The 72,089-nt window shown below is 44.9% G+C and overlaps 2 protein-coding genes across 6 annotated transcripts; one reads left to right on the top strand and one right to left on the bottom strand.

The window, feature by feature from the left end:
- Window positions 1–19,056: 19,056 nt before the first annotated feature.
- On the top strand, window positions 19,057–42,091 carry fbxo11a (F-box protein 11a). 5 transcript variants are annotated; one of them, XM_067235764.1, is made up of 23 exons: window positions 19,057–19,318; window positions 21,677–21,804; window positions 24,186–24,267; window positions 26,303–26,447; window positions 31,051–31,180; window positions 31,286–31,369; window positions 31,915–32,047; window positions 32,225–32,331; window positions 32,444–32,555; window positions 32,711–32,817; window positions 32,889–33,026; window positions 33,173–33,390; window positions 35,000–35,180; window positions 35,268–35,390; window positions 35,471–35,556; window positions 35,669–35,745; window positions 37,119–37,262; window positions 37,766–37,876; window positions 40,026–40,133; window positions 40,313–40,421; window positions 40,509–40,607; window positions 40,986–41,928; window positions 42,021–42,091. In XM_067235764.1, the coding sequence occupies exons 1-22, from the start codon at window positions 19,231–19,233 to the stop codon at window positions 41,113–41,115; spliced, it is 2,640 nt and encodes an 879-aa protein (XP_067091865.1). In that variant the 5' UTR covers window positions 19,057–19,230; the 3' UTR covers window positions 41,116–41,928; window positions 42,021–42,091. The 5 variants fall into 5 exon arrangements, with proteins under 5 accessions (XP_067091865.1, XP_067091866.1, XP_067091864.1 ...); XM_067235765.1 differs by having other exon boundaries at window positions 26,306–26,447; window positions 40,986–41,976; window positions 42,064–42,078; XM_067235763.1 differs by having other exon boundaries at window positions 40,986–41,976; window positions 42,064–42,078.
- Window positions 42,092–42,327: 236 nt separating this feature from the next.
- On the bottom strand, window positions 42,328–65,433 carry msh6 (mutS homolog 6 (E. coli)). Its single transcript, XM_067235762.1, has 11 exons — window positions 65,092–65,433; window positions 63,109–63,320; window positions 61,292–61,461; window positions 60,519–61,142; window positions 58,377–60,246; window positions 50,888–51,189; window positions 48,030–48,147; window positions 47,862–47,951; window positions 47,510–47,664; window positions 47,220–47,419; window positions 42,328–42,713 (listed from the first exon to the last, which is right to left on the bottom strand). The coding sequence occupies exons 1-11, from the start codon at window positions 65,340–65,342 to the stop codon at window positions 42,632–42,634; spliced, it is 4,074 nt and encodes a 1,357-aa protein (XP_067091863.1). The 5' UTR covers window positions 65,343–65,433; the 3' UTR covers window positions 42,328–42,631.
- Between the last annotated feature and the right edge of the window lie 6,656 nt (window positions 65,434–72,089).

The following is a 72,089-nucleotide window of genomic DNA, read 5'->3' as shown; positions in this document are numbered from 1 at the left end:
TGGAGGGGAGGTGAGGGGGGGCTATGGGGGGCTATGGGGGCTGGAGGGGTGGTGATGGAGGCAATGAGGGCGGATGAGGGGGGTGATGGGGGCTATGGGGGCTGGAGAGGCGGTGAGGGGGGCTGGAAGGGGCTATAGGGACTGGAGAGGTGGTGATGGGGGCTGGAGTGGGCTATGGGGGCTGGAGGGGGCTATGGGGGCTATAGGGGCTGGAAGGGTGGTGAGGGGGGCTAGAGGGGTGGTGAGCGGGGCTGGAGGGGGCTATGGGGACTGGAGGGGTGGTGAGGGGGGCTGGAGGGGGCTATGGGGACTGGAGGGGTGGTGAGGGGGGCTGGAGGGGGCTATGGGGACTGGAGGGGTGGTGAGGGGGGCTGGAGGGGGCTATGGGGACTGGAGGGGTGATGAGGGGGGCTGGAGGGGGCTATGGGGACTGGAGGGGTGGTGAGGGGGGCTGGAGGGGGCTATGGGGACTGGAGGGGTGGTGAGGGGGGCTGGAGGGGTGGTGAGGGGGGCTGGAGGGGGCTATGGGGACTTCATGGATGTGGATACTGGAGAATGCTGTCATGGAGATAACTTATCCATGTACGTAGGTTGAGGTCCTTCTGAATAGACCTTTACATTGATTTAAAAACCATACACCCACTAAACACTAAGTTTGACATTGTTATAAATAAAAACTGTTGACCAATACATTACAGTAACCAATAACTTTTTTACATGGTTTTTGCATCGGGAAAATATAAGATAGAGGTCTGGATTTAGGTTAGTTTTTGGATTTGTGCCGTTAACTATTTATGTAGGCTAGCTATGATCATTCTATTGGCATAATTAGAAAGAGACATATTTTATGTAGCATCAGGGAGTCAGGTGGCTGAGGGTGAGGGAGTCGGGCTAGTAATCTGAAGGTTGCCCGTTCGATTCCCAGCCGTGCCAAATGACGTTGTGTCCTTGGGCAAGGCACTTCATCCTACTTGCTTCAGGGGGAATGTCCCTGTACTTACTGTAAGTCGCTCAGGATAAGAGCATCTGCTAAATGACTAAATGTAAATCAGCATAAACGTTCAATATTAAAGAATGTATAATACATTACAGTCAAATTCTAGAACTGTAATCACCAGTTGCATATCGGACACGGCACTATCTATAATCCCAGTTATTAATATTTGTGGCATCTTAATCACCGAATGCATCACGGGCACTGTGCACGAGTGAATATAACAACAGGAACAATGTTCGTACGACTTTATGAAGGATGCATGTCTTAAAGTTATGTATTGTGCTTATTAAAGTTATGTCTTATGAAACTTAGAAGTGTGCTCAGGCTTAAACATTGTGTTTCACACAGGGTGTGGGAAGCAGGCTGTTCTTTGTGTCTCTATCTCTTCATTTTCAGAAACAACCTTGAAACCGAGTGGAGACGGCACCCGAGCAGGTGGGACGCGTAGGCAATAACAACTCCCTGATGCACGAGAGAACAAGCTCAACCCTCTTTTCATCTTTCTGTTTTAATTGCACTGTATAATATATGCTGGGGCAGGGACAGATAGCCAGTTGGACTTCGTGAACCAGCCCAAACTCTGTTGCGGGTAGGGAAACGTAGACAACCCCAGAGCTCTGTACTTGTTGATTTCCAACTGCTGCATTAAAGCTGATATTATCGGACCTCTGCGACTCCAGACCACTCTTTCTAGAACACAGATTTGTGTCATTGAATACGATTATTACATATTGGAATAGACACAAAATAATTGAATCCTTCAATATCTCCTACAGGCAATGGAATTGTCCTGTGGTGACATAGGTGTGGAGTGTTTTCAAGGCTGGATCCAGCACACCAGAGGGTTTTTACCCCGTTTTTCTTTGTTGACAGTACTAAGTTGTGATGGTTACTATAATATTTTCAAATCAAATCAAATGTACAGTATTTGTATAGCCCTTTTTACAAGCAATGTCACAGAGGGCTTCACATACGGCCATTAGGGCTCGGCGATATATCTAATATTACCGATAATATCGCAATACTTTGGACGACGATATAAAATGAGAAAATATCGTAAATATTTTTTTTTTTTTTTATTAATTTCATTTTTTTATTACAAAGAGCATTTGCACAAACTGAAAATTGCAAGCACACAGGCACTCTTTTGCTCTCTTTTTGTCCTGTCACATAAGGATCCATGTGAGGTCCATTTTGTCAAGTTGCAAGTACCATGTTATGGCAACTGCTTATAAGTCTCCGTTTACAGTTTTTCTCGATTGGTTACACACATTTTCTGAATGCATACCTCCTACTCTCAGAACTCTACACACAAATCAAAAAAACACACACACAATGGGCAAAATCCCTCACTTCTCCTGCAAAGTTAAACTTAACATTCAAAACAATGTTATTTAATCTCAAAATGGGATTTCGTTTTCAAATGACAAACACAAACCATCATATGAATAGACATTTATAAGAACCATTTGAACACTGATGTGCTCAATGTAAAACACTATGATGAATGGAAAACACTTCTTCTTCATTCATCATAGTGAGTTAGGCCTTTTTTTGTTCAGTGTTACATTTACTACAGACAGTACATACATAAGTGTGTTGTAAAATATTTGAGAATATTGTTTTTATACTCAGAAGACAGAAATACACGGTAACAAATATATTTTACGTATTTTTCCCAGAAAAACAATGTACACAGTGTACATCCCAACCAACACAAAGTTGCACATACAGTGGTCTACATACAAAACAACAGAATAATTTCCTGTATAGTGTATACAATTACATTATTATTTTTTTTCTTTGTATTTGCCGTAATGTTATGGTGTTATTTTCTAGGACCATGTTCATGATTTCAGTTTCCTGTTCAGGAGACAGAGGACATTCCCGACCACCTTGTGTTGGTAATCTTTCAGTTCTGCCAAACAAATAGTAAAATACTGTAAATACTGTGTAGGAATACAAAGTAGGAATACATTTCCCAAATACTTGAAACATACTTTACAGTCCACAGGCAATACTGTACTACTGTATTCATTGAGTACTGTATTGATATGCAGTAGGCCTACTGCAATTTTGTAGTGAGAGTAGATTTCTTACCTATTCTCATTTCGGAAAGTCCGGATGATGGATGCTACAGTGTACCTGCTCAAATTTGGCTGTACTCTTTGCCCAGCCTCCCTCATTGTTAAACCATGGTTGACCACATGGTCAACCAAAGCGTCTCGGATCTCCTCAGAGATTATGGTCCTTGGCCTTCCTCATCCTCGTCCTCCCTGTCCTCTTCCTCTTACTCTCACTCCTCTGCCTCTGTTTCCAATGTTGGCATCCATTGCTCAAAAACAGAAGAGGTCACCTGTTGCCCTTTTATGCTAAAGCTCTGATTGCTAATTGTAAAACTGTGTGACAGGTGTTTGTCCATGCGATGAGTCAGTGTGCGTATTTGAATGGCAGTGTGTTCCTTGTGAAAACAAAAGATTTTCTTCATGAAAAGTGTGCCAAATGCAGAGAATTGTGTGTAGTGTTTTGAAAAAAGTGTGTTTTAGAACTGCAATTTGAGTGTAAAGCAGGAATTGTGCTTGTAGTTTAGCAGAATTGGTTCATGGGGTTGGTGCATGAGTTACATGTTGTGGTCATTGTGTCTCAAGTACCAGTATTTGTGTGTAAACAATTGAGAAAAACTGTAAACACAATCAAACATTCACACTTCTTTGCAAAAGTCTAAACACACCTCTAACATTAAGACACAATTATCACCATTATGTCATTCAGAAAACACTGCCGCTTAATAAATAAACTCAAACCAGCGCAACTCAAACACCCTTACAGTTTTTTTCAAATGCTTACACACAAATTCCTTACTTTTCACACAATTTCTGAAACCTGACACTCAAACGCCAGAACCACACCTCAAATCTGAAAAACCATACGCACATTTTGGGCCTTTGACTCAGTTTTCAATTTCATAAAACACTTTTTGCAAAACAGAACACACAATTCTCCACGTAACACACAACATTCTAACAGGAAGCATCTTGATTTCATTTTTCAAACACAACCAATCAATATGCCATACTAATTCATCAGTGCTTCACACTAACTCCTCACATGTGCAAACATTCATTGCTTTACTCAACACCAACCAATCATGGCTTTAGAATAGGCCTATAAATAGCCTATAATAGTTGATTTTCAGTTTTTTCCAATTGCTTAGATACAAAAATGTCAAATAACACACAGTTAGTGAAATCTGACACTCAAGGAGCACAACAGAAGGCCAGACCTGCACAACTATAAGCACATTCTCATCCTCACACTATTTGCAAAATACAACACACAGTGTTTTACGAATCCAGGATTAATGACATAAAACATGATGGAAAGAAACTCTGGAGCACCCTAAATGACATCATGGGCAGAAAGAGCAACCCGACTCCATCTTTCATTGAGGTGGAAGGGACTTTTTTAACTAAACCTGTGGATATTGCCAATTATTTTTACGATTATTTTATTAACAAAGTTTGTAAACTCAGGCAGGAAATGCCAACACGACAATATGAGCCATTGTATTCATGTATACAAGACAAAATAATGAATGACAAGAAGTGCTCTTTCGAATTTTGTAAAGTGACTATAGAAGAAGTGGAAAAATTGCTATTGTCTATCGATAATGAGAAACCACCTGGTATTGATAACCTGGTTGGGAAGCTACTGAGGATGGTAGCGGACCATATTGCCACTCCAATATGCAACATCTTTAATCTGAGTCTTGACAGTAATATGTGCCCTCAAATCTGGAAAGAGGCTAAGGTAATTCCTATGCCGAAAAACACTCGTGCTGCCTTTACTGGCTCAAACAGTCGACCAATCAGCTTATTACCTGTTATGAGCAAATTGTTGGAAAAAAAATTATTTGATCAGATACAATGCTACTTCTCAATGAACAACTTGACAAGCATTTACCAGCATGCTTACAGGGAGGGACACTCAACCTCCACAGCGCTCACGCAAATGACAGATGATTGGTTAAAAGATATTGATCAACAAAATATTGTAGGAGCAGTGCTATTGGATTTTAGTGCCGCTTTTGATGTAATTGATCATAACTTGCTACTGGAAAAACTCAAGTGCTATGGCTTTACACCATCTGCCGTAGCATGGATCGAAAGTTACCTAACCAATAGGAAACAAAAGGTTTTCTTTAATGGAAGCCTCTCAAACCCAAGACATTTACAATGTGGAATTCCTCAGGGATCCTCATTAGGACCATTGCTCTTCTCGATTTTTACAAAGGATCTCCCACTTGTTTGTAAAAAAGCCTGTATGTCTATGTATGCAGATGATTCAACACTATATATGTCTGCACCAACAGTTAAAGAAATCACCTCAGCCCTCAACAAAGAGTTGCAGATGGTATTCAAATGGGTATCTGATAACAAACTGGTCCTTAACATTTCCAAGACTAAGAGCATTGTATTTGGGACAAAGCAATCATTAAGCTCTAAACCCCAGCTGAACCTGGTACTGAACAATGTTGCTGTTGAGCAAGTACAGGAAACAAAGCTTCTGGGTGTAACTTTAGACTGTAAACTATCATGGTCAAGACATATAGATCTACTGGTGCAAAAGATGGGTAGAAACATATCTGTGGTTAAAAGATGCTCTTCTTTTTTAACACCTCATCTGACCAAACAGGTTCTGCAGACCCTGGCACTGTCACAACGAGATTATTGCTCGGTAGTCTGGTTAGGTACCACAAAAATTTACCTAGGGAAGCTTCAACGGGTACAAAACAGAGCAGCAAGGCTTGCCCTTAAGTGCACACCAAGAGCAAATGTAAAAAACATGCATGACCGACTCTCCTGGCTGAAAGTTGATGAGAGGCTAAAAGCATCACTTCTGTCTTTCATTCAAAAAATTAACACATTAAAAACCCCCGACTGTTTGTTTAGGCAGCTCACACTCAGCTGTAATGTACATACATACCCCACCAGACATGCCACCAGGGGTAACTACACAATTCCAACAATTAAAACAAACTCAAAACAACGTACAGTACTATGCAGGGCTATGGTTGAATGGAACTCCCTTCCAGATCACATCTCAAAAACCCAGAACAAAGCTAGATTCAAAAAACAAGTGAAGCAACACCTCATGGCTGTTTGCACTGGATACTAGCATGTATTACTAATTTGTATTTATCTACTCATTTATCCTTTTTCCTATTTGACATCTGTTGTCTTTGTGTGTTGATGGTTAGGTTATTTAGTCTTTTTTTATTTTTATTATCTGGTGTTTGTATGTTGATTTCTTTTTTGCTATATGTTTTTTTCCTTTTCCTTTGTCTGTTGTTTGTATGTTGATTTCTTCTTTGTTATATGCTTTTCCTTTTTTTTATCTGTTGTTTGGTACGTTTTTTTCTTGTGTGGACCCCAGGAAGAGTAGCTGGTGTCTTTGGCATCAGCTAATGGGGATCCGAATAAAATAAAAATAAATCAAAAAACAGTGTTTTATGACACGGCAACAGCAACTTTGATAGAAGCGTGTCCTCCCGATTACAGCTTTCACCAAGTTTCTAGGAAATCAAAAAAAGGTGGAGGAGTCGCAGCTATTTTCTCCTCTAAACTGTTGTTCAAAATCACTGAGCTAGGTGAATTCACATCATATGAATATCTTGCTATAGAGCTCAAAACCGAATCAATACCTTTTATTATATATCGGCCACCCAAGCACTCACCAATATTCATACAAGAATTCTCTGAACTATTATCACTATGTGTCACTAGATATGACAAAGTAGTTTTACAGTTTTTCTCAATTGTTTACACACAAATACTGGTACTTGAGACACAATGACCACAACATGTAACTCATGCACCAACCCCATGAACCAATTCTGCTAAACTACAAGCACAATTCCTGCTTTACACTCAAATTGCAGTTCTAAAACACACTTTTTTCAAAACACTACACACAATTCTCTGCATTTGGCACAATTTTCATGAAGAAAATCTTTTGTTTTCACAAGGAACACACTGCCATTCAAATACGCACACTGACTCATCGCATGGACAAACACCTGTCACACAGTTTTACAATTAGCAATCAGAGCTCATGTTTTATGTCATTAATCCTGGATTCGTAAAACACTGTGTGTTGTATTTTGCAAATAGTGTGAGGATGAGAATGTGCTTATAGTTGTGCAGGTCTGGCCTTCTGTTGTGCTCCTTGAGTGTCAGATTTCACTAACTGTGTGTTATTTGACATTTTTGTATCTAAGCAATTGGAAAAAACTGAAAATCAACTATTATAGGCTATTTATAGGCCTATTCTAAAGCCATGATTGGTTGGTGTTGAGTAAAGCAATGAATGTTTGCACATGTGAGGAGTTAGTGTGAAGCACTGATGAATTAGTATGGCATATTGATTGGTTGTGTTTGAAAAATGAAATCAAGATGCTTCCTGTTAGAATGTTGTGTGTTACGTGGAGAATTGTGTGTTCTGTTTTGCAAAAAGTGTTTTATGAAATTGAAAACTGAGTCAAAGGCCCAAAATGTGCGTATGGTTTTTCAGATTTGAGGTGTGGTTCTGGCGTTTGAGTGTCAGGTTTCAGAAATTGTGTGAAAAGTAAGGAATTTGTGTGTAAGCATTTGAAAAAAACTGTAAGGGTGTTTGAGTTGCGCTGGTTTGAGTTTATTTATTAAGCGGCAGTGTTTTCTGAATGACATAATGGTGATAATTGTGTCTTAATGTTAGAGGTGTGTTTAGACTTTTGCAAAGAAGTGTGAATGTTTGATTGTGTTTACAGTTTTTCTCAATTGTTTACACACAAATACTGGTACTTGAGACACAATGACCACAACATGTAACTCATGCACCAACCCCATGAACCAATTCTGCTAAACTACAAGCACAATTCCTGCTTTACACTCAAATTGCAGTTCTAAAACACACTTTTTTCAAAACACTACACACAATTCTCTGCATTTGGCACACTTTTCATGAAGAAAATCTTTTGTTTTCACAAGGAACACACTGCCATTCAAATACGCACACTGACTCATCGCATGGACAAACACCTGTCACACAGTTTTACAATTAGCAATCAGAGCTTTAGCATAAAAGGGCAACAGGTGACCTCTTCTGTTTTTGAGCAATGGATGCCAACATTGGAAACAGAGGCAGAGGAGTGAGAGTAAGAGGAGGAGGACGGGGAGGATGAGGAAGGCCAAGGACCATAATCTCTGAGGAGATCTGAGCCGCTTTGGTTGACCATGTAGTCAACCATGGTCTAACAATGAGGGAGGCTGGGCAAAGAGTACAGCCAAATTTGAGCATGTACACTGAGCATCCATCATCCGGACTTTCCGAAATGAGAATAGGTAAGAAATCTACTCTCACTACAAAATTGCAGTAGGCCTACTGCATATCAATACAGTACTCAATGAATACAGTAGTACAGTATTGCTTGTGGACTGTTCTGTAGGACTGTAAAAATAAAGTATGTTTCAAGTATTTGGAAAATGTATTCCTACTTTGTATTCCTACACAGTATTTACAGTATTTTACTATTTGTTTGGCAGAACTGAAAGATTACCAACACAAGGTGGTCGGGAACGTCTTCTGTCTCCTGAACAGGAAACTGAAATTATGAACATGGTCCTAGAAAATAACGCCATAACATTACGGCAAATACAAATAAAAATAATAATAATGTAACTGTATACACTATACAGTAAATTATTCTGTTTGTGTGGGTTGGGATGTACACTGTGTACATTGTTAAATACGTAAAATATATTTGTTACCGTGTATTTCTGTGTTCTGAGTATAAAAACAATATTCTCAAATATTTTACAACACACTTATGTATGTACTGTCTGTAGTAAATGTAACACTGAACAAAAAAAGGCCTAACTCACTATGATGAATGAAGAAGAAGTGTTTTCCATTCATCATAGTGTTTTACATTGAGCACATCAGTGTTCAAATGGTTCTTATAAATGTCTATTCATATGATGGTTTGTGTTTGTCATTTGAAAACGAAATCCCATTTTGAGATTAAATAACATTGTTTTGAATGTTAAGTTTAACTTTGCAGGAGAAGTGAGGGATTTTGCCCATTGTGTGTGTGTGTTTTTTTGATTTGTGTGTAGAGTTCTGAGAGTATGAGGTATGCATTCAGAAAATGTGTGTAACCAATCGAGAAAAACTGTAAAGACTGGGGTACATGGTCTTTCTGCTGGGAATTGGCAAGATGGTTTTGTGTATATTAGCAATCGAGAAAAACTGTAATAGCTGTTCTATCTAAATAGTTTTTGTTGTTTTCTAAGGGGGGCAAAGGAAAATCATGTTTTTGTATTATTTAAATGAAAATGCAAACATATCGAGATATATATCTCGGTCTAGTAATATGAAGGTCGCTGGTTCTATTTCTGGCCGTGCAAAATGACGTTGTGTCCTTGGGCAAGGCACTTCACCCTACTTTCCTCGGGGGAATGTCCCTGTACTTACTGTAAGTCGCTCTGGATAAGAGCGTCTGCTAAATGACTAAATGTAAATATATATCGAATATCGTAAACATTTTTACAATATCAACATATCACATTGTTGTATATATCGCCCAGTCCTAACGCCCATAGAACTGCCCCTCAGCCAACCTCAACCCTCAAGGAAGACAAGGAAAAACTCCCAGAAAAACTCACTAGAGGAGCAAAATGGAAGAAACCTTGGGAGGAGCAATTCAGTGAGGGATCCCCTCCTCCAGAGACGGTTGGTGAAAGAGAGGTGCAGAACACAGGCTTAACATAGTCATACATCAGGAAAGTGTTAATGGGTCTTGAAACATCAAAAACCAGTGTTTCAAAATACATTTTCTTTATTGCTACGTAAATGCATTTACTGTGTAAACATAAACACATTTGTCTTTACATGTAACTACATGCTCTGGATGCTGTGTTCTAAATTGTTTTGTGTTGTGTCTAATGATTGCTCCATAGTGTTTATATATTGATTTGCTGTGTTTATGATCTGAAAGCATTGTTTGATTTTGAGAACAAGTTGGTTTAGGGGCGAGTGTTTGATTTTGCCAGAAGAGTCAGAGGTTTTGGAAATTGAGTTTGAAGATTTGGTTTTATGTTTAGAGTTTTGAGAAAATGGGTGACTTCAAGCACTATTTAAAAAACCTCTGACTCCTCTTGCAAAATGAAACTTTCGCCTCAAAACTGTTTTACCTCCATCCATCCATCATCTTCCGCTTGTCCGGGGGTCGGGTCGCGGGGGCAGCAACCTAAGCAGGGAGGCCCAGACGTTCCTCTCCCCGGCCACTTCCACCAGCTCTTCCTGGGGGACCCCGAGGCGTTCCCAGGCCAGCCGAGAGACATAGTCCCTCCAGCGTGTCCTGGGTCTTCCACGGGGCCTCTTCCCAGTGGGACGTGCCCAGAACACCTCACCAGGGAGGCGTCCAGGAGGCATCCTTATCAGATGCCCGAGCCACCTCAACTGGCCCCTCTCGACGCGGAGGAGCAGCGGTTCTACTCTGCGCCCCTCCCGGATGACCGAGCTTCTCACCCTTCTCACCCACTGTTTTACCTGTGCTCAAAATCAAACTTTGGTCTCAAAACAGATTTACCTGCCTTAAAAATCAAACACTGCTCTTAAATCATAAACAAAGTGATCAAAAAAACTAACATTGTTCAAAACATATAGTTCTCAGGGGGAAGTACATTTTTAATCTCAAAACAAATTTCATATTTATCCGTCATTGTCTTTTGGTGAACGAAAACATGTTTTATCATAGTAGCTCCAAATTGATCAGAAATGTATACTCTGCTTTGCTCTTTGCAATTTTATTTTCTTCCTCCTCCTTGTACCCCTATACAGTACTGTACCCTGCATCTCACAAACATTTCCGTTGTCTCTGTGATACTGTAATTTATTGTTCTTTGTTGATATAAACCTGCAACCAGTCAAAATCTATTGAACAGTCAGTACTGTTACTGTAACAAATGGAAAGCACAATATTCAGGGCCATACAATTTGTTCATACAGCCTACAATGCACTGTACTACAGTATACGATACAAAAAATCTAAGGAGTAAACGTGATAAATGTGCTTCTTCTTGTCTTTGGGCTGGATCAGGCCAGAGCACTTCTTCGACATCACAAGCAATATTTTCCCACCTTCAACAACCTGTTTGCTCTCTGAACTGGCTTATATTGGTTGTGTCACATCATTTCAAACAAGTGAAATCAATTTTGAGTAGTTGTGTTTAATCAATGACATATTTTCTCTATTTGTATTTGATTGTTGCCACTTGTGTTTACCAGTATGGATGAAATGTGCATTAGAGTGCAGAATGTGTTTTGAGATTGAGAATATGTTTAGAGTTTTGCTGAAAAGTCTAAGTGAAATCTGCAAATTGTGTTTTACCATGTGAAATGGTTTAAGGTATTGACAACAGACTGCACAATTAACTTTGTTCAGCCAATGGTTTTTAGAGTTTTAGCTATTGAGAAAAACTGTAATAAAGTTAAATATGGCATCACGCCAGAAGGTCCGGGGGGAATCATCGTTACCCGTCAGATCAGTGTTACAGGAATGTCTCGTTAAGCAACAACACGCGCTAAGCCTGACAGTTAGCCTGCCCCGGACCAGGTTAGTTTAGCAGAATAAGTTGCCACGGTAACTGAGCTTGAACTACAATGAACTGGCTTTACGGACCCAAATCAACTGGAAATTAGTCACACCTTTAGGGGTGCTCAGCCACTAACTCCATCCAGTTCTCTCTCTCTCTCTCTCTCTCTCTCTCTCTCTCTCTCTCTCTCTCTCTCTCTCTCTCTCTCTCTCTCTCTCTGTGCTGACTCCATCCAGTTCTCTCTCTCTCTCTCTGTGCTGACTCCATCCAATTCTCTCTCTCTGTGCTGACTCCATCCAGTTCTCTCTCTCTTTGTGCTGACTCCATCTAGCTCTCTCTCTCTCTCTGTGCTGACTCCATCCAGTTCTCTCTCTCTCTCTCTGTGTGTGCTGACTCCATCCAGGTCTCTGTCTCTCTGTGTTGACTCCATCCAGCTCTCTCTCTCTCTCTGTGCTGACTCCATCCAGTTCTCTCTCTCTCTGTGCTGACTCCATCCAGCTCTCTCTCTCTCTGTGCTGACTCCATCCAGCTCTCTGTCTCTCTGTGCTGACTCCATCCAATTCTCTGTCTCTCTGTGCTGACTCCATCCAGCTCTCTGTCTCTCTGTGCTGACTCCATCCAGTTCTCTCTCTCTCTATCTCTCTCTGTGCTGACTCCATCCAGTTCTCTCTCTCTCTCTCTCTCTCTCTCTCTCTCTCTCTCTCTCTCTCTCTCTGTGCTGACTCCATCCAGTTCTCTCTCTCTCTCTGTGCTGACTCCATCCAGCTCTCTCTCTCTCTCTCTCTCTCTGTTTGTGCTGACTCCATCCAGTTCTCTGTCTCTCTCTCTCTCTCTGTGCTGACTCCATCCAGTTCTCTCTCTCTCTCTGTGCTGACTCCATCCAGCTCTCTCTCTCTCTCTCTTTGTGCTGACTCCATCCAGTTCTCTGTCTCTCTGTGCTGACTCCATCCAGCTCTCTCTCTCTCTCTCTCTCTCTCTCTCTCTTTGTGCTGACTCCGTCCAGTTCTCTTTCACTGTGCTGACTCCATCCAGCTCTCTCTCGACTCCATCCAGCTCTCTCTCTCTCGACTCCATCCAGCTCTCTCTCTGTGCTGACTCCGTCCATCTCTCTCTCTCTCTCTCTCTCTCTCTCTCTCTCTCTGTTCTGACTCCATCCAGCTCTCTCTGTCTCTCTCTGTGCTGACTCCATCCAGCTCTCTCTCTCTCTGTGCTGACTCCAACCAGCTCTCTCTCTGTCTCGACTCCATCCATCCAGCTCTCTCTCTTTTTCTCGACTCCAACCAGCTCTCTCTCTCTGTGCTGACTCCATCTAGCTCTCTCTCTCTGTTCTGACTCCATCCAGCTCTCTCTCTCTGTGCTGACTCCCTCCAGCTCTTTCTCTCTCTCTGTGCTGACTCCATCTAGCTCTCTCTCTCTGTTCTGACTCCATCCAGCTTTCTCTCTCTGTCTCGACTCCATCCAACTCTCTCTCTCTGTGCTGACTCCATCCAGCTCTCTCTCTCTCTGTGCTGACTCCATCCAGCTCTCTCTCTCTCTGTGCTGACCATCCAATTCTCTCTCTCTCTGTGCTGACTCCATCCAGTTCTCTCTCTCTCTCTCTCTCTCTCTCTCTGTGCTGACTCCATCCAGTTCTCTCTCTCTCTCTGTGCTGACTCCATCCAGCTCTCTCTCTCTCTCTGTTTGTGCTGACTCCATCCAGTTCTCTGTCTCTCTCTCTCTCTCTGTGCTGACTCCATCCAGCTCTCTCTCTCTCTCTCTTTGTGCTGACTCCATCCAGTTCTCTGTCTCTCTGTGCTGACTCCATCCAGCTCTCTCTCTCTCTCTTTGTGCTGACTCCGTCCAGTTCTCTTTCACTGTGCTGACTCCATCCAGCTCTCTCTCGACTCCATCCAGCTCTCTCTCTCTCTCGACTCCATCCAGCTCTCTCTCTGTGCTGACTCCGTCCATCTCTCTCTCTCTCTCTCTCTCTCTCTCTGTTCTGACTCCATCCAGCTCTCCTGTCTCTCTCTGTGCTGACTCCATCCAGCTCTCTCTCTCTCTGTGCTGACTCCAACCAGCTCTCTCTCTGTCTCGACTCCATCCATCCAGCTCTCTCTCTTTTTCTCGACTCCAACCAGCTCTCTCTCTCTGTGCTGACTCCATCTAGCTCTCTCTCTCTGTTCTGACTCCATCCAGCTCTCTCTCTCTGTGCTGACTCCCTCCAGCTCTCTCTCTCTCTGTGCTGACTCCATCTAGCTCTCTCTCTCTGTTCTGACTCCATCCAGCTTTCTCTCTCTGTCTCGACTCCATCCAACTCTCTCTCTCTGTGCTGACTCCATCCAGCTCTCTCTCTCTCTGTGCTGACTCCATCCAGCTCTCTCTCTCTCTCTGTGCTGACTCCATCCAATTCTCTGTCTCTCTGTGCTGACTCCATCCAGCTCTCTGTCTCTCTGTGCTGACTCATCCAGTTCTCTCTCTCTCTATCTCTCTCTGTGCTGACTCCATCCAGTTCTCTCTCTCTCTCTCTCTCTCTCTCTCTCTCTCTCTCTCTCTCTCTCTCTCTCTCTCTCTCTCTCTCTGTGCTGACTCCATCCAGTTCTCTCTCTCTCTCTGTGCTGACTCCATCCAGCTCTCTCTCTCTCTCTGTTTGTGCTGACTCCATCCAGTTCTCTGTCTCTCTCTCTCTCTCTGTGCTGACTCCATCCAGTTCTCTCTCTCTCTCTGTGCTGACTCCATCCAGCTCTCTCTCTCTCTCTTTGTGCTGACTCCATCCAGTTCTCTGTCTCTCTGTGCTGACTCCATCCAGCTCTCTCTCTCTCTCTCTCTCTTTGTGCTGACTCCGTCCAGTTCTCTTTCACTGTGCTGACTCCATCCAGCTCTCTCTCGACTCCATCCAGCTCTCTCTCTCTCTCGACTCCATCCAGCTCTCTCTCTGTGCTGACTCCGTCCATCTCTCTCTCTCTCTCTCTCTCTCTCTCTCTGTTCTGACTCCATCCAGCTCTCTCTGTCTCTCTCTGTGCTGACTCCATCCAGCTCTCTCTCTCTCTGTGCTGACTCCAACCAGCTCTCTCTCTGTCTCGACTCCATCCATCCAGCTCTCTCTCTTTTTCTCGACTCCAACCAGCTCTCTCTCTCTGTGCTGACTCCATCTAGCTCTCTCTCTCTGTTCTGACTCCATCCAGCTCTCTCTCTCTGTGCTGACTCCCTCCAGCTCTCTCTCTCTCTCTGTGCTGACTCCATCTAGCTCTCTCTCTCTGTTCTGACTCCATCCAGCTTTCTCTCTCTGTCTCGACTCCATCCAACTCTCTCTCTCTGTGCTGACTCCATCCAGCTCTCTCTCTCTCTGTGCTGACTCCATCCAGCTCTCTCTCTCTCTCTGGGATGTTGCGCTGATAATGCGAGTGTTATTATACTGCTGCGAGTCCAGGGTATTTCGCAATAGCCAAGAAAACACGCATCTCAGCCTTGCGTTCTTTGGATTGATAAACAGCCTGTAGACGGGCTCTGCTTTGTGTTTGGCGCTGCCGCGCTAACGTTGCTGGGAAAGATGAGACGTATACAGTGACGTAGTGACGTGGCTCTGTGGTGGCTCTCTAGCCTGTGGAAAAGAAAACTGGTTCTTAGAAGGCTCACAAATTGAGCTCCGAACCAGCTCTAAAACCAGCTCTGAACTAGCTCCCGGTTCACTTTGGTGGAAAAGGGGTATTAGTGCTGTCAACCAAAAGTGAAATGTAATTTTGTATAATCTGATAAGAGGCATAAATTGAACCATATCAATGTATAACACTATTTTATTATAATATTGGATTGATGTAGTGACATAATTTTCTCTCCTCACTCTCTTACCTGAACCTGGCTCTTTACGTAAGAGAAAGAAATCGTAGGCTATGCAGCTCCGGAAAACATTGAGAGACCACTGCACCTTTTTCTTTCATTTAAAAACTAAGTTGAGAAGGACAATCTTAAGTGAGGAAAAGAAGGGTATCTGGAAAAACAGATATGCCAACAAGGGCTCAGCGTGCAACAAGTCGCTCCTCTCTCTCCCTCTCTCTCTCTCTCTCTCTCTCTCTCTCTCTATTTCCAATGAGTAAGGGTTTGTTCCCATGATTCAATTCACTGTCCATAAATGTAGGCCTACTGTAAATATTTCATGAAGCCCAACTCTATCAGCATACATTTGTCAGCTAACGTTAACAGTATTAGCTAACACTACTAGAACTAGACACTCAAAAACACAGTCAGACAATTTGACACAACTTTCTCTGTCAAAACATTCACAATTTTTTGTTGCTTACGTTTCAATATGTGTTCATAATCTGCACCATGAAATTAACTACCTAGCCTACTTCTTTGTGTTATCTTCGGGTCATTCTGACCCATCAATCATTGTGACCCACCGTTGTATTGCGACAACTTTACCGCATTCAAAAACAAAGTGAAGCATTTTCTTTTAACCGTTGTGCTGTCTCAGACCCCCCACATTGCAAAGGTTAAAATAAAATATTTTTATTTGTTTTTGTATTGGGTAAAATTGGGTAAACACAACGATGGTTCGTTATGAACCTTTGGGTCATGTTACCCGAAGGCAGCGCGAGGGTTAACCTACTGTATGGAACAGGCCTCAGCCCTGAGTCTTGCAGCTCCCTCTGGTGGTGGAATATCTGTATTGATTGCAGCCTACAGCATTACTGACATTTCCAATTCTGGCAGATTTACATTTAGTCATTTAGCAGACGCTCTTATCCAGAGCGACTTACAGTAAGTACAGGGACATTCCCCCCGAGGCAAGTAGGGTGAAGTGCCTTGCCCAAGGACACAACGTCAGTTGGCATGACCGGGAATTGAACTGGCAACCTTCGGATTACTAGCCCGATTCCCTCACCGCTCAGCCACCTGACTCCCTTTCATAAGGCATATACCTTATGAATATGTATGAATGTTTACAGACACACACATGCACACGATGCACAAACACTGACGAGCACACAGGCAGACTCACACGCACACAAACTCACACACACATTCACTTACTACCACACTCAGAGAGAGAGAGATAGAGATTGACTTTACTTTAAAAATGTATTTATTGGGCAGTCAAAACCGCCAGGTGGCCACCAGTTACAGATATTTTGGATCCTACTTAGAAACAAAACTCAGATCAAAATATTAAGACAACAAACTAAAATTGAATCAAAAACACTAAAGTCCCCTCCCCATTCACTTTGCACAAGCACCCCTCCCCTCCCCATTAACTGTGCACAAGCACCCCTCCCCATTCACTGTGCACAAGTACCCCTCCCTTCCCCATTAACTCTGCACAAGCACCCCTCCCTTCCCCATTCACTTTGCACAAGCACCCCTCCCTTCCCCATTCACTTTGCACAAGCACCCATCCCCTCCCCATTAACTGTGCACAATTACCCCTCCCCATTCACTGTGCACAAGCACCCCTCCCTTCCCCATTCACTATGCACAAGCACCCCTCCCCATTAACCGTGCACAAGCACCCATCCCCTCCCCATTAACTGTGCACAAGCACCCCTCCACACAGTAATGAACTCTTCCATCTTTCCATCCAGCTTACAATATGAACCTTGCAATATGAACCTTGCCATGACCAGCCCCAGCAACACTGCCTTTGCATCAAGTGACCCTACTCCCAAGAGCCTCCTCTTCTGTGTTTCCCATATTCCACCTATGTATATGTATATACATATACACCTGAACACTATATATGACCCTGGACACTATATACAGACCTGAACAGTATATACGACCCTGAACACGATACAGCCCTGAACATTATATACAGCCCTGGACACTATGTACAGCCCTGAGTACTATATACGACCCTGAACACCATACGACCCTGAACATTATATACAGCCCTGAGTGAGTGTGTGAGGGAGGGTGATGGAGGGTGAGTGTGTGATGGAGGGTGATGGGGGGTGAGTGTGTGATGGAGGGTGAGTGTGTGATGGAGGGTGATGGGGGTGAGTGTGTGATGGAGGGTGATGGAGGGTGAGTGTGTGATGGAGGGTGATGGGGGTGAGTGTGTGATGGAGGGTGATGGAGGGTGAGTGTTTGATGGAGGGTGAGTGTGTGATGGAGGGTGATGGAGGGTGAGTGTTTGATGGACGGTGAGTGTGTGATGGAGGGTGATGGAGGGTGAGTGTGTGATGGGGGGTGATGGGGGGTGAGTGTGTGATGGAGGGTGATGGGGGGTGAGTTTGAGATGGAGGGTGATGTTTGTGATGGAGGGTGAGTGTTTGATGGAGGGTGATGGGGGATGAGTGTGAGATGGAGGGTGATGGGGGTGAGTGTGTGATGGAGGGTGATGGAGGGTGATTGTGTGATGGAGGGTGAGTGTGTGATGGAGGATGATGGGGGGTGAGTGTGAGATGGAGGGTGATGGGGGGTGAGTGTGTGATGGAGGGTGATGTGTGTGATGGAGGGTGATGGAGGGTGAGTGTGTGATGGGGGGTGAGTGTGTGATGGAGGGTGAGTGTGTGATGGAGGGTGAGTGTGTGATGGGGGTGATGTGTGATGGGGGGTGAGTGTGTGATGGAGGGTGAGTGTGTGATGGGGGTGAGTGTGTGATGGAGGGTGAGTGTGAGATGGAGGGTGATGGAGGGTGAGTGTGAGATGGAGGGTGATGGGGGTGAGTGTGTGATGGAGGGTGATGGGGGGTGAGTGTGTGATGGAGGGTGATGTGTGATGGGGGGTGAGTGTGTGACGGGGGGTGAGTGTGTGATGGGGGGTGAGTGTGTGATGGAGGGTGAGTGTGTGAGTGTGTGATGGAGGGTGAGTGTGTGATGGAGGGTGAGTGTGTGAGTGTGTGATGGAGGGTGAGTGTGTGATGGGGGGTGAGTGTGTGATGGGGGGCGAGTGTGTGATGGAGGGTGAGTGTGTGAGTGTGTGATGGAGGGTGAGTGTGTGATGGGGGGTGAGTGTGTGATGGAGGGTGAGTGTGTGAGTGTGTGATGGAGGGTGAGTGTGTGATGGAGGGTGAGTGTGTGAGTGTGTGATGGAGGGTGAGTGTGTGATGGGGGGTGAGTGTGTGGTGGAGGGTGAGTGTGTGATGGGGGGTGAGTGTGTGGTGGAGGGTGAGTGTGTGATGGGGGGTGAGTGTGTGATGGAGGGTGAGTGTGTGATGGGGGGTGACACCTAATCAAGATATAGTGTGGTCAACATAAAAGCATGTGTGTAAAAAGCAGGAGGAATGTTTAAACAGTATTATTGAGTAACAAGATGAGGGGGCAGGGCCGAGGGGGACTCGTCAAAGCGATACGTTTCTAAAGATACCCTGAATGAATGTCTGTAGGACTAGGCTTTCCATAACATTATTGTTAACTAAACGCAATGCTATTGGTGGAGGGTTCTCCCACGTGATACTCTTGTCACCGACGCTAGTTGTGTTCATGGCTCCTCCTGCAACATCGACACGGGGCTGAGAGGCTGCAGGGGCAACGCAAAAAAACTGTTTTTTTTCTCGACTTATAGGAAGGGTGTAGAATTGCGCAATGTTTAAGAAAAAAACATATTGAATTGCGTCCTAAACGTCGTTCCGACTGCTGTGAAGGGTTTGAATTTTCCTTCGGATTCTCAACACCCCAAATGAACTCCGTCAGAGCCAGCAGCAGACGACCCAGGCGAGTGTCGAGGCCGCGCCCGGTACAACCGGAAAGGAATAACCAGGACAGAGGTACGTTGTTTGATTAAGTAAAATGTCTAAAAGGTGTGCATTTAAAGCGGTGTCAAAAAAACAAATAGCCTTTAACACATTGGTGATGGTGACAGGTACAGATTGGTAACAAATAGTGTCAGTAAATTCGTCTCGGAAAACGTCTTTCCCTTAGTTGAACTGAGGAAATGCCGAGGCTTGTGTTTCCATAGCGTTCACAGGGCCGCGCTTTGTTCGGTTGATTTCAGTGGTTGCCTTGGCTGGACAACTATCCATTTATGTTGATGCATAGTTGCAGAGTGACACCAGATTCGGTCATACAAAATACAGGCAAATAGAAATCCTGTTCTCCCTTTGCTCCTTTAGGAACAATTATAATTGGGAAAAGGCTGTAGTTGGGCAGTTAGCTGGTCAACAGCTAGCGAGTTAATGAGCAAATTGGCATCCCATGATGACGTTTTTGTAGCCAGCTACTAGCACTAGCTAGCTCGCTCAGCAGCTGCGCCTTTGTCAAAACGATACTTCGAGTAAATTGACCAACTGGCTTGCAAACTAGGACATTTCAACATACATTTCCTGTCCACTCGTGTATAAATTGTTTTCCGGTATTATGTATAATCAAGGCGCGTTGTTGGCAAGGAAGCATTTGTTTGTGCGGCACCTTTGTCACCTATCCATTTGTATTGTAGCTAGCTGCGACATAGTGAGACAATTCGTTTGGGCTTTCCTGGCGGCCGGCGGTGCACCGGGCAACTGATGCTTATGTCGTTTTTTTATAACCAGACAGCCACCTATGTTAAACTGGGTCCTTGTCTTCAAGTGACTTGTGTCCAGTATGTTATAATGTCACGGTGATTTTTATACTTCAAATGTAGCCTTTGCCAATGATGGCGAATTGCAGATTTGTTGTGCTTAAAGCTCCCGTTCCAAGTCATTAGCATGTGAATGTTTTAAAACGGGGAGCTGTGTGTTTCCGAAGAACAACAATGCACGTGTTTGTTTTCTAAATAAACCCAGTGTCACTAATTAAGATTAGCTTCGATCGTGTTCCGCCAATGCCAATATATATCTCAATTATTGGGCCCCATGTTATAGAAAACGACTTACCCTAGTTATCAGGTCATCATCACGTCGTTGCGTGACTACAATCAAATACATCAACTAGGAAGCGTTGTGCCTTATGCCAAGTGAATTTCATATGTAAACAAACACTTTTTTGTACAAGCTTGAAAGCAAACAACGCGTCTATTCAATAATTAACAACCTATAGATGCAAGAAAAAACGTAACTTGTTTTACAATTTTCTTTGTTAAACATTGTTTAAAGAGGAGATTTTTCCAAACTTAGTACATTTGGGAAACTACTTTTATTTTCTCGTACAGAAGAGTAAGCTACTTCTAGCTTAGCTAGCTAGCTAGCATTGACTACAGTGGTCTAGCTGTACCTTTCTAATCTACTGTACAGTAACGCATAAGAAAGCAACGTTACAGAAGTAACAAAAACTTGCATTGCTGTGATTTAGAAAATATTTTTAATTAGTTACCTAGACTGTTTCAGAAGTATTACATTTATGTGCTAGGTCGCTAGCGTGGCCATAAATAATAAGGATGAGCATGGGTGTTTGAATGGCTGCTACTTTCGTCATTAGTCAAATCAGTCTCCTCTCTGTGAAGACTGCTGGTGTTGCTAGAAGATGCGGCGGTAGCCTGCTCGGTGCTCAGTGTTTGTAGTGGTTACTGGCTAGTAGTCCGGGAGAATCCCCAGAGCAACAAGGCAACTCCCTTGTGGGGTCGGCACAGACACACTGGACGCAATGTCAGGCTAAAATGGAGCTACATGCACCTGAAGGTAAGGATTGTAGGTGAGGTGATTTTGATTAGGCATTAATCTGCATAGCATGAACTTCAAACAGATTAGAAACCTGGTCATAGTTGCTGGGTGTCAGTTTGGCTTTTAGTCCAGTGTCCGAGCTGACTTCTAACAAGTCTAGGCCAGTGGGTTTATATTTAACTATGGCCGGTGCTTATTCTACACACCGCAAGGGAAACTTTTTTGTTGTTTGTGCTTGTTGTTGACAAAGTGCTTGAGAGTTCCCTGGATGGTGATGGTGGTGGTGGAGAGGGTGTTGGGTGTAGTAGAAGGAAGCACATGTTGATGAAAGGCAGTGTTAGTTCACAGCAGGGCCCCTGTCTTCACTGCACAGGACAGGAATGTGGACGCTCTGCCGTCTGACATCTCAGCAGTTAAAAACAACACCCTCACTTTGTAGCCATAACATTCCACACTAGGCTAGTACCTGACCTCCACACACATGGGTCTTAGTGTGTCTCCTGTGCTGTGTTGTCATGGTAATAGTCTTCATGTCTCTCTACTTTCCAGATGAGGACGTCCCCGCAGATATGGTTGCAGAAGAATCCGTTCCTGGAGCTCAGAACAGTCCCTATCAGCTACGAAGGAAGTCTCTGTTGCCCAAGAGAACCGCGTGTCCAGCCAAGAGCAACATGGAGGTAGGACCCCATTACTGAAGGAGGAGGAGGAGGAGGAGGGGGGGTAATGTTAACATGGAGGTAGGACCCCACTACTGGAGGGGGAGTGGGGGTAATGTTAACATGGAGGTAGGACCCCACTACTGGAGGGGGAGTGGGTAATGTTAACATGGAGGTAGGAACCCACTACTGGAGGGGGAGTGGGTAATGTTAACATGGAGGTAGGAACCCACTACTGGAGGGGGAGTGGGTAATGTTAACATGGAGGTAGGACCCCACTACTGGAGGGGGAGTGGGGGTAATGTTAACATGGAGGTAGGACCCCACTACTGGAGGGGGAGTGGGTAATGTTAACATGGAGGTAGGAACCCACTACTGGAGGGGGAGTGGGTAATGTTAACATGGAGGTAGGAACCCACTACTGGAGGGGGAGTGGGTAATGTTAACATGGAGGTAGGACCCCACTACTGGAGGGGGAGTGGGGGTAATGTTAACATGGAGGTAGGACCCCACTACTGGAGGGGGAGTGGGTAATGTTAACATGGAGGTAGGAACCCACTACTGGAGGGGGAGTGGGTAATGTTAACATGGAGGTAGGACCCCACTACTGGAGGGGGAGTGGGTAATGTTAACATGGAGGTAGGACCCCACTACTGGAGGGGGAGTGGGTAATGTTAACATGGAGGTAGGACCCCACTACTGGAGGGGGAGTGGGTAATGTTAACATGGAGGTAGGAACCCACTACTGGAGGGGGAGTGGGTAATGTTAACATGGAGGTAGGACCCCACTACTGGAGGGGGAGGGGGGGTAATGTTAACATGGAGGTAGGACCCCACTACTAGAGGGGGAGTGGGTAATGTTAAAATGGAGGTAGGACCCCACTACTGGAGGGGGAGTGGGTAATGTTAACATGGAGGTAGGAACCCACTACTGGAGGGGGAGTGGGTAATGTTAACATGGAGGTAGGAACCCACTACTGGAGGGGGAGTGGGTAATGTTAACATGGAGGTATGACCCCACTACTAGAGGGGGAGTGGGTAATGTTAACATGGAGGTAGGACCCCACTACTGGAGGGGGAGTGGGTAATGTTAACATGGAGGTAGGACCCCACTACTGGAGGGGGAGTGGGTAATGTTAACATGGAGGTAGGACCCCACTACTGGAGGGGGAGTGGGTAATGTTAACATGGAGGTATGACCCCACTACTGGAGGGGGAGTGGGTAATGTTAACATGGAGGTAGGACCCCATTACTGGAGGGGGAGTGGGTAATGTTAACATGGAGGTAGGACCCCACTACTGGAGGGGGAGTGGGTAATGTTAACATGGAGGTAGGACCCCACTACTGGAGGGGGAGTGGGTAATGTTAACATGGAGGTAGGACCCCACTACTGGAGGGGGAGTGGGTAATGTTAACATGGAGGTAGGACCCCACTACTGGAGGGGGAGGGGGGGTAATGTTAACATGGAGGTAGGACCCCACTACTGGAGGGGGAGGGGGTGTAAAGTTAACATGGAGGTAGGACCCCATTACTGAGGGAGAAGGGGGGGGGGTAATGTTAACATGGAGGTAGGACCCCACTACTGGAGGGGGAGGGGGGGTAATGTTAACATGGAGGTAGGACCCCACTACTGGAGGGGGAGGGGGGGTAATGTTAACATGGAGGTAGGACCCCACTACTGGAGGGGGAGGGCTGTGTGTGTGTGTGGTGTTAATTAGGTGTGTATGTGGTGGTGGAAAGTGTGTGCATGCACGCATGTGGTGGTAACTAAAACATCTGTGTGTGTGCTAAATAGAAGGTGTGCGTATGTGTGTGCACTTCTAGAAGAAGTGTTGGTAACTATCAAGTGTGTTGTGGTGTTGGTGTGTGTGTGAGGTGTGTGTGGTTGGTGTGTTTGTGAGGTGTAGTGTCTGGATGTGTGTGTGTTTGTGAGGTGTAGTGTCTGGATGTGTGTGAGGTTTGTGAGGTGTAGTGTCTGGATGTGTGTGAGGTGTGTGTTTGTAAGGGTGTAGTGTCTGGATGTGTGTGAGGTGTGTGTTTGTGAGGTGTAGTGTCTGGATGTGTGTGTTTGTGAGGTGTAGTGTCTGGATGTGGGTGAGGTGTGTGTGTGTGTGAGGTGTAGTGTCTGGATGTGTTTGTGAGGTGTCGTGTCTGGATGTGTGTGTGGTGTGTGTTTGTCAGGTGTAGTGTCTGGATGTGTGTGAGGTGTAGTGTCTGGATGTGTGTGTGGTGTGTGGTGTGTGTTTGTGTGGTGTGTGTAGTGTTTGTGAGGTGTGTGGTGTGTGTAGTGTTTGTGAGGTGTGTGTGTGTGTGTGTGTGTGTGTGGGGGGGGTTTGTGAGGTGTGTGGTGTGTGTGTGGTGTGTGTTTGTGATGATGCTTAGCTTCTCTTCTGTCTGCAGGGAGCTTCTACTTCCACGACAGAGAACTTCAGCCACCGGGCCAAACGTGCCAGAGTCTCCGGGAAGTCACAAGACTTACCAGGTAAGCTGTCTAACCCTGGTCCTCAGTCCTAACCCTACAAGGTAAACTCTATAGCAGGGGTGTTCCAACCTGGTTATCAGGATTAGTCCTAATTCTAGTCTAAACCCTACCATGTAAGATCTCCATAGCAGTGGTGGCTACCAGGTAAGAGCAGCTCTATATAGTATCCAAAGCAATGTACAGGGGGAGATTTTAACCTCCAACCTGATATGCAGTCAAATTCTGTAACATTGAGCTATACCTATCCTGTACTATAATATACTGACCAGTAAGCAGGATAAAATATACTGAACAGTAAGCAGGCTATCATATACTGACAAGTAAGCAGGATATCATATACTGACTAGTAAGCAGGATACAATATACTGACCAGTAAACAGGCTATCATATACTGACCAGTAAGCAGGATATCATATACTGACCAGTAAGCAGGATATCATATACTGACCAGTAATAGGATATCATATACTGACCAGTAAGCAGGATATCATATACTGACCAGTAAGCAGGATATCACCAGTAAGCAGGATATCATATACTGACCAGTAAGCAGGATATCACCAGTAAGCAGGATATCATATACTGACCAGTAAGCAGGATATCACCAGTAAGCAGTATATCATATACTGACCAGTAAGCAAGAAATCACATACCGACCAGTAAGCAGAATTTCATAAACTGACTAGTAAGCAGGATATCATATACTGACCAGTAAGCAGGATATCCCTTGCCCGTGTTTCAGCGCACTGTTAAATGAGGGCATCCACAATGGGAGTTGTGGATGTCCTGTGGATGAGTGTAACTCAGAATGGGATTTATTCGCCTGTGCAAACTTTCATGGCGAATAAATCCCATTCTGAGTTACACTCTTTCTATAGTTTCTAACTGCATCTACATCCTTTAGTGCAGATATAAATTGTAATGTTACGTTTATGTTGTGTATCTAGGATATCTGATGATAGACATCATAAGACGTGTCCTAGGAGGGTTTGCGTTACCCTAGGAGGGATTCAGTTTACTGGAGTTCATTTCCTTTTCAGCTTCACCTCATGCAGCTTTTCTATTTCTGAAGTTTCTTTTTCTAAAACATTGATGCAGCAAAAGCAGTGTCCTTTTTTAGTCATATGTTCATGTTTCATAGACATGTTTTCATGTCATTTTTATTTGTCAAAAATACATTTTCATAACAATCTTAAAATATTTTCATTATCTCCTTGATGGGCACACCGCCCCCTGCACATGCCCCGCCCCCACACATGCCCTGCACATGCCCCGCCCCCCACACATGCCCTGCACACGCCCCTCCCCCCACACATTCCCTGCACACGCCCCTCCCCCCACACATGCCCTGCACACGCCCCGCCCCCCACACATGCCCTGCACACGCCCCTCCCCCCACACATGCCCTGCACACGCCCCTCCCCCCACACATGCCCTGCACACGCCCATCCCCCCACACATGCCCTGCACACGCCCCTCCCCCCACACATGCCCTGCACACGCCCCGCCCCCCGATAACTCGTTTTTGAAGACCTATCAATGATCGAAATAACAGTTTAACAAAAATGCCCAATCCTTAGATACAATACATTGATACGATACAGTGGTGTCACGGTCCGATACGGTTCGGTACTTTTTCCATACAGCTAAAAAGTACATAAAACATAAACAGCTAGCAAAATTGCAAAGAGCTTGCTTAGTGTAGCGGGCCTCAGCATATCAAGTGGTAGCGTTTTTCTTGGGGTGTGGGAGGGGCAGAAAACATAGTTGTTTGGGCTGTCTTGGTGGGCGCAGTAGCACTGGCAACATTGTCACACAATTTAAAATAGCTTTTATTTTCCAAAGGTAATAGGATTAGTCCAACTAATTATCTGGTTTGCATGCATACAGAAAACCTTGTCCTGAACTGGTTCACAATGAATACTTGTATTGTTACACCCCTACTCTCTATGATAACCCTATAACGAGCAGCTAAATTTGGTTTTGATGATAATGGATGATGCTGAATAACCCCACTCCTTCTGGTTGCCCCCAGCAGCGCCAGCAGAGCAGTACCTTCAGGAGAAGCTTCCAGATGAGGTGGTGCTGAAGATATTCTCGTACCTGCTGGAGCAGGACCTGTGCAGGGCCGCCTGCGTCTGCAAACGCTTCAGCGAACTGGCCAACGACCCCATCCTTTGGTGAGACTCTCCCCTCTTCCTCTCTACCTCCACTGGCCATGCCGGTTGGGAGTTGGTTCAATTGGCGAGCCTTCTAAGAACCAGTTTGCTTTTCCATGGGATTGAGAGCCACCACAGAACCAGGTCATATGTGACTGTATAAATCTCATCTTTCCCAGCAATACTAGTGTAACGGGTGTGGCCACGTCTGTTACCCTAGCGTCGAGCACACCATTAACAATGGCGCCTTACATTCCAAATTACAATTGAGAATAATAGTAATAACGCAACAGCCTATTTTACATTTTAGTCATTTAGCAGACGCTCTTATCCAGAGCGACTTACAGTAAGTACAGGGACATTCCCCCGAGGCAAGTAGGGTGAAGTGCCTTACCCATTGACACAACGTCATTTTGCACGGCTGGGAATCGAACTGGCAACCTTTCGGATTACCAGCCCGATTCCCTAACTGCTCAGCCACTTGACTCCTCCTATTTTGGATTCTTATTAACATCAAACATAAAATATAAATGTTAGCCCAAGCGTATAGCTACCCCCTGGCATCGATCACACTGCAGTTAAACAAATCTATTAAACCGTTGTGGAAGAAGTATACAGATCCGTTACTTAACATAAACACTATAGCTAATAAAGGAAGGAATCTCGGTCAAGTGACTTATCATTTAAACAACCAATTTGTTGCCTTAAAATCTTAACTACATTCCATGACACAGCAACAAAAGTATTTAAAAATGTCTAACTGCTTTAGGCTATTGTTGTCACAAAACCCGGTACCAAGTCGGTACTCAAACCAAAAAAGTTGTACAATACCAACATTTCTTAAGTACCGGATTGCAGAGGTGGACGCTGACAAGCACAGTGTTGCCAAAACAATCTCACCAGAAGTAGCTAGTGGCCCTCTGACAAGTCGCTAGATTGATCACTGGATAAAAAAATTTGTCACTAGGGAAGGCGTTGTTAAATTGGCATCACTGGACAAGCAGCTAATGCTGCAGGGGCTCCACTAAAAGTTGTTGACAAGAAAAGTGGAAGAGCCACTTATGGAAATACTTAAGTAATGAGGCAGGTGACGATGAGAACATAGTTCGCCGAAGTTTGTGTTTTGGAGTTTGGGATGGTATATTAACGTTTTGTACTTGACCAACATTTTAAGAGCCCCATGAAGTGTTTTTCATCCACTCTTTCTACTAGTAAATTATGTTCAAGTCCAGATTTATATTTTTGACCTCTACATATGATCTGTCATCTGCTGAGTTAGCTTAAAGTCTACACTCAGTCCACAGGCCTACATGCATTGTGATGTTATTAATGTTCTGTTGTTGTCATAAGTAGGCTACAGCCTTACATATTGTATGTTGCTGTCAACAAATGAGTTGTTCAGTAACATATATTATATATATATATGTAGCGGGGTTTGCTCGTTTAAAGATAGAAATACTTAATTTATCATAAAGTCTCTGGGCACCAACCTAATATTGGTTTAGGACATTAGGGAATCCTATGTTTAATATGTAATAATCAGTCTCATCTTTAAGAATGAATTTGTTGTAAGTGTAGAGCCAATCGTAACATCAGTGAACAAGCACGTAAAAATATCTTTACAATGAATTTATTCAAGTAAGGTAAACAGATCTTATGAACAAGTTAGATTATGGGTTTGATATGAGAGATTGGTTTCAATGAACAGAATGAAATGGTCTAACTTAAAGAAAGACAGAAATTGTACAGTCAATGATTACATCCTTACAAATCATAAACAGAGCTCACGCCAATCCCATGTCGAGGAGGAAAGAACATTAGCCATAGTTACGTTTGATCAGGGGTTGATCAATGAGGTTGAAGGCGGTTTGCGCCAAAGGTCCATTTGAAGAATCTGAAGTCAAAGCGCGGCTGCGCTGGGTCATGTGACTGAGTCTGCGGGATCTCAGTGAAGTCGCAATTAGAATTGCGTTTTTGGTTCTTCTGTTGAAACGTCCAGATAGACGCGTTCACTATGAAGTTGAATCTCAGGAGAAGCTTGGCGACGTCCTTTGGAACGCCAATCCTGATGGCGTTCATGCCATGGTTGGTTTTCGCTGGAGTCCGAGATTGATGGTCATCTTAGGGCTTTATACAGTCCAGAGTTCGAGGGAGGACCTGTCTGGGGTCTTGTTGATTGGGGGAAGCTGGGTTCTCAACTCCCCCCTCCTTCCTTCACACCTACCAAAGGTGTGATCTGATCTCTGGCTGGTTCATAAGATTGTTCAAATATTGTTCTGGACATTGCTGTACAGTTACACAATATAGTTGAATGATTGTTTTATTATGATAGCTTTGTGTAGATACCAAGAATGACGTGGTTATCTTTCAGGAAGAAGGAGTTGTTACTAGAATCAAGATTTCAGTGAACACATTAAAACAAAGTAACAAAAATGACAAATATCCCTCTCATAATCCTCCACCATGTACTCTTGTGGTAAAGGTGAAGTCTCAAGAACTTTCCTCAAAAGTTCTGATCAAGTTATGTTCTTTGTTCAAATCGCCGCCGAAACGGATAGCAATGGTTGCTGGAGACGTGTTGTCTCAAGCAGGCCCCTTTGAAGCTTGCAAGCTAGCAGGAGGGCTGATTAGGTAGATTGGGGAGGTCCTCCCCCAATTCTATAGTTCCTTTGCATTGGCGTTTGGTGGGTAATCAGCATACTGAGGGTGTCACGAGGGCTGATTAGGTTTGTCTGATGTGATTGAAGCACATCTTACCACAGGTGTGGCAAGATGTTGGCTCCGTGGGTCTTGCTGACCTCACTACAGATCCTATATATAATTAATTTTTTGCTTTGGTATCGAGAATGGTATTGAGTGAAATTTCACTGGTATTGGTACCGACTACTGAAATGTTGATACCGTGACAGCAGTACTGTAGGCTACAGCTGGTCCTCAGCATTGGTTTTGTTGGTCACGGTAACCCTGCCTCCAACGGAAGTGGTTCTTACTTCTAGACCAGCAATGTTTTGGGACTACGTTGGAACCAGTTTTCCTGGTTCAGAGCCGATTCTTTGGCTGTCCAGATGCAAAGAACTGGTTTGAGATTAGGCACCAGCTTCAAACCAGCAGTCAAATTGCCTTAATCCTTGTCTTATCTTTGGGTCATTGTGACCCTTCAGTCATGGTGACCCCCCCCCCCCCCCCCCCCCCAAGTGTTGCGACAACTTTACCTAATACAAAAATAAAGTGAAGCATTTTCTTTTAACCGTCGGGCTGTCTCAGACCCCCCACAGCGTGACGGTTAAAAGAAAATGCTTTTTATTTGTTTTTGTATTGGGTAAAGTTGTCGCAACACAACGTCGTTGTGAACCTTTGGGTCATTGTGACCCGAAGGCAGCACAAGGGTTAAACGAAAAGGGGTGTGTGTGGGTGTTGACTAAGTTGAAATCTATTACCCCTTTTCCACCGATGCGTTTTGGGTGCTGGTTCGGAGCCGGTGCTTAATCTCGAACCAGTTCTTTCTCTTTCGACAGCCTGAGAACCGGCTCCGAACCAGGGAAAGCGGTTCGCAATTAGCACCACTTCGGAGCTGGGCTAGTGTGGGATCCAAGTAAGAATCCGTTTGGGTTACAGTGACCAATAAGACAAACAGAATTCTTTGACCGCATTTGCTCTAAGTTTTTACAATTCATATTTCAGCTAAACGTTACTTGTAAATCAGCATCTGAATTAAAATGTAACGGGAAGTGGGCAGTGTAGTTTCTGAAAATGTGCTTATTTTATTGCTGAAACTGCTAATTTGAAAATTTGCTCCGACTTTTCGATAATCTAGCTAGCATCGCAGTGCAGACACTATTGGCTGCATTTGATCATAATCCTATCAAATGAGTGAAATGACAAACACAAATGTTATGAGCTATCGAGCCTATATTTAACACAAATGTAATACACAAGCACTGTACAGCAAAAGTTTATAAAATGTTGCGCTGATAATGCCAGTGTTGTCATACTGCTGCGAGTCCAGGGTATTGCGCAATAGCCAAGAAATCCCGCATTTCAACCTCACGTTCTTCGGATTGATAAACAGCCTTTGTGTTTGGCGGTGCCGCGCTAGCGTTGCTGGGAAAGATGAGACGTATACAGTGACGTAATGACGTGGCTCTGTGGTGGCTCTCTAGCCTGTGGAAAAGCAAACCGGTTCTTAGGAAACTCGCAAATTGAACCAGCTCCGAACTAGCTCCCGGTTCACTTCGGTGGAAAGGGGGTATAAAGTGCAGCTAGCTAGTTCCGTTCGTTACCTAGTAGCATCCTTGTTTGCATTGTCGGTGGTGATGGCTCTAGCCAGCTACTATGTTTTTGAATATGGACATCACCAGTTCCATATCGGGTCCATTGATTGGTTGACGTCACTCCATGTCAACTTTAATCCAAAGCCTGTTCACCCGTCCACTCTCTAATCCAACGCCTCTCCACCCCTCCTTGGCTCCTCCCCCCATCATGGATTTAGGGACAATGTACTGCAACTTATCCATGTGTGAATGCCCTGTCCTATTAGATCTGTAAGTTTTTCCAGAAACTGGTGTGTTGCCCTGCTGTGTCGTACTGACCACGTGTACATATGTGTATGTGTGCGTGAGTGCAGGAAGAGGCTGTACATGGAGGTGTTTGAGTATACGCGTCCCATGATGCACCCTGAGGCGGGAAAGTTCTACCAGATCAATCCAGAGGAGCATGAGCAGGTGAACCCCTGGAAGGAGAGCTTTCAACAGTTGGTAGGTACACACACACACACCCCTACACACACACACGCACACCTATAGACACACCTACACACACACCCCAACACACAGTAAAAGTGAATGTGTTTGGTGTTTCAGTACAAAGGAGCCCACGTGAAGCCAGGCTTTGCAGAGCACTTCTACAGCAACCCTGCCAGATACAAGGGGAGGGAGAACATGCTGGTAAGGAGGGCTAGCTCTGGTCTGGGACTGTTAGTGGAGGGCTAGCTCTGGGACTGTGTTAGTGGAGGGCTAGCTCTGGTCTGGGACTGTTAGTGGAGGGTTAGCTCTGGTCTGGGACTGTGTTAGTGGAGGGCTAGCTCTGGGACTGTGTTAGTGGTGGGCTAGCTCTGGGACTGTGTTAGTGGAGCGCTAGCTCTGGGACTGTGTTAGTGGAGGGCTAGCTCTGGGACTGTGTTAGTGGTGGGCTAGCTCTGGTACTGTGTTAGTGGTGGGCTAGCTCTGGGACTGTGTTAGTGGAGGGCTAGCTCTGGGACTGTGTTAGTGGTGGGCTAGCTCTGGGACTGTGTTAGTGGTGGGCTAGCTCTGGTACTGTGTTAGTGGTGGGCTAGCTCTGGTACTGTTAGTGGTGGGCTAGCTCTGGTACTGTGTTAGTGGTGGGCTAGCTCTGGTACTGTGTTAGTGGTGGGCTTGCTCTGGGACTGTGTTAGTGGTAGGCTAGCTCTATTTGCAGTGGGCTTGCTGGTACTAACGTTGTGTGTGTGCAGTACTATGACACCATCGAGGACGCGCTGGGAGGCGTGCAGGAGGCTCACTTCGATGGCCTGATCTTCGTCCACTCTGGCGTCTACACAGACGAGTGGATCTACATCGAGTCTCCAATCACCATGATTGGAGCTGGTACGCACCCTGTTGCCATCAGATTCCTCAAACTGTCGCTCCTTAAACAAGATTGTAAAACCAAGTTATCACACAAATTGTTTTAATATTGTCTTTAATCCAGTATAATATGGATTCCATACTAGTATATACATCGTATGAAGGCTGCATGTGTTCTAACTGGTGTTTGTGGTTCAGCGCCAGGTAAAGTGGCAGACAAGGTGGTGATTGAGAACACGAGAGACTCTACGTTTGTGTTCATGGAAGGCTCCGAAGATGCCTATGTGGGATACATGACCATACGGGTGAGATCACCTTATGAGTTATTTACTGGGATGGGATGTGGGGGGGCTTGACTGTGTTCAGGACCAGGTTGTGTCCATGAAGCTCCTGGTCTCAGTGTGTGTGTGTCCTCAGTTCAACCCTGATGACAAGTCTGCCCAGCACCACAATGCCCACCACTGCCTGGAGATCACCGTCAACTGCAGCCCCAACATCGACCACTGCATCATCCGCTCCACCTGCACAGGTAAACACCTCCATCTCCTCCTCACCCCTCCACCACCTCCTCCTCACCACTCTTTTGCCTGGCTGTGTGTGTGTGGAGGAGGAGTTACGGGTCCATGTTGGTAAGGGACAGGAAGTTGTGTCGTTGAGTAATGATTTATTTCCTGTATGTTTCAGTTGGGTCAGCGGTGTGTGTTAGTGGCCAGGGGGCGTGTCCTACCATCAAGCACTGCAACATCAGCGACTGTGAGAACGTGGGGCTGTACATAACCGATCATGCACAGGTAACACACACATACCTGACTACGCATAGATCACGCTCAGGTGTGCGGTTGCTAATTTCTCTCTCCTTCAGGGCATCTACGAAGACAACGAGATCTCCAACAATGCTCTGGCGGGAATCTGGGTGAAAAACCATGGCAACCCCATCATCAGACGCAACCACATCCACCATGGACGAGATGTGGGGGTCTTCACTTTCGACCATGGCATGGTACACACACACACACACACACACACACACACACACACACACACACACACACACACACACACACACACACACACACACACACACACATGGGTAATGTCTTCACAGAGCAGTGTTTTACAGCCTGCTCCTCCTGCTCCTCCCCCCAGGGCTACTTTGAGAGCTGTAACATCCACAGGAACCGCATTGCGGGCTTCGAGGTGAAGGCGTATGCCAACCCCACGGTGGTGCGCTGTGAGATCCACCACGGCCAGACCGGGGGCATCTACGTGCATGAGAAGGGGCGGGGCCAGTTCATAGAGAACAAAATCTATGCCAACAACTTTGCTGGCGTGTGGATCACCTCCAACAGTGACCCCACCATCAGGTTAGTCATCTCCAACAGTGACCCCACCATCAGGTTAGTCATCTCCAACAGTGACCCCACCATCAGGTTAGTCATCTCCAACAGTGGCCCCACCATCAGGTTAGTCATCTCCAACAGTGACCCCACCATCAGGTTAGTAATCTCCAACAGTGACCCCACCATCAGGTTAGTCATCTCCAACAGTGGCCCCACCATCAGGTTAGTCATCTCCAACAGTGACCCCACCATCAGGTTAGTCATCTCCAACAGTGACCCCACCATCAGGTTAGTCATCTCCAACAGTGGCCCCACCATCAGGTTAGTCATCTCCAACAGTGACCCCACCATCAGGTTAGTAATCTCCAACAGTGACCCCACCATCAGGTTAGTCATCTCCAACAGTGACCCCACCATCAGGTTAGTCATCTCCAACAGTGACCCCACCATCAGGTTAGTCATCTCCAACAGTGACCCCACCATCAGGTTAGTAATCTCCAACAGTGACCCCACCATCAGGTTAGTAATCTCCAACAGTGACCCCACCATCAGGTTAGTCATCTCCAACAGTGACCCCACCATCAGGTTAGTCATCTCCAACAGTGACCCCACCATCAGGTTAGTCATCTCCAACAGTGACCCCACCATCAGGTTAGTCATCTCCAACAGTGGCCCCACCATCAGGTTAGTCATCTCCAACAGTGGCCCCACCATCAGGTTAGTCATCTCCAACGGGGTCACTGAGACTGCGTCTCCGTTTACGGATGGGCGGGCGCACGGATACGCACGGATACGGACGGATAGACTGCGTTTATGGTTCTCCGTAGGCTGTGGGTGCTGAAAACAATTCACCGCCAGAAGAGTAGGTGGCGCAGCGTTTTTTTGTAAGTCGTCGTGGACGACTTACAAAACAACGTTTATTTACCTAGGTTATCGAGAAGTCGGAGCAAATTTACAAATGAGCCATTTCATCAATATAATACGCACATTTTCAGCAACTACACTGCCCATTTCTCGTCACATTTTAATTCAGATGCTGATTTACATGTACTGTTTAGCTGAAATATGAATTGTAAAAACTTACAGCAATGGGGGTCAAAGGATTCTGTTCGTCCTGTTTATCATGACAACTCCGCCCCTGACGCAAGCGGTTCTTAATACTGACCAATCACAGCCAAGGGGGTCTCCGTAGCTCTCCGTCGCTTACGACGGATAGTTAGAAAATTCAGGAGGTGCACGTCGAGCTCTCCGGGGCTCTCTGAGGGCTGACGGAGAGCTCGTAGAGGGCGTTCCACGGAGACGAGGGCGTTCCCATGTGTCCGTTTTTCGAAAAACGCAGAAGCATATATCGGCCTTAAGTCTCTGTCAGCTGAGACCTACAGTGTCCCCTGGTTACGGTTAGTTGGTTATTATCAGAGTGCATTTCCGGGCCGTGTATTTCTGTCCAGACCCGACCCTGACGAGGTTACTGGAGCACACTGGCCTGGTTCACCATCTTCACTAAGAACTAGCTGAAGCTGCCCAGGTGTTCACCCCCGCCAGACACAATAGTCCTGGTAACGCAGGTTGCCCCTCTGGTGGTCGTGGTGACCACACATCCTCATGACTGCTGTCCTGATGTGTGTGTTTCCAGGGGCAACGCCATCTTCAATGGTAACCAGGGTGGGGTGTACATCTTTGGGGACGGGCGCGGGCTGATTGAGGGAAATGACATCTACGGGAACGCTCTGGCTGGTATCCAGATCAGAACCAACAGCTGCCCCATCGTACGCCACAACAAGATCCACGACGGCCAGCATGGAGGAATCTACGTGGTGAGGACATGCACACACCACACACACACCACAAACACACACACAAGCGAACACATTAAGTAACACCTCTAATGTTAACCCCACCAGCATGAGAAGGGTCAGGGGGTGATAGAGGAGAACGAGGTGTACAGCAACACGCTGGCAGGGGTCTGGGTGACCACAGGAAGTACTCCAGTCCTGAGGAGGAACCGGATACACAGCGGCAAACAGGTCTGTGTGTCTGTGTCTGCATGTGTAATTGATCTAAAGCAGGAAAAGCTGTTGGTCTAGACCTACCTGTCTGTGTCCAGGTCGGAGTGTATTTCTATGACAACGGCCATGGTGTTCTGGAGGACAACGACATCTACAACCACATGTACTCTGGAGTTCAGATCAGGTCAGTCTCCACTACACATTCACAACCCTGACCACCTGTGTGTGTGTGTGTGTGTGTGAGAGAGAGTGTGTGCCATGCTTGTGATGTGCCGGGGTGTTCCTGTGTGTTGCAGGACTGGCAGCAACCCTAAAATAAGAAGGAACAAGATCTGGGGCGGCCAGAACGGAGGCATTCTGGTCTACAACTCAGGTGAGGAGTCCCACTTCTGGGCTTTTTACCATTTCATAAATGATGGAGGCTATGCTGGAGGAAATCATTTTGCTTCCACTTTAGATTTAAATAGATAGGCTAATAGATTGACAATAATCCAAGCCCCATGGTGCTATCATGTATAGTTCAAAGATTATCAAGGTTGACCTCTTTACTTATGCAAACTACTGAAATGTATATCAATAGAATCTATAACTAACCAGTGGTCAGAATAGAACACACAAATTATGAAATTCAAGTTTATATAACTGTTTATTTAACTATCTAACCGCCAACTGATGAAGTCAGGATTCCGCAGGTTGATAATTGGGTGCTTGCTTAGAAGCAAGCTATTGTTCGCGCACATCACAGTTGCGTCTTGATCAGACAAGAAGACACACTCGATCTTTCTATCAATGCGATTACTATTGATCAAAACAGAACGAGGGTTCGGCTGTACCTACTAAACATATTCACGGACATGCACTGCACGAGTGATTAATTGCGATGACGGCTCCAATAGAAGTCATAGCGAGCACATAGAACTTTATATATATTTTCTAATCAATGTATTTATTCCCAGGTGTTTTGCAATTTCCTTTTATTTTCTTCGTGCCTACACTATATATTATCATTCCAGGTTAAGAATAGCCTACCAATGGAGGCTGCGTTGGAAATCGTTAATCAAACTTTTGTCAGCATTTTCAGTGGAAATTTAATTTGCATTTGTACAGGTGTATTCGTGCACGTCGGGCTGCCCTCGCAACGGAACGACAGTTTAGTGGCTGCTCTGTCCATTCGTGCAACTCACAGTTGCGTATTGATCAGACAAGACACGCTTATAAACTCTTACTATTGATCAAAACAGAACGAGGCTTTGGCTGTAACCTACTTGAAACATACTATTGAGAACATATTCACTGACATGCATTGCACGCGTGATGAACACAGCTTCACAGCTTCTTCTTTTTTTATCGCAGACTTTCTTTTTTGCCTTAGGCACTTAGGATTTGTCATAGGCGCTCGGGAAAACGGCTTGGGCGTGCACCTAAATTTTCTCTATGCAGGAAAAACCCTGCTGAGGTCTAGTCCCACCTCTGGGCCAATCCCAGTCTAACTGAGGTCTAGTCCCACCTCTGGGCTAATCCCAGTCTGACTGAGGTCTAGTCCCACCTCTGGGCTAATCCCAGTCTGACTGAGGTCTAGTCCCACCTCTGGGCCAATCCCAGTCTGACTGAGGTCTAGTCCCACCTCTGGGCTAATCCCAGTCTGACTGAGGTCTAGTCCCACCTCTGGGCTAATCCCAGTCTAACTGAGGTCTAGTCCCACCTCTGGGCTAATCCCAGGCTTGCCTGGTCTGTGGTCTCATTCAGGTTTGGGCTTCATCGAGGACAACGAGATCTTCGACAACGCCATGGCGGGCGTGTGGATCAAGACGGACAGTAACCCCACACTGAGGAGGAACAAGATCCACGACGGCCGAGACGGAGGCATCTGCATCTTTAACGGAGGGAGAGGTGAGGCAGCATACATGGATGCAAAGAGAGCGGAGAGGGAGGCAGCATGCAGGAAGGAGATGGAGAAGGGGGAGAGGTGAGGCAGCATGCATGGATGCAAAGAGAGGAGTGGAGAGGGAGGCAGCATGCAGGAAGGAGATGGAGAAAGGGGGAGGTGGAGAGGTGACGCAGCATGCATGGATGTGAGAAGTGAAAGGTGGGTTTTATCGAAGAACAACCATACCACACCAGGTCTGGTGAGAGAAGAGGTCAGAAGAAGAGGTGTGGTGAGGAGAGAGGAAGTGTGAGGGGGAGGTGTGAGGAGAGATGAGGTGTAGTAAGGAGAGGTGTGGTGATGTGAGGGAGAGGAGGTGTGGTGAGGACAGGAGGTGTGTGGAGAGATAAGGAGGTGTGGTGTGGTGAGGGAGAGGAGGTGTGGTGAGGACAGGAGGTGTGTGGAGAGGAGAGAATAGGTGTATGGTGATAGCAAGGGTGTGTGTGGTGACAGTGGTGCGTCTCTCCAGGAGTTCTGGAGGAGAACGACATCTTCAGGAACGCGCAGGCGGGGGTTCTGATCAGCACCAACAGCCACCCCTCTCTGAGGAAGAACCGAATCTTCGACGGCTTTGCTGCAGGTAAGAACCTCAAACAAGGTGGAGGGAGCTGTTCACTGGAACACATCCCTGTTGACTGGAACAGGTCCCTGTTTACGGGTTACTGGAACAGATCCCTGTTTACTGGTTACTGGAACAGATCCCTGTTTACTGGTTACTGGAACAGATCCCTGTTTACGGGTTACTGGAACAGATCCCTGTTTACGGGTTACTGGAACAGATCCCTGTTTACGGGTTACTGGAACAGATCCCAGAGGCCTGTTCCAAAAAGCGAGTTTACCGAATAAGTCAGGCTTAGGTCAGTTAGTCAGACTCATTTCTAGTTCATTCGGTTCCATAAAGCCAGCTCAACGTAGTTCGAACTCGGTTACTATAGCAAATTATGCTGCGAAACTAGCCTGGTCCGGGGCAGGCTAACTGTCAGGCTTAGCCAGGGTTGCCACCTTCAATACAGAAAAATAAGGGATGCCTGCCGCAGCGGGGGCCACACCCCTCAGGGCCACACCCCTCAGGGCCACACCCCTCAGGGCCACACCCTTCAGGGCCACACCCCTCAGGGCCACACCCTTCAGGGCCACACCCCTCAGGGCCACACCCTTCAGGGCCACACCCCTCAGGGCCACACCCTTCAGGGCCACACCCCTCAGGGCCACACCCCTCGGGGCCACGATGACCACAGGCCCGATGACGTGCCAGTGGTGGTAAATCACAACTTAAAACATGTTTTCATAAAAATATTAAGATTGATACATGTACATTATAAAAAGATATCTGCTATTGAAATCAGTGTGAACAGATGCACTCAGTCTTTCTCTGTACCACAACTCAAGTGGTCATAGCTGAATACACATCTATGACGATAATAAACATAGGCCAACAAAGTTTGACAGTGAGACCACAAAAAATAGGCTTTTGGAGGAACTGTACCATATTTTAGTAACTTATTAAATTAACAGATCCATAACTTATTAACTTTAAATTAAACAATTGCTTTGATACTCAAAAAGGTCTATTGGAAAAAATATATAAAGTGCAGGAGACTTGCAAAGGATCTTCCATGAACATAAAAACATGAGAACTACCAGAAGTAGTAGTGTGCAGTATTTGGGCGTGTCAAGCCTACTTCCTTTTATAAGTGTACTTCTTATTACGTGGGGGTGTATCTGGAGCTGCCTCCGCCATTCTTTTAAATCGACTCTCCACCAAGAGACCCGCCTTCCTCTGACTCTGATTGGCCATGAACCTGAAGAAAAACGATCAAACCAGCAATGACAGCGAATATTACCCAATCAGGGGCAGACTAGGACTAGTCTTCACAGAATGCAGGTGGGGTGATTTGCATGGTATGCTGCATTGAAGACAACTGAAACTACGGGACAAACCCCATCCCTTATTGATTCAAAACGGTACGCGCCATTTTATTCTCAAATACGGGACGATTCCTTATTTTAAGAGACGGGTGGCAACCCTAGGCTTAACCCGTGTTGTTGCGTAACCAGACGTTCCTGTAACACTGACCCAATGGGTCTGTGGGAAACAGTTATTTAGCATGGACATACTTCACTGTCAGTTCAAGATGCTACATTTATAGAAAATCAACTTAAACGCTTTAGGCTACAACATTTAGCCTAATGCATTAAACAATGATGAACAATGAGTTCAGAATGATACAAACCCACATAGCATACGTTAAACGTATGGCTATGGTAGTTTGTGATTTCAAATGCTTAGGCATCAGGCATAGGCCTATATCTCAATGTAAATGATCCCAGTTTATTTATCATAGCTACATAATTGTTAACACACACCTGATTCAAATGAATGGTCGTTATCAGGCTTGGATAACGACCATTCATTTGAATCAGGTGTGTTGGAGCAGGGAAACATCTAAAACATGCAGGACAGGGGGTCCCAGGATTGAGAACCACTGCTTTATAGAACCGCTTTAGCCCCGACTGAGTGTTATGGAACTGGTTACTGGAACAGATCCCTGGTTACTGGAACAGATCCCTGGTTACTGAAACAGATCCCTGGTTACTGAAACAGTTGCCTGGTTACTGAAACGGTTGCCTGGTTACTGAAACGGTTGCCTGGTTACTGAAACAGATGCCTGGTTACTGAAACAGATGCCTGGTTACTGGTAGCTGATCCTCTCCTGCTCCTCCTGCAGGTATAGAGATCACCAACCACGCCACTGCCACTCTGGAGGGAAATCAGATCTTCAACAACCGCTTCGGAGGACTGTTCCTGGCATCTGGTGTCAATGTTACAATGAAAGGTAGACAGGTCATGAACCCTGACACTAACCCTAACTGAGATGATTAATTTGGCACGGGTGAATCTAGACACCATATTGCAGCATGTATATCTGAGGTGTGTTGAATGTTGTTGCACCTGAAGGGCTCAGCCAGAAGTTAATATCCTGTACATGACCCCACCCACTCCTGTCGCCCCCAGATAACAAAATAATGAACAATCAAGATGCCATTGAGAAAGCTGTGAGCAGAGGTCAGTGCCTGTACAAGATTTCCAGTTACACCAGCTATCCAATGCACGATTTTTACAGGTAACAATCTCCCTGTCCATCCTCCCTCACCCTGCTGTACAACCCCCCCTGAGCTGCTGCTGACAGCTCCTAATGCCCTCTCCACAGGTGTCACACCTGCAACACAACAGACCGCAACGCCATCTGTGTGAACTGCATTAAGAAGTGCCACCAAGGGCACGATGTGGAGTTCATCAGGCACGACAGGTCAGTCCTCACCCAGGACCCCTCACCCCCATGACCCCTCACCTCCTCACCCATGACCCCTCACCCCCAAGACCCCTCATCCATGACCCCTCACCAAAGACCCCTCACTTCCTCACCCATGACCCCTCACCTCCTCACCCACGACCCCTCACCTCCTCATCCATGACCCCTCACCTCCTCACCCATGACCCCTCACCTCCTCATCCATGACCCCTCACCCATGACTCCTCACCCCGACCCCCCTCAACCGGGATCCCCCACCCTGTGTATGATAATTGGCTGTCTTACACACAGACTTTCATCCAGGTGGGACGAGGATCCACCAGGACAGTTTAGTTCCACTGTAAAAGTGCAGTCATGCCTGTGTGTCCTCTGCAGGTTCTTCTGTGACTGTGGAGCGGGGACTCTCTCCAACCCCTGCACGCTGGCCGGAGAGCCCACGCACGACACGGACACGCTGTATGACTCGGCGCCCCCAATAGAGTCAAACACGCTGCAGCACAACTAGGCTGCACACCTGCCTGGGAGAGGAGGAACAGCCGGACATTCACATGACAGTTCAGTTTCACAGAACGTGTACAGATGACTTTTAAAACAAGAGGCCGAGCAGAGGAAGAGAGGATCTATTTAATACAGTCTGCTGTGGACACCACGCCCCCCTGCCCCACTCACACCTACAACATGATTGGCTGAGAGAAGGCCATGTTGTCGGGGGCTGAGGATAGAGACATGGTGACTCAGGTTATTATGGGATGTTGGGCAGCCAGGCTGTTGGGAGGGGGGTTATGGGGGGGTGTGGCCAGACAGGAGACATGGCCATGACACAATGCTTCCATCCGTCTCCAGGCAACCGTTGCGCTGGTATATATGTACCCTCTCTCTCCCCTCTAGCACTTCGGGTTTTCTGTTTTTTTTTTAAGGAAAAAAAAATGTTGATATTGATTTTAATGCTCATGTAGTTTTGTATTTTCATGCAAAAATCTTAATGTACTTGAATGTCTTTTATTTTATTAAATGTGTATTATAATTTTTTTGGTTATTACACCCTAGACTTGCTGTAATTGTACTCATGTCACAGTGTCTAAGTTCTTTCTATGAAAGAGAACAGAAAAAAAGAATAACACTAAATCTTTTCTCCAGCAATGTTGTTTTTATGTGGGACTCTGAAATAAGGGAAATACATTTAGATTTAAATTCTTTGGATGGTGTGATTTCACAAGACTTCTCACCAAACCAGAGCCTCAGTCCGGAAACCTGGCCGCAGACTGTAACCCTTGTCCACCTGAGGCGCTCTTGTTTCATTAACAGGGACACTGGCAATGTTTTGTTGCTGGGGGGTGTGTGTGTGATACACACATGCTCTGGGGAGGTGGAGGGAAGCTGGGGGGGGTGATACACATATTCTCTGGGGAGGTGGAGGGAAGCTGGGGGGGTGATACACATATTCTCTGGGGAGGTGGAGGGAAGCTGGGGGGGTGATACACATATTCTCTTGGGGAGGTGGAGGGAAGCTGGGGGGGTGATACACATATTCTCTGGGGAGGTGGAGGGTGCTGAGCGCTCCATCCTGTCCAGAAGAAGCTCCACACCGCAGAGACACGACAGGAAGTCTTGTGAAATCAGCGCCGGCCCGTCTTCTGAAGATTCCTCTTCACGTTAAGTTAAATATTGCTGGAGATTGTTCCCTCCCCATGCTGAGACGAGTATCTGTACAGCTGTACGTTCCATTGCTTTCTCCCTGACCATCCATATGTATTGGTGACTGTGCGTTCTCATACAGCCTGAATTGTATGCATGTACCATAACATTAGACTTAATATATTGTGAAGTATTCAATAACCATTATGTAGATGCTAGCGTGAAAAAGGGTTTAATTTCCTAGAGGAAAGTGGACATTTTTAAAAATAAACTTTATTAGATCATTACAGTGTTGTGTTAGTGTTTGGGAGAACACAGTGGGGAAAAATAAGAATACAAAAGTTGATCTGGAACAGGTCACCTCCGCACCGGAGGTCAGGCCCCTCCTACAGGCTGCTGATCGTCTCCAGCAGTGAGGAGAAGAGGAGGCCGTCCACAACAGCCTGGTCTGCATACCGGCACAACTTCCTGTCGGACATGAAGAATGGGATAACTTAATTCGATAACTCATACAGGCTTAAATGAACTGACAACATAAATTATACGACTTACAGTTCTCAAGGACGCACACACGCAATCTCAACTGCGGTGTGAAGCGCGTGTCCGTGCAATTCTCCGACATGCACTCTAACAATCACTGCTGATAGACGGCCTAAAATGTTGTACAGCCATATTTCTGAAACAATGGCGGCAGAAATTTAGCCATAGAGGAAACACTGCACTATATATTATCATTCCAGGTTAAGAATACCAATGGAGGCTGCGTTGGAAATCGTAAATCAAACTTTTGTCAGCATTTTGAGTGGAAATGTAATTTGCTTTGTACAGGTGTATTCGTGCACGTCGGGCTGGCCCTCGCAGCGGAACGACAGTTTAGTGGCCGCTCTGTCCATTCGCGCACCTCACAGTTGCGTATTGATCAGACAAGAAGACACGCTTATCAACTCGATTACTATTGATCAAAACAGAACGAGGGTTCGGCTGTAGCCTACTTGAAACATACTATTGAGAACATATTCGCTGACATGCAATGCACGTTTTTTTTTTTTGCAGGACAAACCCTGGAATAGATGGGTCTATGCAACAGGATGCTTCTGAGCCTGTGTAGTAACCCATGTCATGCTGAAATGTAACTTTGGTGTATGTAGGAATGCAGAAGGCATGGTGATGCCCTGGGACTGGTGAGCACAATAGGGCCTCTCAGCTCATGGGAGTAAAACTCTTTGCTCCTGCAAGACAAGTCAGACCAGTTGGTCTGACCCACCTTTGGATATACATCCCACCCTAAAATGCCCCATTCCCCTGGAGACCCTGCCCCCACCCTTCTCCTCGGATGCCCCATTATTTTGGTCGATTATTCCTCCCCTTCAATAATACCAATTGGTATTGTATTTTATATAGTTGGAAAGCCTGATTAATCACCATTACAACGAGGTACAACTTGTAAGGATCGTGCATTCGTGGAACGAGCAACACAGCTAACCGTGTGGGTAGCGGCCCAAAAAATGTGGTGGTGGTTGTTAAAGGTGACTAATCAGGCTTTCCAACGATATAACATACAATATCAATTGGTATTATTAAAGGGGAGGAATAATCGACCTAAATGAAGTTTCCTAACTGTTTTTGAGGAGTTTAGAATTTCACTGTATTAAAATATATTTTTTATAACTGTGATAAGTGGGTTTTATGATTTGTTTGCATTTTTTTGTTTTAAGAGCGACAGTTTGCGACCGTTAGTTTTGAGCTAATACAGAGTTCTGTTGCTACAGGTAATCCAAACTTCTGCGTTGTCATGACGTCCATGACTGTCAATCTCTGCATGTTTGCACATAACAGAAAAACAGGAACATCCTTTTGGCTAGATGATCACACAGTCCCTAAACAGGACAGATGGATATTTAACTTACCCAAGGACAAAACCATTTTTCACGGCCGACAACGATGTGAATCATGTACACTGTTTCGGCTCCATCATATATGTACTCCAAAATAAACAAGTCTATTATATTTCCATTGTCGATTGCTGGTCAGGAATTTAAATGCAACAAATTAAATTTAAATTAACAACGGCATATCACGTAATTAAGACGGGCCAGCCGTTCGCCTCGGGCTATTGAAGGGCTATTGAAGTGCAGTAGAAGAATGGTGTCGACTTGGGTACTTAGTATCATACTGATGAAATGCTATGGAAGCTTTTATATATTATTGGGAGTCAGGTGGCTGAGCGGTGAGGGAATCGGGCTAGTAATCCGAAGGTTGCCAGTTCGATTCCTGGTCATGCCAACTGACGTTGTGTCCTTGGGCAAGGCACTTCACCCTACTTGCCTCGGGGGAATGTCCCTGTACTTACTGTAAGTCGCTCTGGATAAGAGCGTCTGCTAAATGACTAAATGTAAATTAGCATTGAGGGACCAGAGGTTTCAGTTTCAGCCAGACAGAGTTGTGCAGGGATGGCTGTCAGCAGGGAAGAGAGCACGTCATGTTTGAGGTTAAAAGTCAATTGTTTAGCTGACTATTACCTTTTTATTTTTTATCACTAGAAATGTGATTTCATTTTTGTTCTTTTTATATCCAGGATGTGTTTAATAAATGGTTAAACATGTTAACAGAATAACATAACTTATAAGTCTTTGGTTTTGTTGTAACAATGATAAATTACAACTTTTGGAGGGGGGGGCCAGTAAGTTTCAAACCATTTTTTTTTTTATGTTGAGCCCTGCAAAACATAAATATAAAACTGAGGTATGATCATTATTGTGTATGAAACATTTGCAATTTGCTTTTGTTTTGTATAGCCTAAACCAAGAAGTGAAGGGCTGCCTGCTCGAACATCTAGAACAGGGGTACTCAATTAGAAACCCAAAAGGTCCACTCACCAAATTTCCCTTCAGTCCAGGGTTCGGAACAGTGATTTATTTTTCTGGCCCTTACCTCAGAGTTCTGGGGGTAATTTTGTTCAAAGTGTCTATGCTTCGTGTCCAAGTGACGTTTCACGTTACCACTTTTGACAAGGGCAACCGTCTCATTGCAGATTAAACACATCGGTTTTGTGCTCCCCACCGGCAACACAAATGCATACTTGTCAGGCCACTCAGTTTGACATTTGCAATTTCCGGAATAAATGTTTTCGCTTTTGGTTTGGTTTTGGCTTTTGGTTTGGTTTTGTCTTGTCACGCCATGATTTTTGCAAAGGAAGAAACAGGTACCATTAGCAAATCGATTAGCCTGCGTTGTTGCGAATGACACACACAACCTGCGTGACCCACAGGTTGCGGCCAACGTTGAGTGAGTGAGTTGTCATGGTGATGACAGTTATTACAGCTCCCGATTGGACCTTTGGATTGGACACGGAAGATATAAACCACATCTAATAGGAAAACATATATAGGCTATAGCGCAAAATCACGCACCAATAAATTGGTGCATGAACGCTTGGATCATGACTAAATTAGAATGTTGCTTTTGGCTTTGGTCAATTGTATTGCGTCTGCGTCAGGACCGGAGTACGACTACTGAGTACCCCCCATCTAGAATATGTAAAAAGGGTAGGTATAATAACATAAAGCTTCACCCTACACTTTCTGTCAATATATAGTTTTTTGTGCTAGATAAATGGTAAAATATGTTTTGGTATAAATTTTTAGTTTCTTATTTTGTCTGTGGTAAATACTTTTATTGAACATACACAAAAAACGTCAATTTCTTTTCAAACAATATGCATCTTCTCAATTCTGATCCTGAGTTATGACTAGGGCTGAACGATTAATTGCATTTGCGATAATATCGCGATGTGACAAAACAAGATTTTGTAATTGCAAAGGCTGTGATTTTACTTTGGTCACGTGACACGCGAGAGTAACGCAGTTTGCAGTCGAAGGATCAACTTTTCACATTACACTTTACCTTGACCTGTACGATGGCCTCAGGCCCGACAAAACCTGACACTACAGACACTTTGCCAATTTTGCCTTTAAAAAGATGCTGTGCAACAATTTGCGCAGAATCTGCCAGGTTAACGTTGCTCCCTCACAGGGCAACACCACCATCCTGATTCGGCCCTAAAAAAACACCACAAAGCCATGTACGATGCATAGCTAAAATTCTGAACACCAGTGTGTCAAATAAGCCAAATAACACCCGACAGGATCACTGATCGAAATGTTTCAAAGCCTAACTCCATATTCATGTACGAAATTAGTCAAGCAGTCACAGCGTTCATCACGAAAGATATGATGCCCCTCGGTGATACACATACAGTAGGATCACTATGGCTGTCAGTGCATACTGTTTCTGTTAGTCAGGGAGTCAGGTGGCTGAGCGGTGAGGGAGTCGGACTAGTAATCCGAAGGTTGCCAGTTCGATTCCCGGTCATGCCAACTGACATTGTGTCCTTGGGCAAGGCACTTCACCCTACTTGCCTCGGGGGGAATGTCCCTGTACTTACTGTAAGTCGCTCTGGATAAGAGTGTCTGCTAAATGACTAAATGTAAATGTTAGGCTACTGACTGGATCAGAAATGTTCAGTGTTTCTTTTATTTATTTTTTTACCTTGAGATGCGTGAGTTCTAAATATTTCCAACGGTCCCCACAGCGCAAGTTTTTTTCCCCAATGCACATGTTATATTAGCCTACGTTTAGCTTTGATGTACCAAAATATTTTCGAAGAAGTAAGTATGTTTTTCTTAACTTTCTGAACTTTGTGTGTTATGTTGCTGACTGGAGATCAGTAGTATATATCTATATTTAATAATAATAAATCATATAATAATCGCAATTGCAATATTAGTCCAAATAATCGCAATTAGCTTATTTTCCGAAATCGTTCAGCCTTCGTTATGACCATGTCATTTTAGGCAGAAATTCAAAAGGTAACTGGCCAAGTCATAAAACGCCAGTCGAGTGTGTGAATGAGTGTGAGTGTGTTTGCGCGTGTGTGCGCACGTATGCGTGTACATGTGTGTGTTCAGATCGTACTTGAATACTCGGAGGCTCATGCTGCTCCTCTCAAACTCCCGGGCCTTGCTGGCTCCTGATTGGATGACGTCCGGGGGCAGGTTGGCGAGCCGGGCAGCATTGAAGCCGTAGCTCTTAGGACACGCTCCCGAGGTGAACTTGTAGAGGAAGGTGATGGCCTCCAGGCTGGGGTCGTCACTCTCCTTCTCCACCATGCAGGCCTGGCGGGCAGAGACGTAGCTGGGATTGTAACCTGGTACAGTGTGAGCAGATGGAGCACCATGTGTAAGCAGGCCTGCCGGTCACAGTACCATGTGTCCCAGCCTGACAGCAGTGCTGTGGCTGTAGTCCTCCACCAGGCTGTGGTAGTGGGTGGAGAACAGAGTCCTGCAGCCCAGCCTCTCCGCCAGCTCGCTCACCACGGCACTGGCGATGGCCGTCCCGTCATAGGTGGCTGTGCCCCTGCCTGCACACACAGCACACGCACCACACAGCACATGCACCACACAGCACATGCACCACACACACACACAGCACATGCACCACACAGCACACACACACAGCACACACGGTCTGTTTAGTTAGTAGCTAGGTAGATCTAGGGATATCTCGGTAGATCGAGGGGTATGTATGGTAGATCTAGTAGATGTAAGTATTTCTTACCCAGCTCGTCCAGCAGCACCAGGGAGTGCTGTGTTCCATGCAGCAGGATGCTGGCCGTCTCACTGAGCTCCACGAAGAAGGTGCTCTCACCTGCACACAGCACAGGTGTGTTAGAGGACTGGGGTGTGTGTGTTAGAGGGACTGTGCGTAGCGGTGTGTGTGTCTCACCAGCCATGATGCGGTCCGACGCCCCTAGGCGTGTGAAGATCCGGTCCACAGGGGAGAAGCGGAGGCTCTCAGCTGGGACATAGCAGCCCAGCTGGGCCAGAACCACCACCAGCCCACACTGAAGGGTCATAGGGTCATAGTTATACCACCAGCCCACACTGAAGGGTCATAGTTATACCACCAGCCCACACTGAAGGGTCATAGTTATACCACCAGCCCACACTGAAGGGTCATAGTTATACCACCAGCCCACACTGAAGGGTCATAGTTATACCACCAGCCCACACTGAAGGGTCATAGTTATACCACCAGCCCACACTGAAGGGTCATAGTTATACCACCAGCCCACACTGAAGGGTCATAGTTATACCACCAGCCCACACTGAAGGGTCATAGTTATACCACCAGCCCACACTGAAGGGTCATATGGTCATAGTTGTACCACCAGCCCACACTGAAGGGTCATTGTTATACCAGGGTTATAGGGTCAGGGTTATAGGGTCAGAGTTATAGGGTCAGAGTTATAGGGTCAGAGTTATAGGGTCAGAGTTATAGGGTCAGAGTTATAGGGTCAGGGTTATAGGGTCAGGGTTATAGGGTCAGGGTTATAGGGTCAGAGTTATAGGGTCAGGGTTATAGGGTCAGAGTTATAGGGTCAGGGTTATAGGGTCAGAGTTATAGGGTCAGAGTTATAGGGTCAGGGTTATAGGGTCAGGGTTATAGGGTCAGGGTTATAGGGTCAGAGTTATAGGGTCAGAGTTATAGGGTCAGAGTTATAGGGTCAGGGTTATAGGGTCAGAGTTATAGGGTCAGGGTTATAGGGTCAGGGTTATAGGGTCAGGGTTATAGGGTCAGAGTTATAGGGTCAGAGTTATAGGGTCAGAGTTATAGGGTCCAGTCAGTAGAGGCTTTTATCCAAAGACACATATAGTAGTGCATATAGGAAGTATAAAATAGGGATATTGATAGATAGTAGAGATGGGCATTTGACATGATTTCACAATTCGAATAGTATCCCCAATTTTTTTTCGATATCCAAATAGTCTATATTTACTTATAATGCTGAGGTTCCATTATGAAATTGGCCAGACATGACGCCAAGTATATAGTTAACACATGAACCACTACATTCTGGCAAGAATTGTGACTGTTAAAGGTATTAGAATAAATAACAGTTACGCCTAAATAAAGAAAACAATGGCATGATAAATGTATTGAACATGACGTAAAGACAATGAACTTTTAAAAAAAATGCTGCGTCTTCAGACGTACGCTCTTAAACTGTGCGCAATAACACTAAGCCTGTTACTGTCTTAAAATAAAAAGTAAAAAGTTACATTGGATGAAATTACATTAAGTAGGCAAAAATGTCTAAAACAGTGATTATGCTACATCACTACTTATTTAAATAAATTAAGCCAGTACCGCACTAGCCCTACGCATAAAAAAGGAGCATTTCTAGTGGGTGCATTGTGGGTGAAGGGTTGCAGCACTGGCATGATTCAAGGTTGAAAAGGAGGTGATGAGGTGCTGTGTTTGTCTGACCTGAACAAAGTTGTTGCTTTATGATTTATCCTCATGTGATTCTGCATTGAGCTGGTGGATTTGTTGTACACTAGCTTGACATTTATTTTACATTTAACATTATTTAGGTCACCAATCTGATGGAAACACCTTGCTCTGCTTACAAGCCATTTCTCTGGTTTTGAGCACCAACTGAAAGGAGACTCGCAGCAGAATGCAACATCAACCTTTGGGTTTCTTTTTTACCAATTTCAAACATCACAACTAAGCTATTAGAATTCATGACCAGGGCTCGAAAAATTGCATTGTAAAAGTTAAGATCCTTCATATGTTTTGCTATCTGCTAAATGCATAAATAACTTTGCGCGCACAGTTGGCAAATCAAGAGTTTAGTAGTGAGTGACCAGTGGTCAAATTGTAATTCTATAATCTCGATACATTTTTTAACAACTGGCGCGAGACAATAAAGTGAAGACAGCAGCAAAGTAGAGCTACGAGCTCAAACGGAAAAAAACGACAATTTTCTAAAACAATCCCTGACCAGCCATGCTAGCAGACAGCACCTGGTTTGCGTGACAGCTAAGCGGATGGTTGACAATCCATCTTCCAGGCCGTTGACCATGCTGGTCAGGAATTTAAATGTAGATGCCCATCGTGTTATTGCACGACTTAAAACAACGGCATATCACGTAATTAAGACGGGCCAGCCGTTCGCCTCGTTCCCCCAGGCTATCGAACTGCAGCAGAAGAATGGTGTCGACTTGGGTACTTAGTATCATACTGATGAAATGCTATGTAGGCTTTTATATATTAGCATTGAGGGACCAGAGGTTTCAGTTTCAGCCTGACAGAGTTGTGCAGAGATGGTTGTCAGCAGGGAAGAGAGCACGTCATGTTTGAGGTTAAAAGTCAATTGTTTTGCTGACTATTACCTTAAAAACAAAATCACTACAAATGTGATTTCATTGTTGTTATTTTTATATCCAGGATATGTTTAATAAATGGTTAAACATGTTAACAGAATAACACAATTTATAAGTCTTTGGTTTTGTTGTAACAATGATAAATTACAACTTTTGGAGGGGGGGCCAGTAAAAATTGTCTTGGGCCAGTAAGTTTCAAACCCCAAAAAAATGTATGTTGAGCCCTGATGACACATGTAAAATGTATTTCCAGCTTATTTAATAAAAAGTATTTGAATACTAACTTACTTTTGGATATTCGGATATTCAATTAACCACTCTCATCCCTGGTACATAGTGCAGACAGGAAGTACATAGTGCAGACAGGAAGTACATAGTGCAGACAGGAACAGCATATAGGCGGATACCAACCTGTCTCATGAGAGTGGATTTTCCACCCATGTTGGGTCCAGTGACCAGAACACAGGGGGCTTGGCCTGTCACACCACTTCCTGCTTCCTGCCCCTCCTCCTCCTCTCTGCCAGGGCAGCCAATGGCAATGTCATTGGGGATGAAGTCGTCTCCAAAGAACGTCTTGGTGACACAGGGGTGGCGGGACCCACGCAGGTCCAAGAAGGAAGCTGATTGGCTGTCATCACCAGGAAGCAGCACCTGAGGCCTGCTCATTGGGCCATCTCCCCCCTGGCTGTACCGGGTCAAGCTCAAGAGCACGTCTGATTGGAGGAAATTATTACATTTACATTTAGTCATTTAGCAGACGCTCTTATCCAGAGCGGCTTAGAGTAAGTACAGGGACATTCCCCCGAGGCAAGTAGGGTGAAGTACCTTGCCCAAGGACACAACATCAGTTGGCATGACCGGGAATCGAACTGGCAACCTTCGGATTACTAGCCCGATTCCCTCACCACTCAGCCACCTTACTCCCTATGAGTGTGATAAGATAACCAGCAGGGCTGCAGCGCAGCAGGGGGCACAGTTCAGTTTCACGGTTTCTAAGCCACAGTGACAGGACAGTTTCGATATCTTTATATTTAAGAAAGATTTAACACATCACCCTATTATAAATAGATATTGTAGTTCTGGCAGTGTAGGTGGTATTGTGTTTCTGGTAGCTGATATTGTGGTTCTGGGAGCTGATATTGTGGTTCTGGGAGCTGATATTGTGGTTCTGGTAGCTGATATTGTGGTTCTGGTAGCTGATATTGTGGTTCTGGTGGCTGATATTGTTGCTCTGGTAGCTGATATTGTTGTTCTGGAATTATGAAATGTTTGCAGATGCCTTGTACACACACAATACCTAGCCAGTGCAGCCACACAGACACTCCATCCAGGTTTTACATATATTTCAGGGGGGGAGGTAGACCTTAATTTTGCCACCCATTCATTTTCTATGGAAATCATGTGACAGGCCCCGCAAGGCAGCGTGAGACAGCCGGCAACATGAGCAGGCGAACAGGCTGCCTAGCCAGAGAAGCTAACCCTTTTTCTATGCGTTTATTAGGGTATTTGTGGACGATCAATGTCAGAATGTTGCAAGTCGAAACGAAACTAGCTAGTACAACAAGGAAGTATATGCAAGGAAGTAAAAGTTATTCCCAGAATCACACAGATTCACTTGCGAGGAGCATATTAGACAAATTCACGCAAATGTAGTCTCTACCAGTGGATCGGAAGCCCCACTCAGCGACAGACGATCAGGTAAAAATAATAAGGGCAACATTGCACAAACTTTAGGTGCAAATGAATTGAACTTTTGAGGTGACAAGCAAGAAGCACATTGCTTGTATGTGTGAAAACAGCTTTATCTCGTGGGTCAGTTTTATGGGAATATATAGCCTAATTATACATAGTGCACTTATATAGATAGAGCACAGTGCCCGCGAAGATGTCGGTGACACACAGATTTCTGGAATTATAGACGCAGTGCCCGTGATGCAGCTGGTGATGACAGTTCTTCTCAGTGGCTTTGGTATCTATATTGTTCAGATCACAATTGAAAATCTCTCAAGTACTTGTTCAACCTCCACATCGATTCTAAACACTTATGCACATTATAAAATAAATGTATCATTATTTGAAAATAAAGCAGAAATGCAGTCGGGAGTGCTGCTGCGTTACGGGATATGTAGGCCTACCTGTCTCTACACTTTACGTGCTTCATACTGTCATTGTGAAGCTTCAATGATTCGTGTTTGAATTGTTTTGATGCTGTTACAAATTTGGACAGTCCCGCAATTGAAGGCCCACAGAATGTACAGTACACAAAGTGCATTGCTCCGTCTTGGTACCTTAACCATTGCTGCCGCCGTCAGTATTGCCAGTATTCCCATGGCAATACTACTTTTTCGCAGACCTTATGAGGTTTATTTAATTTAGAAAACTTAAGTAAACTGTAATGACAACCACATTTTATTTAGTGAGAAATCTGAAGCGATACGAAAACATTAGACATATCAACAGGCTACACGTTGCGCCTTGCGCTGGCGAAAAAGTTTGGCAATACTACTTATACTCTGGTGATGGCTCCTATGACCACTGGTATTCTTCAAGCCACTGGTGTTGAAATTCAGATGTCCGTATCATTCTCACTCACATGTTCCGTTTGACATGGCAAATTGTCCGCTTCATTTTAACACGTCAGATTTGAGTATATGCGATTGCTGCGTGGGTCTTGACGAGAGGTAGATTTTTTTTTAATCAACGTTAGGCTATACCATTCCAGGAGGGGGTGGGGGGGTCACGGGACTGAAACCAACTTGATGCTTTGAATGCTCGGAGCACGTTTTAAGACGTATTCTTAAAATACACATTACTGTTTTAACTAGAGAGGGTACAATTTCTGGGGAAATTGTAGGGTGTGCTTGCTTGCGTCGGTTGCACAGGGGTCCGTTTTTTAATGACATTTTTACAACTAATATTTCTGTATATTTTATATAAAAATGAATAGGGCCTACTTATTATTTATAAAGATTACATAGATTTAAAAGCATCTTTTTTTTTGCTGCTCATTTACAACTCAAAATACGAGTTAAGTGTAGAATGAAATATGACGTCTTCTCATTTCCCCTGCAAGAGGCAGCCTCATAGCTGAATCAACGAATACATTTGGCAGACCGGTGTAAAAATTGACCTAATCTCTATGACTTAAACATCCTTTTAAGTTTTCCCTTCTCGTGATATTTTCAGGCATTTAGCCTACTCATATTGCATTCATTCATTAATAAAGAACCCCCTTTGAAGATTATTCTACGACGTTACCGGCAGTAGAAGATGGAATCGCGATTCAAACATTACCATCTGCTAACTGAAAAATGCCCCCAAAAACGTAAATAAGCTTGACATTTATTTAGTGGAAAATCGCTCATTCATAAAAAGCTCACTGGTAGCGATCATTGTCAGTAACAACGCAAAATGCGATATAGTCCTGTGTGGAGAAGCTGCCCAGGTAAATTCTACTACTTCAGTACAGTATGCCTAGACTACTGCTGTGTTCGTCTTGGTAGCGATTGCGTTGGTTGAATTCGATTAAACGTTCCGTTGTACGGTTTAGGCTGAAATTCGCTCTACTGTAAGTCGCTCTGGATAAGAGCGTCTGCTAAATGACTAAATGCAAATTAATTATTTTCATGAACAGATTGACAAAGTTTAGGCTGTGGCAATGAAGTTCAGGTTAGTAGTCAGATAGTTTCACCTATTGAAAGACTTTTGATTTAAGTAAGGGGAGTGCCGAACATGTTCTGTTGCCGTTTGACTTCCTAAACAGCTGTGTAAGTTAGATGTTTTTGTCGTGTGTCTCGCGTAGGCTACAGCGTTGCAGTGAGCAACACTGGTTTGAAACCACAGGTAATGCTAATTTCACCAACAAATCGTTTACTTGTAATGTAATGTCATAGTAAATCCTACAAAGAAAACAAATGTATTTGTGAGGAATGTTTATTTTAACGATTGAAAACAGATGCATCATAGACCACTGTGGTATGTGTTTCCCGGGCAACAGAGGCTAATGTCATGCTAATGCTTCAGTGAAATAGTAGACTACCGTTTCCGAAAGTAGATGTGGGCCTACTTCCTTAATAATATCAGCTAATATTGTACATTACATTTCATAATTGTGTTTCACATCACAAAGTAAAATGAGTAAATAGTTATCACCCTGGCCTCTTTGCTTGTGGCGTTTCTGCAGCTGCCTTGCAGTAAAGCTATAGTTAGCCTAGCTATCCCCCAAGTTAACAGATGGGAAACGAATGTTCTGCTACAGGTATTCACGCGTGTTTTCGTGATGTTAGTGACGTAGTGACGTAAGTAACGTCAGTGACTGTGGCTAGCAAATTAGCCACCGTTAGCTTCACTTTTCACCACAAAAACGCAATTTCTACTTAAACCATGCAACGGAACGTAAATAAAAATACAACCAACGCAATCGCTAACAAGACGAACCTTTTGACACTGCCGTTGTGTATGTAGTCCAAATATTGACTGATCCTTAGGGGGGCGAAAATAAATAATAAAAATAAATAAATATATATGTGAGAGAACAAAGGTTGTGCCCTTGCCAAAGGGCACCCAATAAATGCTCATAATAAATCATAGCATGTTGCCTAAAACCTAAGGTAAGCACAAAAATAATCAGTGATACGTTTGCGACTCCAAATTACGGTCACAATGGCATTTCAAAAGGTTGCAAATGTAACCATTTCGGTCGCAGTGTAGTGCCCTGAAACATACATTTTTGTAACAAGATTTACAGATCTATATTTTATAAGTTTTACATATTTTATCCCCTTAGTATTAATTACACTTTGTACACAGGGTTTCTGCAGGTTTCAGTAAGTCAAATTTAAGACCTTTTTAAGACTTTTTAAGGAACGAAATTTAAGACCTAAACGATGTATTACCAAAATTCAAATCAAAGAAATTCAGAAAAATATATTTGTATTTAAATGAATTCAGTCATTGAAAAAACATTAATTTTACACATAGGTTAATCACATTAGTAACCTTCCACACCCAACAACGTCCCAAATCCCCAAAACCTTACGCCCAAAATGAAAATAGGGTAAAACAAACTTGCCCTCAAATAGAGAAAGTGTGTGCGTGAGTGTGTGACTCCAGCACCTTCACACCCAATTGAATATTTTTTTTGGCCAAGTTTGCAGCGAGCCTCATACCTGGAGCTGGGTACCGCTTGTAACCCTATAACAGTGGTCTAGCCATGTCTTGTTGAAAATACACTTTCCCATTTTCCACACGTAGCCGAACTTTAACAAACTGTGAGGAGACGCAGGCGTATTTCGCGGGCAGGTTTGCATTTATCACAGGATTTGTAGTTTTATCACCACATACGTACCAATACCAATATCCCCCAGAAAGATCTACAACACACCGAACCAACGTTCTGAGAGCTCCGCTCTGTAGGCTACACATTTTTTGCTACTTTATAATAACTTTCTGCGACCAGCGTTTCTGGAAATGAACGAGGGTAAAACTTTTTTTTTAGACCTGACAGGATTAAATTTAAGACCTCGGATGAAAATCTAGCCGTTTTTAAGACTTTTTAAAGCCTTAAATTTTACGTTCAGAATTTAAGACTTTTAAAGACCCCGCGGAAACCCTGTGCTTAATGTATGCACCTTCCTGCCACAGTAAATTCCTTGTTTGTGTGAACTTTCATGGCGAATAAAACCAATTCTGATTTATATTGGCGTTCTGTTAGCGAGCCAGCATTTCAACCCCTTTGAAATCAGAGATTCAATGTTCTGCCAGCAGTCAGCACTAGTCAGCACTTCGCTTCTAAACAAATCTTTCCTATTTTCCTTACTAGAAACTCCGGTATGGGCTCAAAACGGGGCCAAAAGTATTGCAAATGCGTATAGGACAATCCACAAATGTAAAGCGTGTTCCGCAAATGTAAAACGTGTTCCGCAAATGTAAAACGTGTTTCACAAATGTAAATCAAGATCCACAAATGTGATTAACTATCCACAAACAATCACATTTTGATTTGCCTTTGAGTTTTTTTCTAACTACATATTTGCAAGACATTTTCAAGGGGATTGCGTAAAATTGGTGCCATAAAGCTTTGCAAATAGGGCATTAAAAAGCTTGGCGCCAAGAATTCAAACGTACATTTTTTTATAAAATCATTTTATTTAATAAACTTGTATTTTTATTCTTGTGATTTATATATGCAATATGTGTGTTATTGCAATTGTTTAGACGTTACGATGACGAATGTAGCAGTTACGCATAATCAAATAAAATAAAAATTGTAGAATAAGCAGTGCTTTTACTGTCCGTTCACTGCGGACGACAAGCGAAAAACTCACTTGCGCACTTCAATCCTGTATTCTATATATTATGTACAGTACCAGTCAAAAGTTTGGACACATTTTCCCATTTAAGTGCGTCTTACTGACATCACCGCATATCACTGGTGGTGGGGTATGTGACTGGAAATACATCTAACATGCTAAGTATATAACGCATCTGGCGTGTGCTAAATGACTAAAAATATCCGACGCCATCACCCAGGTGTGCCAATCACTGGAACGAGACAAAAATATGTTTTCAACTTCTCCCTACAGTGCTTAACCAGCCATTAACACAGCTTAACACATACAAAAATGGACAAATAAATTACTGACACAATCGGAATTTACATGTCATCTTCAATGCGCCGTATTCACTCGTAGAGGAACCTGGTTTGTTTTGCTTTTCCCTCCGTTGTACCGAACTCGTACAGAACCGTGATGTCTGAACCGCGGTATGAACCGAAACGTGACTTCAGTGTACCGTTCCACCCCTAATAGGCAGATAGACACAGAGATTCCTGGCATTATTAGAGATTTTTTCCTCTTTCTTTTGGGGTGGCAGTAGGGTCCACCCCCCAAAACAATGGTAGGAAAACATCATTATTATACCCAGTACAGCCACACACATACACACCATCTTACCCAGTACAGCCACACACATACACACCATCTTACCCAGTACAGCCACACACATACACACCATCTTACCCAGTACAGCCACACACATACACACCATCTTACCCAGTACAGCCACACACATACACACCATCTTACCCAGTACAGCCACACACATACACACCATCTTACCCAGTACAGCCACACACATACACACCATCTTACCCAGTACAGCCACACACATACACACCATCTTACCCAGTACAGCCACACACATACCCTGCGCTACATCAGTGCTTGACCCGGCATCTTCCGCATTAGCTAAAGGATGCTTTGCGTTTAAGTGGTATTTGAGACTGGAAGAACTCCTACAGTAAACTAATTCCGCATAGCACAAGGTGCAAACAACCTTAGTCTTGTCGAGGTTTCCATTGGGAAGCTTCTTAAAAATACATTTTCCCGGAAGCAAACCAGGTGGCTTCATAGCTGCATCCATGTTAGCACGTCACGTTTGATGTGATAATTTCATACACAAGGCATACACACAGGTTCGAAGACTGGTTCTCGCCCCCTACAGTGCAATTCGGCTAGGTATACATCCGCGCTAAAATATCAAGGTGAAAGTCATCATAGCTTGCGTAGTATAGACCCAGCTCCCAACCCAACTTTGAGAATAGATTAACGGCGATATTTTTTTATATCGCCGATAAGAGTCGCAGCGCGTTAACGCCGATAACGGACCACCATTATAAATGTTGTTCAGTAATCTTCAGTTTACATAAAGTGTGGCGTGGGTTGTGTGGGTGCTGCTATATGTTTAACATTTGCCAAATTCATTCATTTAGATGGTGGTTAGCTCAAGCTCACCCCAGAAAAGTATCGATAGTGGTATCGATAAAGACTCGGATTGTTAAGCAGTCTCGAAAATGGTATCAATATCGATAAAAATTTACGATCCCCATCCCTAATCTTACCCAGTACAGCCATGCATTCCACAGCGGTCTGCCAGTCCCTGTAGTTCTTGTCAAAGTTGTAGAAAAGCCTCCTCATGCAGTCCTTCAGCGCAGCGTCCCTCTTCTCCTCCTGACTCTGCAGCTCCCCAAAGAGACGCTCAATCTCACGGGTCCAGTAGCGCTTGCAGCCCTTCTTGGTGGACTTCACCTCATACTCCTCGGGCACGTTCCTCTCGGCCACGCTGTCCGGGACCTCCATCTGGTAGCGGTTGCGCCCGGTGCCCCAGTAAGCTAGGCTACGGCAGCCGAGACGCCTCCGCTGGCGCTCCAGGTAGGCCTGCAGCTCAGCCTCGCAGGCCTGGATCCCACTAAGCGCCTGGTCGTACTCTGGGTCGAAGCCTGTCTTGGGCGTGATCACGCCGGTGGTGCGTGCCTTCTGGTGGTCGAACGCCGTGTCCCAGCGTTTCAGCTCCAATGACAGGTCTGGGAAGAGGCCTTCGCCTCTGTCGGACCTCAGGCTCACAAGCTGGCGCAGCAGTTTGGACTGGGAGCCATCTGCGACAGGTCCCAGAACTGACGTGACCTCCTGCATGGTCTTGAAGCCGTCCAGCGCAGACAGGAAGTCTGCGATCTTGCGCTTGCTGTAGGTGACCTCCTCGTAGAGCACGGCTCTGGAGTCGGGGTGCTCCGGGCCCTTCAGAGGTGAACCGATACTATGGATCTTACTGAGGAGCCTCTCCAGGTCCGGAAGCTTCTTCAGCAGCTGGGAGGCCTCCTCCGCCGGGCCAGCCGCCCCCATCAGGCCCTCCAGGACGTCCAGGCGCTCCTCGATGGCCGCCGGGTTGCAAAGCGGAGCGCAGAGCCATTGCTTCAACAGCCGCTTGCCGAAGGGTGTGGAGCAGGAGTCCAGGCGCTGCAGCAGCGAGCCCTCCGCGCCGCCAGAGCCATTCTGCAGAACCTCCAGGTTGGTCAGTGTCACCCCATCCAGAACTAGACGCTGGCGGGTTTGGGCAAAGAAGCTGCTCGACCCGGACGCCTTCTCCAGCTCCACGTCCACCGGAATGTACTCCTGGAAGTTGGCCATGGACAGCAGCTCCTTGTCCACCAGGCACTTCCTGAGGTAGAAGATGCAGCCTCCCAGAGCAGACAGAGCCAGCTCGTACCCCTCCTTGGGAGTTAGGCCCAGAGAGTCTCCCTCGGAGGTCATGGAGCTCAGCACAGCTGGCAGGCTGACTCCCTCCTGCGTACTTTCTCTGAAGTAGTCTTCTTCAGACAGCTGCTTCAGAGTTTTCTGGGCGTCCCAGAACTGGCTCCCTGCATTCAGCGGCTCCTGCATGGCAGAGCAGAGACAGGACTTGAGGATCTTGCGAGTCTCAGTCGACGGGTTCCCCTTCTCAAACAGAACCTGGGCCGGGGCGTAGCGCGCCACCAGGGTCCGGAGCCGTGAGCAGTGCCTGTCGTCCTGGAACTGCCCCACGTGGAACACCCCTACGGAAGTGTCCACAAAGCTGACTCCGTAGCAGCGCCCGGACGCCTCTGCCTTCTCCTTCAGGCTCAGCAGGAACGAGCTGTGGCTCTCAGCCGGGGCCCCATCCAGCACGCTGTAGGTCTGGGTCCCGCGCGTGATAACCCTGCACACCTCACGCCGCACCACGCGGTCGAACTTGGTGGGCCTCGCCATGGCCTTGCAGCGGGACTCCATCATCTCAGGAGTCTCTGTCTGCTCCACGCGGGCCACCTTGTAGCCCCTCTGGACCAGCACATCAGAAAAGCGCCCAAATCCAATCTCGGGGAATCCAGAGTGGGCCCAGGAGCCCTTCATAAAGGTGAGGTTCAGCTCGTTCACGCCAATCACAGCGTCCATGTGGTACAGCTCGTAGAACTTGCCCACCTTTCGAAAAAAAAAACATGTAAAAGAAGAAGGAAGGAGAAAAAAACGACTGAAGTACTTTTCAGATGGAGCAAATCAAGAGGTCCCATTTTCCACACCTCCCCCTTCGCTGTAGGTCACTTTGCATAAAGCTAATAAACACTCAAATGAGTGAATACCTTTGTACTACATGAAACAGTACTCTAAACTTGTATATTTAATCTCTTACCAATGCAAGTGATCAACACAGATGAGCTCGAAGGATATACCCTGCAACGGTCTCTCACACGCACCTTGTAGAAGAGAACAGCGTCGAACATCTCGGCCTTCAGCTGCCACCAGCGCCGCATGCCTGGCGTGGTTCTGTTCAGGAAGTCCTCAGGGACGTACAGGGTGGTAGGGTCGTACTCCTCGTCCGACTGTCTCCTCCTGCAGGCGTCCTTCCTCCTCCCCGCCTGCAGCCACTCCAGCTTCTCGTGGTCCCAGATGCCTCCCTCTGCCCCCCCCGCCGGGCTCTCCACGCCGTCGGGGGCCGAGAAGGCAGCGAGGCGGGTCTTGGTGCTGGCCATAGGGGAGGCCCTGCTGGGGCCCTGGGGGGCCCGGGGTTTGGGCGTGGCTGAGGGCTGCTCCACGGGGCGTTTACGCTTCACTGGCTTGACGGGGCTGTCTGGTTCACTCTCCATTTCCTCTTCAGTGCTGCTCACCACGGCCTCCTCCTCATCCTCGCTGCTCCCTGTCGCCTGGTCTGGTTTGAACTCTTCCTCCGAGCCATCGCTCTCTGAGGCCACGATGATGCGCCGGCGTTTGGGCTTGTTGCACTGCTCAGCGGCAGCACGGGAAGAACGCCGATGGGCCTTGGCCTTCGTCGTCTCCTCCTCCTCTTCCTCCTCCTCCTCAGACAGAGTAGACTTATCCAGCTGTGGAAGCAGCAGTACAGGAACATTAACGTTTCAGAGGATTATCACGTGTGGTTTGTTACTCGTAATGCCGTCGTCCAATAAATCAACTCCAACTGCACTGTAGCCCTTTAAGGTCACAAACTGCCGGTAAAAGCAAATGTCCTGACCTCCATGTCCTCCTCCTCTTCCTCGTCAGAAGGGAGGTTGCAGATGGGCGTCTGCAGCCTGGCCTCAGGGCTGTGGGCAAGGACGGCGTCGGCCAGCTCCATGGCCCTACGGATCACAGGCTTTCCACTGAAGAACACGCCTCCGACCTTAGTGTCACTGCTCTCGGAGCCTGGGGGGAGGAGAGATGGGGGCAGAGGGGGGAAAGGTACATTCAACAGACATTAAAAGATCCGTCAGCCGCTGATAAGACTGTTGATACATTAGCTGATACACGCTCAGCTGCAGTTATATCATTCTGATACATTTTGAATCATAATTAGTGTTTCCCAGGGTTTCCCGCAGCACTTTTCAGTTAAGGCGGCCACCTAAGCAACACACGCCTGCCGCCTTAACTACGTTGATTTTTTTATTGCGATATCCGCCGTGATAATCACAATAAATATCTTTTTCATCTTACAGTCAACTTTTTCTCAGATTTGTGTACTAAACATTCTCTAGAGTCTTCATATGAACCCCCCCGATCTGATGGCAAACCCCACCCTACCACCTTAACTAACACATTTTACCATACATTTATTTATTGGTGGCGGCCCGCCACAATTAAAAATTGACTGCCACAAATGTATTGCCTTGTTTTTTTTACTGTTTAACATGGCAAATAAAAACATTTCATTTTAAAGCTGCGTGCAGCGCATTGATTCGCTCAGCCCCTTCTTGCCCAGCTCGCTTTTCTCTCTCTCACTACAACAGACCAGTCTGTGAATAACCCTCCTCTCTCAGTGCACGCTCTGAGTCAATGCGGGGGACGAACAACTTTTTACAAGAATCGGCAGGAGAATCAATCCGGAGTTTACGAACGGATTGATATCATCATTCTCTGCACAAATGTGTCCAAAACGGATACATTCAAGTTAAATATAATTATATTCATAGTTAAATACATTCGGCAAATATAACAATACGAGTCCAACGTGACGTTTATATTATGTAAATCTCCAAAAACTATTTTGTAGGGGTGGGAATATTTTGGTATCTCACAATTCAAATCGATTCTTAGGGGTCACGATTCGATTAAAAATCGATTCACGATTTTTTTGATTCTCAATTCTTAATCAAATTTCGATTCAATATATTTTTACAGTTGATTCCAGTTTGCTGTTTAGTGTTACTTGTTTCTATTTGACTGTGATAGGCAGTTAAGTGTTGAAGAAAAAAATCCCAATGCATCAAAACCTTGAAATGTATTGTTTTTCTTGCAGTTTAGTAAACTCATTGTTCTAAAAAAATAAAAAACGATTTTTGAAATTTGTGAATCGATATGGATTGCTAGAAGACTGAATCGCGATTCAAATGCGAATAAAAAACAATCCCCGCCCCTTTTGCGCTCAAATTAATGCTAAAAAACCTGTTGTTGAAGTCCCTATCTACACTCTCATCTAACCGATAGGAGGACATGGGTTTGGACTGAGCCCCACATTTTTTTAAACGTCTGGCTCCGCCCCTGCCTACCGCCACAAATATAATCACATTCTTTGGGAAACACTGGATAAGTACATTTGTTAGTTTGCTATGAGACATTTATTGGCTTAGACATGCAAGATACATACCTATATAGCTGTACACACACACCTGTATATGATATAGCTGTACACACACCTGTATATGATATAGCTGTACACACACCTGTATTTCATATAGCTGTACAGACACCTGTATATGATATAGTCGCACATACACCTGTATTTGATATAGCTGTACACACACCTGTATATGACAGTCGCACACACACCTGTATATGATATAGCTGTACACACACCTGTATATGGCCGGAGGTACTTGGTGCTGACCCACCCGCGGGTCGGGGGCTCATCGAAGAAGTGCACGTGCAGGCGCTGGTCCTTCCCCCGCCCGCGCATCTGCTGGCCGCTGAGCGGCTGCGGCACTACCATGCACGGCCACCAGGGATGCCCTTCCAGCTTAGCCCACACAAGAGCGCCACCGCTGAAAGGACATGCCGGGCTGGAAACACTAATAACACACGTGTATTTAGCTGGTGCTCTGATACTCAACAGAGAGGATTCAAACCTGCGGCTTCTTGATCTGCAGTGTAATGCAGATCCCCTCCTCTCTTCCTGAACCTCTGGGCCCAGTTGTTCAAAAGGTTTAATCCGGATCAGAATGATATGGATTTTGAAATCCCATGTTTTGCTATCCAGGATCAAGTAATCAATCTTACTTTTGTGCTGGTTTTTCAAAGCAACATTGGATCGGATCACCCTGATCTAGATACAAACTTTTCAAGATGACCAAATTCGAATTCCCAGTGTTATAAATGGGATAGCATATAACAATGTAGGCTTCTTGCTACGTAAAGAACAGGTTCAATAGCCAGCATGGGGGTCACTTTTAAGTGTTTTGATTTGAAGAGACAGAAAAAGACAAAATAAAACAATCCAAACAGTCAGAGCCATCATCTGATCCGAAAACAAATAAAAACAAACTAATAGATATTCTTCATAAATACAATGTGAATATTTTGAACATGTGTTTCAAAATTAGAAAAAGGATAAATATCCAATAGTTTCTTCTAGAACTTTCAGAGTTCGTCTTCGGTTGTGCAGACCAGCTTTTTGAAGCTCTTTTAGCTTTTAACACATATTGAAGGGTTGAGGGGGCCAGTTGTTCAGAAGTGATCTGATCGGATTTCGGCTATTGGATCAAATCTTAAAAATGGGTTGTTCAAAATAGGATTCTGAAATTGGATTAGATCACGTAATCCAGTCTTGGTTTTGATCTGGATCAACCCTTCAATATGTGTTGTTCAAAACTTTTTAGTAGGACTGGGATACCTTTGATCTAAAAAACAAGATCATTCTGATCCCAGCAGAAGGGTGGATTCAGGGTGGATTTCAGGAACAAAATGTAATAAAACTCGAAATTGGTCAATAACAATAAATTGGTCAAAAAACTATATTTGTATCATGTTGTACATTTTCATGTATTTATATTAAAGAGCAGAAGTAGAGTTTAATCTGGCAGAGGAACAAATCAGTCTCCCCAATTTGAGCAAACCAAAGCCAGACTTGAGATACGCCTCCTAAAAAAGGAGCTTCAAAAAGCTGGTCTGCACAAACGAAAACGAACTGAAAATTCTAGAAGAACCTATTGGATATTTAGCCTCCAATGTTGCTTTGAAAAACAAGCACAAAAGTAAGATTGATTATTTGATCCTGAATAGCAAAACATGGGATTTCAAAATCCAGATAATTCAGATTCTCTTTTTTTTGTTAGAAAAACTTGGCGCTGAATTCCACCACAACAGTAGTCAGGGAAGAGACCAGCATAGTTAGCTAAGCTACATCTACTCAAGAACTGCTTGCATTAAAACCACTCAGTCATAGTGAAAGACTAGTTATCAGATTACTAAATTGTCTCCTGGCTAACATTAGCTAGCCAGCTAACTAGACCAGACCTCTTACTGCTTTGCTGTTTGCAGAAAAGCCCTGCATGTAACAGTCAGCGGTCATTCTTCACATAGCCTACAACGTTCCCTAAACTACACAGTCAGTCAAAATTGTTGATACAGCTAGGCAACAAATGCTGTTATTAATAAAAACTAGATAGAAAGCTAGGCAACAATAATACAACCACAACGCTGTATTGCTAAGTCCAGTGACTGAAATCACTAATCTTGTTTAGCAGAGCTAAAGTCTGTGACGGAATTTGGCTGAACGTTATTCAGTTAATCACTTTTCTAGCAAACTAGTATGTGACTAGCCTAACATGATGCTGGAATTACCTTTCCTTCTTTGATGCTATTTTATCTCCAAACAGTTTGCTGAATCCACCCTTGGCCGCTTTCTTGCTCGTCTTGGCCGGAGTCTTGTTACTCTTTGGGGCTGCAAGCTTAGCTTGCTCGCTGGGAGAGGAGCTGGACTTGAGGACGGAGGACGGTACATCTGCCTCCGTAGGAGACGGGCTCGGCTTCGGCTTGGACACCGGTGGAGGTGACTTGTTGAAAAAATTAAAGATGGTACTTTGCTTGGCCATTTGGCTTCTTATGCAATAACTAAAAAATGTAGAAAGTATGTGATTTGAGAGATTGGACTCTTTCTATCCTCAATCGCGTGCACCACTCGCAGACAATTCCCGCGAAATGCTCAGTTGGAGTTTTTCGCAGCATGTTCGAAGAGGACGGAAACGGAAGCAAGGTGATCATGTTTTTGTATGTATTATTGTATTTATTTTGTTGGCTTTAACTGACTTTTTAGCTCTTACTGTAAAGTCGTTTTTTATTAAGGTCTCTTTGCTTCTAGTCTATTAGAGTTTCTTGGTTAATTGGGTGAAACGGCTTTTGGGCTCTGCTGTACCTCGAGGGAATCCGATCTATGCATATCTAGGGTGTTGGTCGCGGGAGTCACGGCTGATGATGGTTCTCAAACTCCAGAATTTGACTCAATTCAGCATTTTTGGTTTGACAAGATACCATAGTGTTGTCTGCCTATGCACATGGCTCCATGCCCACGTTACCATAACGTCGCCTGTGCCGTCAACCTTGACAGTTTTTGAATGTTGACTTTCATGTATGAAAAGTCTGACGGCCGGCTGTGGCCGCAAGAGGGCAGCAGAGATACATACATTTTTTTTTTGCAGACATTTAGCAGACGCTCTTATCCAGAGCGACTTACAGTAAGTACAGGGACATTCTCCCTGAGGCAAGTAGGGTGAAGTGCCTTGCCCAAGGACACAACTTCATATGGCACAGCCCGGAATCGATCCGGCAACCTTCTGATTGATAGCCCGATTCCCTAACCACTCAGCCATCTCACCCCCACGTTTTCAGGTGGGCTGAAAGGAGGGGGACATTGCCATAGACTTATATATTAATAGACACAGCTAGATTTTTCTTCCAAGATGGCGTCCCCATTCATTTCTATGAAAAGTGCTCAGTGGCGCAGTGAGGCAAGCGAGAGCGCAAAATGGACCTCACCATCTTTCCAGACTGACTCGTCCGGTCTTGCGCAGAAGCTTGTTCTTAGCTCCGAAACTCGTGCATGCTTGCAACTAACTGTACACGTCATACATACAACCAGTCGCGAGCTTGTGAGCTGGAGGTAAGGCATTGCAGAAAACTGTCAGAATGTGGTACAAGTCCGATCAAGAGGCAGATACATGTGAACTTCAATACTATTAGGACTGTAGTATTATACGTGCAGGGCCTATACGTTGCTCTTTTTGCTTCGTGTTTTTAGTTTGACTGCTTAAGTTTTGTGTCGGATTAAAGAAACTATAAACTTGAATATCTGGCTCCATCGTTGTTATAGCTCGGCAAATCAAGCTAAACTAGAGAGGGTACCATTTCTGGGGAAATTGTACGGTGTGCTTGCTTGCGTCGGTTGCACAAGGGTCCGTTTTTTTTATTACATTTTTACAACTGATATTTCTGTATATTTTATATAAAAATGCATAGGGCCTACTTATTATTTGTAAAGATGACATGCTGCTCATTTACAACTCAAAATACGAGTGAAGTGTAGAATGAAATATGATCTTCTTCTGTAAAAATTGACCTATCTCTATGACTTAAACGTCCTTTTAAGTTTTCCCTTCTCGTGATATTTTCAGCCATTTAGCCTACTCATATTGCATTCATTCATTAATAAAGAGCCCCCTTTGAAGATTATTCTACAAAGTTACCGGCAGTAGAAGATGGAATCGTGATTCAAACAGTACCATCTGCTGACTGAAAATATGCCCCCAAAAACGTAAATAAGATTGACATTTATTTAGTGGAAAATCGCTCATTCATAAAAAGCTCACTGGTAGCGATCATTGTCAGTAACAACGCACAATGCGATATAGCCCTGTGTGGAGAAGCTGCCCCGGTAAATTCTACTACTACACTACAGTACTAGACTACTGCTGTGTTTGTCTTGGTAGCGATTGCGTTGGTTGAATTCGATCTAACGTTCCGTTGTACGGTTTAGGCTGAAATTAATTATTTTCATGAACAGATTGACAAAAGTTTAGGCTGTGGCAATGAAGTTCAGGTTAGTAGTCAGATAGTTTCACCTATTGAAAGACTTTTGATTTAAGTAAGGGGAGTGCCGAACATGTTCTGTCGCCGTCTGGATAAGAGCGTCTGCTAAATGACTAAATGTTTGACTTCCTAAACAGCTGTGTAGATGTTTTAGTACTGTAGTGTGTCTCGCGTAGGCTACAGCGTTGCAGTGAGCAACACTGGTTTGAAACCACAGGTAATGCTAATTTCCCCCCCAAATCGTTTACTTGTAATGTAATGTCATAATAAATCCTACAACGAAAATGTATTTGTGAGGAATGTTTATTTTAACGATTGAAGACAGATGCATCATAGACCACTGTAGTATGTGTTTCCCGGGCAACAGAGGCTAATGTCATGATGCTAATGCTTCAGTGAAATAGTAGACTACCGTTTCCAAAAGTAAATGTGGGCCTACTTCCTTAATAATATCAGCTAATATTGTACATTACATTTCACAATTGTGTTTCACATCACAAAGTAAAATGAGTAAATAGTTATTATCGCCCTGGCCTCTTTGCCTGTGGCGTTTCTGCAGCTGCCTTGCAGTAAAGCTATAGTTAGCCTAGCTATCCCCCAAGTTAACAGATGCGAAACGAATGTTCTATTACAGGTAGTCACGCGTGTTTTCGTGACGTAGTGACGTTGGTAACGTCAGTGACTGTGGCTAGCAAATTAACCACCGTTAGCTTCACTTTTCACCACAAAAACGCAATTTCTACTTAAACCATGCAACGGAACGTAAATAAAAATACAACGAACACAATAGCTAGGGTGTGCTCTCGTGCTCTCGCCGAAGGCTTGAGCACACCCTACATATGTTACTATTATAATGATGATGAGTGTTGCTTACTATTACTAGCTTATTGTTAATACCATCGTTGTGGTGTTAACTGACATAAAGTTCTAAGAATATATATTCGTTATAACGACCATAACAATATTGTGGTTATCAGACATGATTTATACATCTTCGTCTTTTCTCCAGAATAACATGTCAACAATCTATAATGACGCCGTAACATGCCACGATATTATAACTAATTGGGTTAGGCTATAATTACGTTTGTCATGCCATGAGCATAATAATATGAGCATCATATCTGGAGCATAGAGAGCAACGTGTTAAAATAAACACTGAACTCTCAATGCCACTACAATCCACAATGGGTATCCCACAGGGCTCCATCTTGGGACCTCTGCTCTTAAGCTTATACATAAATGATTTACCAACATGCTGTCAGTCAGCCAACTGTCAAATGTACGCTGACGACACAGTAATTTATGCATCAGCCAGGACAGCAAGTGCAGCAGCAGAGACCCTGACCAAGGAAATGGAGGGTATATCCCAGTGGCTCAAAGATAACCATCTGACGCTCAACGTCAAAAAGACGGTATCTATGTGCTTCTCTATAAGAGGGAAAGCCAAGTGTCCTATAAAAATAAACCAAGGGGCAATAGAGGAAGTTGAGGAATTTAATTTTTTAGGTATTATTTTCCACTTACCACTTTCGGCCAATCATGTTTTTCAGTGATAGGGACCCATTTATGCAATAATTTACCAACTGAAATAAAAACATAAACCAAACTGAAAACATTTAATAGAAAGGTGAAACAAAAAAATAAAAACCAAACATGTAGCCACTAAGTCAGTCATAAAGGCAGGAGCACACAGTGTGTCTCTGTTGTCCCTGTTGTAATGTATTGTGTTGTTACGTCCCTGTTGTAATGTATTGTGTTGTTACGTCCCTGTTGTAATGTATTGTGTTGTTACGTGATGTGCTGTTGTGTGTAATGTGGTCATGAATCTGTGAAATGTTGATATACTAATACATTGCATCTGCTGCATGATTGTGTAACTCACACTATGCAGTAAATTGTATTTGCCTAACTTTTTAGAAAGGTCTGACCAGGGACTGGGGTTGCAAATTAACCTATTGGCTAAACACCTTTTATGCAACACATCTACAACATTATCTATGTATGTAATAATGTGAGCTGCATTGTCGCTGAAAAAAAAAAAAAAATACGTTCATTAGGCTATAAAATGGTTCAATCTGCTTTAAAATTACGGAAATAAACTCTACAAACAACCGTCATGTATGTGTGCAACCATTTGTAAAACTTGCTACAATAAAGGCAGGCAACTGTAGATTATCAAGCCCTTTCTCCTTGTGCTCATTCAGCTCAGGTAAATCAGCGATTTGCTGATGTTCCCTTTTGTGCTCGTCCCCTGTTCGTATCTGCGAGCACGTTTCCAGGCAACTTTTCTTGACGTAAGCAAATAAGTGGGGTGCTAGTTTACCCATTTCGGATTGGTTTCAAATTTACCAAAAATCTGGAAAAATTATTCAATGAAAAACCTAGTATGAGCCAGGTTCGAGAATCGAACAAAAATTATTGGGGGAGATAGTTTTAGATATGTTGACTGGAGTTAATAGAATAAAAACGACCGGACGAGTCAGGTAGCAAATCGGAAATGCAATATCACCTACATCCACCGGGGCCGTTGCCTCAATCCGAGGGGTGGGGGTCTGGACATTGTGAATGTTGTGCCCAGTGGTGGCTGGTAAATAGAGGGCGCTAGGGCGCCGCCCTCCCTAGCGAAAAGTGTTTTAGATTTTTGTTTTTCATGTAATATATTTTCAAAACAATAACTGCATGACTGTGTTAAAAATACACAATCACATGTTGTGTATATATATATTCAAAAATTCTGTTTTGGAATAAATTTACTTCATGCTCGACATCTGGGGCGCTAGAAAAATCGCCTATCGAAACGCCTACCAACCTGCTGTCGATAGGTGAATTGCTGACCGTTGCTAACAAGAAACACATATTTAGCCAGGGGCGGTTCTACAGGGGCGCCTACAGGGGCCAGTGCCCCTGTAAAAATGTCCCGGGCCCCCCCTGTGGTCAAGCTGTTCCACTTAGCGCTCCCCCTAGAGGCCTGGAGAACTTCCGTTGTGAAAACTGCAGCGTTTTTGTTTTGCGTGCTTTCGTTTTTGCAACACGTTTATGTATTTGCAGCGTGGTTATATATTTGGTTGTGTTGTGTGTATTTGCAGCACATTTGCTGAATGCTGCGCATGTGTTGTCAAATTAATTAAGATTTTTTCTTAAAGATCCTGTAAAGTGGAATTGAAAACGAGTTTTAAGTTCACCACACCACAGAATAATGTGTTATTAACTACCCATCCAAATTCGAATGGAAAAAAAACACAGACAAGTATGTTAAATTAGGCTTTGAAATCGTGAGAAAATCATCAGTCTTCCCTGCTTGAGACTGTGAATCAGAATCAGAATGGGATTTATTCTCCATGAAAGTTTGCACAGACAAGGAATTTGCTTTGGCAGGAAGGTGCATACAATAAACATATAGGGACCTAAAATTTAAATATGTGGACTATCTATACTAAGGGTACATAAACTAGCAGTACTAAGTGGATTAGAATTAAATAAAATATAAAATAAAATATAAGTTGCCGTAATTTACAATATAAAATACAAAAATACAAATATTACAAAAAATACAAATGTACAAGATACAATTTTGTAATGCAGTGCAAAAAGCAGTGTGTTTTAAGCAGGAAGTCATTAGAGTCCGTGTGGTCCCTTGGCCTTGCTGAAGAGGCCAACAGCGGAAGGGAAAACCTTCTCAGCAGTGCGGATGATACGCTGCAGCCTGCTCTTGTCCTTGGCAGTGGCAGCAGCGTACCAGATGGTGATGGAAGAGGTGATGGCTGTGTAGAAGTGCACCATCATTGTCTTTGGCAGGTTGAATTTCTTCAGCTGCCGAAGGAAGTAAATCCTCTGTTGTGCTTTCTTGATGAGGGAGCTGATGTTCAGTTCCCACTTGGGGTCCTGGGAGAGGATAGTGCCCAGGAAGCGGAAGGACTCCACAGTGTTGACTGGGGAGTCACACAGGGTGATGGGGGTGAGTGGGACTGAGTTCTTCCTGAAGTCCACAACCATCTCCACTGTCTTAAGAGCATTGAGCTCTAAGTTGTTCTGGCTGCACCAGGTCACCAGGTTGGCCGCTTCCCACCTATAATCAGACTCGTCTCCACCAGAGATGAGCCCAATAAGGGTGGTGTCGTCCGCAAACTTCAGGAGTTTGACGGATGGATGACTGAAGGTGCAGCTGTTGGTGTACAGGGAGAGGAGCAGAGGAGAAAGGACGCAGCCCTGAGATGATCCGGTGCTGATGGACCGGGAGTCAGAGACTTGTGTTCCCACCTTAACGCACTGCTTCCTGTCAGACAGGAAGTCTGTGATCCACCTGCAGGTGGAATCAGGCACGTTCAGCTGGGAGAGCTTGTCCTGAAGCAGGGCGGGGATGATGGTATTGAAGGCAGAGCTGAAGTCCACAAGATCCTGGAATAGGATGCTGGGGAGTCCAGGTGCTGTAGGGTGAAGTGGAGGGCCATGTTAACTGCATCGTCCACAGACCTGTTGGCTCTGTAGGCAAACTGCAGGGGGTCTAGGAGAGGGTGTGTGATGGATTTAAGGTGTGCCAGCACCAGGCGCTTGAAAGACTTCATTACCACAGAGGTCAGGGCGATGGGTCATTATGTCATGTTGGCCTTGGCTTTTTGGGCACAGGGATGATGGTGGAGGACTTGAGACAGGCTGGCACATGGCATGTCTCAAGGGAGGTGTTAAAGATGTAGGTAAACACTGGAGACAGCTGGTCAGCGCAGTGCTTGAGGGTGGCTGGAGAGACAGAGTCCTTC

This window comes from Osmerus mordax, chromosome 5 (assembly GCF_038355195.1).
Source record: "Osmerus mordax isolate fOsmMor3 chromosome 5, fOsmMor3.pri, whole genome shotgun sequence".
NCBI classification, from domain to species: Eukaryota; Metazoa; Chordata; class Actinopteri; order Osmeriformes; family Osmeridae; genus Osmerus; species Osmerus mordax.
This window is presented reverse-complemented; position numbering and strand designations above follow the sequence as displayed.

Coding starts and splice junctions, on each gene's coding strand:
- fbxo11a (XM_067235764.1), top strand. CDS start 19,231: ATGAACTCCGTCAGAGCCAGCAGCAGACGACCCAGGCGAGTGTCGAGG. Junction 32,048..32,224: donor AATCACCATGATTGGAGCTG/GTACGCACCCTG, acceptor TTTGTGGTTCAG/CGCCAGGTAAAGTGGCAGAC. Junction 37,877..40,025: donor CTTCGACGGCTTTGCTGCAG/GTAAGAACCTCA, acceptor CTCCTCCTGCAG/GTATAGAGATCACCAACCAC.
- msh6 (XM_067235762.1), bottom strand. CDS start 65,342: ATGGCCAAGCAAAGTACCATCTTTAATTTTTTCAACAAGTCACCTCCA. Junction 47,665..47,861: donor GGTGCTGCTGGACGAGCTGG/GTAAGAAATACT, acceptor CTGTGTGTGCAG/GCAGGGGCACAGCCACCTAT. Junction 42,714..47,219: donor ATGAGCCTCCGAGTATTCAA/GTACGATCTGAA, acceptor CATGTCCGACAG/GAAGTTGTGCCGGTATGCAG.